Raw genomic sequence first — 72,089 nt, forward strand, 5'->3', positions numbered from 1 at the left:
GTACTGATAAATATATTAAAATGTATTAAATGTGCATAAATTCCTAGATTTTCTTTCAGTGTTCTGTAAAATAGAAGTAAACAACTGTCTCGAAGAAAAAAATGCAAAAAAGCCTGCAGTATTGCCCACAAACATAATTCAGTATTATTTGTAATTAAAAATTTTATGACAACATTCAACAAAAAAAACAGTCTCCAGTCTAAACTAAATCCTTTTGGTAGTTACTGTTTGACACAACAGATGTGTTGAAGTACAGAAACTGACACTTTGTCAACTCCGACTTATCTTCCACGACTTAAAAACCTAAAAACTTTGTCTTTTTTAATGTATCATTTGTAAACTTAAAAACACACCGAGTCAAGTCTTTGTTAACATCTTGTCATTTTATTCTAAAATGGGAAACTCTCAAATGATGAGTCTTTTTATAAAGTCATTCATAATATGTTATTGACCGTTTTCTGTAATATTTCTTTTTGGCCTTTTTCAACTTTTTATTCAATAGGCACAGTGTAAAGAGGACAGGAAAGCAGGGGCAGAGAGAGGGGAAGACATGCGGCAAAGGGCTGCGAGGGGACTCGAACCTGGCTGGCCACTGGCATGTGATTACCCGCTTAAAGCTAACCGGTGCCCTATTGAGTCGTTTTAACAAAAACAAAACAAAAACAAGCAAACAAACAAAACAAAAAAGACACAAAAAAGAGATCTTGCTCGCCCCTCCGTGGAATTCATCCAATCAGATAGGAAAATGGGTTTGCTTTCTTCTTCTGCTGCTTTTTTTTTTTTTTTTTTTTTGCTTCTGCAGCCTCTGCTCCGACACTGCCGCTGCTGATCAGGTTTTTTTAGGTAAGAGTGAGAGTTTTGAGACAGATCATGCTGTAAATAAGTCAGCCAGAAACTTGGCTTGAATGTTTCCAATTGTTAAACTATAACTTTTCGTCCGACCGCTGCATGTGGAAAATTGATTCAGGTCTGCTTTTCACCTGAAAGTGACAAACTAAGACATTTTCGTTATTATCGTCACTGCTTAATCAACACACATCTCTCTCTCTCTGTGTTTTTGTAAACAATCCTTTCTTAAACGCATAAAATGACATTGTAGTTGTTTTTCGGCTGATCAACACGAAACCTTTTTCCTATGATTATTTTTCGTCTACAATGTAAATTTGTCTCTTTACAATAGCTGGTGATCTGCAGAATCACCGCTCACACACATCAAACACATTCACACTCACTTTTTCATCTACGTAGAGTTTACACACTTGAAGGATGGCACATCTGAGGTTCATTTAATTATTTGCTAGCTCTCTGAGTGAGCAACTTCTCACTTTTTTAACGTACGTTTCAAGACAACAGGCAACTTCCTGTGTCTGTTTTGGTGAGCAACTTCTCACTTAACGAGCAACTTCTCGCTTTTTTAGCATGCGTTTTCAAAACAACAGGCAACTTCCTGTGTCTTTTTTGGTGAGCAACTTCTCACTTAACGAGCAACTTCTCGCTTTCTTAGCATGCGTTTTCAGAACAGCAGGCAACTTCCTGTGTCTTTCTATTTTAATTTACTTAGTAACAGGCTTTATACGGGGACTAAGGAAGATTCGTCAGTGTATCCCATTTATAATTTGGGCTACTAAGGAAAGCTCGTCAGCATATCCCATTTCTTAATATATCGGTCACTGAGAAAGGTATAATACAGTCTTATAAAATAAAAAAGACACGTATTTACTAGGGGTGCAACGATATTCGTATCGATATTGAACCGTTCGATACAGTGCTTTCAGTTCGGTACGCATATGTATCGAACAATACAAAATTTGTAATTTATTTGATCAACTTTCCTTCTGACGATGCTGTCTGTGTTGAGCGCTCAGTGAATCTGCGTTCGACTACTCCGCCTAGGCTCGAGAGTGCAGCCTAGGCGGAGTAGTCAAACGCAGATTCACTGAGCGCTCAACACAGACAGCATCGTCAGAAGGAAGAGCGCAGGGCAAGCTAGCGAGACAGAAGTGGACCTCCCCCACCCTCATTCAGATCTGGCGTTTGGAATTATTTTAGTTTTCATGTGACGTATGACCCTGAAGGTAAGCGAGTCATGGACTAAAGTAAAACAGTATGTTGGATGTGCCATGCAATGCTCAATTACGTGGGTGGGAACTAGTGTGTTAGCGCAGTTAGCTCGTTAACGTGTTGGCCGTCTAGCCCCATGCACGGGGCGATCGGCGGTAGCTCGTTAACGGAGATTTGCCGTGTTGTGGCGTTAAGGTCATTTCAACGAGATTAACCTGAAAGCACTAGTGGGAACACAACGAATATGACTGCACATTTATGCCGACATCATCCTAGTGCAAAGACAAGTGGAAGCAGACAAAAACAACAAGCACGCATGCTACAAACTTTAGCCGAGTCATTTAGACAGCTGTTAGCACAGGATTCTCCTTATGGAGACCTGATATGTTTAATATGCTGCTGAGAATATAGCCCAGAAGAAGCGGATAGTATAGCTTTTATTTTGGAAAGAGACATTTATCTGTAATAAACTCTCTTTTCCAAGATGAGTGATTCCTCAATCAGATACAGGGCTCGCAATATCGGGCTAGCGATTTTTTTCAGTCGGGCTACCAAAATCTATCTCTGCCCTGCCTGTCGGGCTATTGTAGGAAGGAAAAATATATGTCAATGCTTTTGCATTCTTTCATAAATGTAGCTGGGTAATTATGTCATTGGCATCGGTGAGCCACTGTCAATATGTGACATATTGAAATCGCGTTTGAATTTGCGCTTGTTTTTTTGCTTTCACTTTGCAATCGCGCGAACTGTGTATAGAGAGCGACAGAACTGATCTGTGAGTGATGATAATTTGTGCACCAATTCCTCTGACATCGTCTTATTAATTGTTAGCTTACTATGCAAACATGACAAGTGAAATCTCCCGCAGCAAGCTTAAACATGTGAGAGGTTGATCGCGCAGAGAATCGCTGAGCTTATGTGAGTGCGTGTGTAAAAGCAGCAGGATATATATTTGACTACGATGACCTGGATGACTGAGAACCTTCACAGACAGATATATATTTTAGTTCTGCTGAGCCAAATAAGACAGGTCAGGGTGAAGAAGTGACAGCCAAAGAAAAGCTTACCACAAAACGGAGAAGTTATGACAAATCAGACTATAAGGCAAAAAGAAAGTGCAGCTTTATGGTTTCATGGACAAAAGAATTTCTGTGGCTGCAATATGACGAGCTAAATAACCAGGGCTGCACATAAGTGGTCCGCAGGTGCGTATTCGCTGTCAAAATAAAAAACACGCACAAGGGTTAGGGTTAAATTTAAAAACTGTACTTTTGAGTTAAAATATATATTTATAATTTTAATAAATGACAAATTAAAAAGGCATGAACATTTCTTTTGTATCGAAAAAATATCGAACCGTGACACCAAAGTATCGAACCGTGAATTTTGTGTATCGTTGCACCCCTAGTATTTACCTTTGTCAGCGGATCCCACTTCTGACACCAAATTGTAAGAAACTCCATTCCGGGTTTCTCTGAGGCGTGGGCTTTCATCATCAGAGTTCATCCTTTAACCTATAACAATTAAAATATTCTCAAGTATGATCAACGGTTAATTACGGCACCGGCCGGGGTACCGGGAGCAGTTTGGATGAACAAAAAGACGCGGAGACTGTTCTAAATTGTCATCCCAAACTAACTCAAAGTTTATTCTTTGTGCAGCAGTTTTTATAGGCAGACAACAAGTTTCAGTTCAGACCCTGCCCACTGGGTGGGGTGGTGTCCTTCGACAGTTGGAATCCTTTGTTCAGCAAGGGCAATAAAGATGCACTCACAAGGCCTATAAATCTTACACAGAAGTCTTCTACATCCGTGAGTTCTGACACAACCCAGAAACATCTGCAAGGGAGTGATAAGTAAGAGTGATTTGTTGGTGTTTTCCCTCCAACCTTAGTATCTAGTTTCACACCATAAAATCTTCAGTTGACACAGCAAGAGGAGATGAGGTTCAAACAAAGGGCATTGCAGAAACAGGGTCCTTTGTATAATATCATCAAAAACAATACTCAGCAAATGCTACCATGGTATCAAAATATCACAACAACTACAACAGTTCAAAATCAGGACTACTTGGGATTTAACCAAGACAGAACCAGAATCAATGTCATCCTGAATATGTTCATCTTCCTCAACACCTGACGAATGGACTTCTCCACCTTGTTCACTGGTCTGTCCATGTCCTCTAAAGGAGTGGAAGCCCTGCCTGTCCTCCTTATTATAACTCTGGTCTATTTATATTTCTGGTCTTAAGTTAATAATGCCACAGTGATAAATTGTAAAAATACAATATACAATTACAATAAAATAATATATTTAAAACATTCATAAGTTGGGTGTCAGCCGGTGATCAGCTGATGATGGGGCCGGGTTTAAAAGAGAGACGTCACCCACCTGTTCGCCGCTCAGACATCGTTCTCTTCATGTCAGGAGCTCCGAAACCTTGCCGACGTCAGTTGCCGCCTGATTCACCAACTGTGAGTGTTTTTCCTCTCGACTCTTTTTCTCATCCCGGCTCCGCTCGCTCTCCGTCTGTAATGCCAGTTCCGAAGCTCCACTTCGTGCACTGATCGTTACTAGAATAACTGCTTGTCTGTTCCAACCCACCGCTAGCCAGCACGCCACACGGGCACGCCGGATTACTGTGTGTAATCCGCCCGACCGTGACATTGGGTTAGGTTGTGTCACTGGCACTTGTTACTTGGAACTCTCAAAGTTACATACACCAGTAGCTTGGTGCCATCTACTGGTTGTGAGATGTATAACACACATTTAGGTACCTAACACCAATAGGATACACATAATTAGTGTTAGCTTTACTTTGGTACATTTTAAATATGTATTTTTTACACCACTGCAATGCAGTACATTTGGTGGCCTGCAATTTTAAAGAAAAAATACTTCAAAAACAGAGATGACTGAGGATTGCAGGAAACAGAAGTTTCCCATCTGTGTTGAAAACTAAAAAAAAAGAGAAACAGAAAAAAAAATTGTCTTAATTATTTGTTCTGAAAATAGCATTTTGTACAGAATTACACTGCCTTAGTGGCAGCAGTGGGGTCAGATGCTAAACCTGTGTCAGCACAAAATGTGGCAAACACACACTTTCTTAATTGCATTAATGTATTTCATGTACTACAAATGTTTTTGGACAATAAATATAAGAATAAAAGTTCATCCACCCTGGGTCTAAAACATACATAAGAAATACACTATACATATAGTTATATTTTATTGTTATTATTTAATCAAACAATCAACATAGTTTTTCACCCAACAAAATACATGTTAAAGCACCACAGCAGTAGCTCGATATCAGACAGAACTGCCGCATGATATTAAACATCTTGTGTTTTTATCATGAGTTATAATGAGGTAGTTGAAGTTTCAAGCTGTTCTTAATATTTTTCACCGCCAGATGTCACTAAAGAGAACTGTATTGAAAAGCTTTGAGTAATTCGGTTTTCAGTACAAGAGTCAATTCTTCAGAGAACTTCATTAGCCCATCACTACTTAACTTTCTCTGACATCATCACCAAAAACAGTCATAATGCTCGGGTCTTATTTTCTACAGTTCACAGGCTAACAAACCCTCCTGTGTCAGTGGCAGCTGAACTTCAATCGACCATGGCCTGCAATGACTTTGCCAAATTCTTCACAGAAAAAATCCAAAAGATTAGACAAGCAATTGGTACATCAACAGCAGATTCACACCATAAACACCATCAAACAGTTTCACTATTAACAGCAAAGACCTGGAGGACATCTTAGATCAACTGAACTCCTCCTCTTGCTGTTTAGATGTCCTGCAAACAAGTTTTTCAAAAAGGCCTCAAAGACTTTGGAGTCAGACCTGTTACAGATCGTCAACTTTTCTTTAATGTCAGGTGTGTTTCCAGAACCACTAAAAACTGCTGTAATTAAACCTATACTGAAAAACGACAATCTTGACAAGACACAAATGAACAACTACAGGCCGATCTCAAATCTCCCAGTTTTAAGTAAGATCATTGAAAAAGCAGTTTCTCAACAGCTCAATTACTTCTTAAAACAGAATAACTGGCATGATGCCTTCCAGTCAGGTTTTAGACAGAACCACAGCACTGAAACCGCTCTGAACAAAGTGTTTAATGACATATGTCTGAATACAGACAGTGGAAAAATGTCAGTTTTAGTTTTACTGGATCTCAGTTCAGCATTTGATACAGTTGACCACAACATATTACTCAAACTGGGCAGGTCTTGTACTAAACTGGTTCAAAACATACTTAGAAAACAGGAAATATTTTGTATCAATACGTAACTTCACATCTGAGCAGACAAGTATCACATGTGGAGTTCCCCGAGGTTCCATCTTGGGACCCCTTCTGTTTAACATTTACATGCTCCCACTGGCACAGATTATAAAGAACAACAAAATAAACTATCATAGCTATGCAGATGACACACAAATATATATCACAATGTCACCAGGAGACCGAGGTCCTGTACAGGCTCTTGGTAAATGCATTGAGGAAATTAATGACTGGTTGTGCCACAATTTTCTCCAGCTAAACAAAAAAATAAACTGAAGTAATAGTCTTTGGTGCCAAAAAAAAGATTACAGGTCACCAGAGAACTTCAATCTATACTATATTCTAAACTAGTCCATGCATTCATCTTTAGTAGGCTTGATTACTGTAACAGCATCTTTACAGGTCTACCTAAAAAAATCAGTCCGACAACTACAGCTCATTCAGAACTCTGCTGCTCGAGTCCTCACTAAGACCAAAAAAGTGGACCACATCAGTCCAGCTCTGAGGTCTTTACACTGGCTGCCTGTCCGTCAGAGGTTAGACTTTAAAGTTCTGATGCTGGTCTATAAAGCTCTGAATGGTTTAGGACCAAAATACATCAGTGACCTCCAGACCCAGTATGAACCTTCCAGATCCCTCAGGTCATCTGGATCTGTTTTTTTTATCAGTTCCCAGAGTCAGAACCAGACACGGAGAAGCTGCATTCAGCTTTTATGCTCCATATATCTGGAACAAACTCCCAGAAAGTTGAAAAAAAAAGTGAAATAAGACAAAACACTGCAAACCACAACACAATAAAATATCAATTAAAATATGAAAACAAAAAGAACATGCACATTCTCTGTCATATAGGCCTGCATGAATAAACTTACTGAATCCTTTATCATCCGCACCTGAATATAGTTGTGGATTATTACTATACCTTTCTAATGTGACTTTGTTGTCCCTGACTCTCTTTCTCTCCCTTTCCCTCCTCCTCTGTTCCTGTGCTACTGTGAGTGTAACTACGGCCCCTCCCTCCTCTTCCCAGCGCAAGCACAAGGCTCACGTGCGGAGTGAAGCGGAAAAAAGTGCGAGAGAGAGCGAGAGAGAGGGTGAGAGAAAGAAAGTGACTCTTTGAAGTGACTCTTTGTTCACTTCAGAGAGTCAGCTCGAAGAGCCGCTTCGTTCATGACCGACACATCACTACAGCCTAATGGGTACCTTAATCAAGCCATGTAATAACAACATGTGCTGGAACATATTAATGCAAAAGTAACATGACAACACTTATATAGTTCTTTTCTACTCTTCCAGATTACTCAAAGTGTTCTATATAACATGCCACATTCACCCAATCTCTCTACATCCAACTACATTCACACTCTTGAACGGAAGAGTCAGGGATTGAACCACTAACCTTCCGATCAGTAGGTGACCTGCTTTACCTCCTGAGCTACAGCCACTCAGTGAACCCTCACTAGGTTGTGGGTTCAATCTGCAATATACTATACTATATTGCAGTATAGTATTGCAACGTGGCATTTGGATCTTCTAACTAAAATTGGAAAATAGGAACATGAATAGCGCCATAATTTCCAGACCTGGCCCACATCTGGTTGACATAGAAAACAAACCTGCAACAAGTGTGTGAATTTATTGTTATTATTAATTTATTATTTTATTTTTTAGGAAGGGGTGGTAATTCATCAAAAAAACAAAAACGGACATTGATCTAAATTTTCCATAAAGTTAATTACATTCATTACACGATAGACAAGTATTGCCCACAAACATTATTTAGTATTATTTGTAATTAAAAATTTAATGACAAAAGTATTCTACAAAACACCTTTTGAAATTTCTCCAGTCTAAACTAAATCCTTTTGGTAGTTACTGTTTGACAAAACAGACGTGTTGAAGTAAAACTGACACTTTGTCAATTCTGACTTGTCATCTATGATTAGATGTAACACATATGAAACTTTAAAAAACTCAAACACTTAATTCTCTTTTTTAATGTATCATTTTTAAACTTTTTAAACTTTGGCAGTGTGGTCTTTGTTAACAGTTTTTTAATCATCTTGTCGTTTTATTTTTCAATGCAAAACTCGACAATGTTCAGTCTTTTGCAAACTCATTCTTACTATGTTTATTAAACTGCTTTAATGTTAAAAAAGGCACCAAAATACATATTATTTTGCATGCTCTGAAATATTAATTTTCTTTTGATATAAATTTCACTTGTACACAATCACACAAAAAGATATTTTTATTCAAAAAGCATATGTAAAAACAATTTCATGATCATCAATATTGAATCAATTTAATAAAGAGATGATAGTCAAAGATAAAACATAGACTTACAATGCATAGATTTCATAGCGGTTTTAAATGGACATGGTTATGACTTTACACAGATCCCTGAAAAAGTCAAATCTGTCTCCAAACTTATGAGCAACAAAAACTGCGAGGGGACTCGAACCTGGCTGGCCACTGGCATGTGATTGCCCGCTTAAAGCTAACCGGTGCCCTATTGAGCCATTTTAACAAAAACAAAACAAAAACAAGCAAACAAAAAAAAAAAAAAGACAAAAAAGAGATGCAAAAGATTATTTTACATGCTCAGAAATATTATTTTCATTTGAGATCAATTTTACTTGTAAACAATCAATCAAATATATTTATATTAAGAACGAAAAAATAATTCCATGATCATCAATTTTGAGTCAATTTAATAAAGAGATGGTAATGAAATATATAACATAGACTTAAACCAGTGGATACATAGTCAGAAATCATAGCAGTTTACCAAAAAAAGTAAAGTCTGTCTCCACGCAACAGAGTAAATAACAAAAAGAATAAATGAAAAAAAAAAATAGGAAAGGTGATTATAATGGTGTAGGATACCTCAAAATACATTCAGAAGCAAGTTACACAATCAAATTGTAAAGATTTCTATCCATTTTAATCTGATTTTATACTTTGTTAATCTACTCATTCCACTGACAAACTTAAGGTGAAAACTTTCATAAAACCTTTTTCTTATTTCCAAAAAACTGCTCGATGTATGAAAATAGGCCTTATTTTAAAAGCGATAAGTAAGGCCTTGCTTACTCAGAGTTGGAGTAATGTTTTACTCAGTTCCATTTCTGCAGAAAAAGGAGCTGCAGACGAGGCCTCCTCCCAGGAACAGAAGGACGGTGGTGAACCAGCCAATGTAGAGCGCGGCTCCCAACTCCATCTTTTTAAGTACCCCATGATCAGGACCATAAGTAGACTGGGTAGGATGAAAATGATCATTGATGGTGTTGGTTGTCCAGCTGACTGGGATGAGAACAAAGAATCCTGCAATGAGGAAGGCAATTCCAGAAGTCAGAGCCATTTTGCTCCTTTGCCATTCGTCTGGTACAAAGTTCATAAAATTTCTCCCAGCCACACCAAGCAGGATCCCAAGGACCTCAATGATAATGGCAATGATGACAAGTGCTCTGGCAGCCTTCATGTCTGCAGGTAACGGTATATACTCGTACCCCATGCAATGCATTTCACCTGTTGGTAAGATCGCACATCTCTTCCATAAACCCTCCGCAATGCACATGAGCATTTTGACATCTTTGAAGGCTGTCATGATTCTCCATGTAGGGAGAGCACAGCTTATGATGCTTCCCATGAAGGCGATGCAGGCCAAAGCCAGGCCTAGAAGCTGTCTTTCGCAAGCCACCATAATGAAGCTCTGTGACTCTCTCCAAGCACCAAAGATGATGTGTTCAAAGGAGGTTCGGTAATTTATCTGAAGAGCTGAGAAGGATGTGGTTATCATTTGGTTATAGTACTCAGAATTAGACTGTGGCTTCCTCTGTACCTGTTCACACTTTTAAAAGAGATGACAGATTTTATTGTTGCCTCTGAGTTGAAACTGATTTCAAAAGAAGGTGACACATAATGACAAAAAACAGAACACATAAAAACTTAACCCAAAATAAATAATTTGAAAAATGCAGGTAATATTTGGTTGGATCGTACTAAATATGGATCATCAAAACTGAAAAATGCCACATCTCAGTGACAATTATAGTTTTAATGTTAACTTTTTTCAAGTTTGTCATAAATTTCTAAATGATTAAAAAGTAACTAACTAAGCTATTTCAGTGCAAATAAAAAAAAAATCCTAGATTTGTTCATTATCACTGAAATTTGTGAGATTTATTCACAGTAAATGGTAATATAGTTTCCAGGAAGAATGTATGGCTGTGGTCCATTGGAGTGTCTGGGGTTTTTCCACCCATGGCTGCTGGTCTCCTGTCCATCCGTCATCCCCCTACTTAAACCTGTGCAACCTGCTTTTTCTCACCAGTTTGTTATGCGCTCCATAGTGGTAACTAGGCAGTTCCTCAGTAAAAACATTTTCTGTTCATTCCCTGGTGGCTTCCTCACCCGCTTGCCTGCCCTCCGGCGTACCACTACACCTCAAACACAAACTCTCCATCTGTTACAGGATCCCTTTCTGTCTCTCTGTCTCTCCCTGTGATCCAGTTCCCTAGGGCTGCCCTTCTCAGCTCCAGTCACCACTTCCCCGTAGCCATTTCTAATCTGTCTCACAATCTCTGGTACATGTATTCCATTACTCCCCAACACTGCATGTGACTGATGCAAGCCAGATCCTTTTAATTAGCAAAATTGTGATTGATAGTTAAAAATTATTGTTGAGGGGCACAGGCATCACTCCACACACATATACATTCAAAAGGGTGCAGGTGCTCAAGCCCCTTCTGCACACCATGCCATGCCACCCCTGCCCCCCTCCACATGCGGTTGCACCTGGGCCTTGTTTTTTTATGGGCGGAAACATGTATACTTTGCAGAAACAACCCTACAAACCAGTGACCACAAGTACAACATGGAATCAAACCTTTTACCACATGCTCAGAACATGTGTTAATCTTTTTAATTTCTTTTGGTTTTTTCCTCCTTGTTTGTGTTGTTAAATATTAATTCTTGTAATTTTATTGTAATCGTTATGTTTATGTTTGACTAAGAGTTTCTTCTTTTGTTTGCCCCCTGAATTCTCCTCTGTGCCCCTCTGTGTCTCTCTACGTCAGAGTGGTTTTGGTCCCTCTGTCTGTTTGCTTCATTTATTTTAAATGTCAGACCCATATGTGGGTTTCATATTTAGTGTTTTAGTGTCTAGTAGGTTTCTATGGTGGGATTCTTTGTCAGGTTGGCAATATTTTCTCATGCTGGTGTAAAACATTGTGGAAAAAAAGTTAAGGAAGAAATTAGTATTTTTGAAAAGTCATCTTTTTTTGATGGAAGTATTTTAATGTTACTGCCAGACATCACTGAGGTGATAATTCAGTCACGTATTGGCTAAATAGCTTGTTTATTCCCTTCATTCATCACTGATTTTTATCTAAAAGTTTTTATTAATGCAGAGTGTTACAGCCCTGAGCCTCAGAGGGAGTGAGACTGCCTTTTTCTTCAAGCAAATCCAAGCGTGCCAGGACTTGCTGACGACTGGTATCTGGAAACCCGTGCCAGCCCCCTGTATGCAGATTGCAGTGTGGCAACCCACATAGACAATTGGCTGTCTGGGATCCTGTGACGCTCCAAGAAGCAATTAGTGGCTGATTGTGCTGAAGATTCTTCACATTGTGGGCTGCTGCCGAGGACTGAACATCCAGTTTGTCCCCCTTGCAGTAACACCACCCCTTTTTGTGGTGTTACTGCTTGTCACGTTAGCCTTAGTTTGCTTTAGTTTTTTTCACTCCCATGTGCGTGTTAGTTGTGTGCTGATTATATGCCCAGTTGTAACCCAGTTCCTAAAATCATCTCAAACAGAAAGAGAAGAAAAATTAAAACATTTAATGTTCATTGTTCTGTTCTTACTGTCCCGGTTAATGAAAGTGAAATGAGATCAAAATAATTATTTAAACATAGAAGGGATGCAGATTATATATGATATGCTCTGGTCAAACAAGGGTTAAGTTTTCTCAGAGGGTTGATGAGCTCTGATGAGAGCCTATTGTTTTACTCCACTCCTCACATGTCAGCCAATCGGTGAAGCTCTAGGCAGCTCTTGTCCCTCCTTAGTACCAGCTCCCAAGTTTTCAGTCTCTTGCTTCTACAGCCGAACAGAGCAGACGGACTAAAACTTTTGTTATCGGTAAGCTGGAGAAATTAACCTCTAACGAGTTAAAAGAAATACCATCTAAACTGATTTTTTTCACAAATTATGTATTTGCACTTGTTGTTGTCAAGGGCAGAGCGAAACCGGAGGGTTTACTGAGCTGTGGCTCCACGTAAATGCTGAGCATCCACTCGACGGCGGTAAGCTAAATGTGGCTAATCAGACACGTGATGTGCGGAGTGTGGGTACAGTTGTTCGTTGTCTCTGAAACGCACTGTTGTTATGCTAGTTAGATCATTAACTAAGTCATTAACATGTGAAAAGCTGTAAATGGTTAAAGCAGCTAAAAATAACCTTATGAGAGATAATTGTAATCAGACTTTATCCTGCTTCCTGTTTAAATTTTGATGTCAATCAGTTGTTTTACAATACTCAGTATTAAACACTTGGAGGTAATTTTTAGTGTATTTCCACTTGTACTAGTAGGCCTATGGTACAAGCGGGATTAAGCACGTCTATTTTAATACTCCTATTTGTGGACTGAGTCCTTGTGTTTACGTGTTATTGAAATTGATTATTTGCACTTTGTTCAATTTCTGATAAGCATTTGCATATTATTCCATTTCTTAAAAGGGGTAATATACGTATTTATTTGTGATTAGATATATATGTACAGTGAGTTTATTTTGATGGATGTAATTAATGTTTACAATGAAAGTGAATTATATGGTGACTATAATTCCTGAATGTTTAAAACCTTGTAGATAATCTTTAGTGCTACTGCAGGTTACAAATACTTGAACCTTGATACTGTGAAATTTTGGATATTGATACTTTGACCTTTGAAACTTGATATTTTAATGTTGTACAACATGACTGAACTGATGATGATTGAATTGACGATAGCTGATCTGAATAGTGGTTACTGCACTGTGACACTACTTTAGTTTAATTTGTGAGAGTTATCCTTAAAGGGCACGTGACATATATTTGGCCATTGTTTATAGGTCAGGTTTTTATGTGGGACAAATCCAAAGACCAGGTCAGCGATTCCAGAACCCAGAGTGTTCCAGTGTTCACTGGATGGCGAGCCAACCCAAGATCCTAGGAGGCGATATACATATACACGCACACTCATTTGCACATTGATGGACTACAATCCTCTACTGTACAAGTAGTACGGTAGGACAGACAATCACACACACACTCCTTGTCAGACGAATTCTATGGGCCCCACCGGTACCATTTGGACTTAAAAAAGACTAATTATTTTACTTGTGCACAATTTTATTTAATTCTATTTTTTTGCTACTTTGGGGGAAATTTTTTATACTTGACATTCTGTTAAAACCTGTTGTGATACTGTGTTGTTTACAAATTTCTTTTACAAGGCTTAACATCACTAAAGTACTTTTAAAGCCACAAAACTGTGTTTGTCTGGTTTCTCTGTCATTCGTGTACCAGAGCTCTAAGAGTCGTTCTCAGTCTTCTGATACTAGCCCAAATTACTTATTACCTTGGTAATTATCCATTGGTACTTTATGTAACTCCACGTAAGTGCTACAAAAGTGGCGAGCCAGCCAGGAGCTCTTTGGTGCATGAATATCAGCAGTGAAACCTCCTTAAAGTGTGTATTGTCATTGAAACATCTTTTGTTATTACCACAAGATGGATTTTGTATTGAGCTCAGGTATCAAAGTCCCCAATGCAGTAATTGTTAGTGGTACACTCAATTCATTGGATGATGAAGGGGTTCTTGACTTTTTGAAGCAGTATGGTACCTTTAGAGCCGTCCCAGTTGTAGATCCAAACTCAGAATTTTTTAAAAACCTGATCGTTGAGTACCGAAGTGGTAACTCCATTGATGCCTTAACTGATCTTTTGCCGTACACATATGAAGTTGAAGGGAAGCCCGGTGTGAAATACCATGTAAGAGCTCTCTCCAGCGTTTACACTGCCAAGGTGGGTGGCAGTGCTACTAAGTCCTACTTAGATGAAATAAAGCAGGTGGCAAAACTGAGTGGCAAAAGTTTTGAAGAGGTACTGAAGTCGATGATGACAGAGATCAGTGAAGTCATTGGGAGTTCAGAGACCGATGATGAATGCATGCTCTCCTCCATGCAAGTTGATGATCCAAACAGGGGGAACCAGCTTCACCCCTCTCTTGAAACTTCTGAGATTGCACGCCAGCAGTTGTCTGAAGATCCACCACAGGTAGGATTGATTCAAGGTGGTGCGGAGCCACACCTACCTGTTGATTTCAAAACGAGCCCATTTAGTACGGCAAACCATTTCAAATGGTAAATGGCCTTCATTTGTATAGCGCTTTTCTAGTCCATAGGACCCCAAAGCGCTTCACACTACATTCAGTCATTCACCCATTCACACACACATTCACACACTGGCGATAGCAAGCTACATTGTAGCCACAGCTGCCCTGGGGCGCACTGACAGAGGCGAGGCTGCCGGACACAGGCGCCACCGGGCCCTCTGACCACCACCAGTAGGCAAACATGGGGTTAGTATCTTGCCCAAGGATATTTGGCATGCAGCCAGGATGCAGCCTGGGATCGAACCACCGACCTTCTGATTAGTGGCTGACCTGCTCTGCCACCTGAGCTACAGCCACCCCACCTGAAATTCAGAAAGTCATTGTGGAACACATCGTGAAGAAAGATGACTTGATTGCACATTCATATTCTCCAATGAGACTCCGGTCATTCTCTGGCAGGATCCCCAGACCCAGCGGTGAGACAGATTATGACACATGGCGTTCACATGTCGAACTTCTCAGGAAAGACCCTGCCATGTCTGAACTTCAAAAATCTAGGAAGATCTTTGAGAGCTTGTTGTCCCCTGCAGCTGACATTGTCAACAGACTGAGCCCAGAAGCTGCACCTGAAACTTACCTTCAGTTGTTGGATGCAGCTTTTGGAACAGTGGAAGATGGAGAGGAGCTTTTCGCCCAATTCATGAACACCCTTCAGGATCCTGGTGAAAAGGCTTCTGCGTACCTCTGCCGTCTTCAGGGCGCATTGAACCTTACTCTGAAGAGGGGAGGAGTTTCTGCTGGGGATGCCGATAAACACATTCTCAAGCAGTTTTGTCGTGGATGTTGGGACCACACCTTGCTCTCGGATCTTAATCTTGAAAACAAGAAAAGCCAACCTCCAACATTCTCAGAACTTCTATTAATGCTCCGAACAGAAGAAGATAGACTGGCAGCTAAAGCTACACGGATGAAGAAACACCTTGGCTCAATCCGGCAGCGGGTTGTGGCACACTGTCAAAAGACTTGCACCTGTAGTGAGCTACAGGCAGTGACTCAATCTGATTCTGACCCGTTGACAGATCTGAGGAAGCAAGTTGCATCCCTACAGAGTCAGCTTACTAATTTGATGGCAAAGAAACAGAAGAAAAGCTCGAAGCCTAAGGACAAGGCTGAGTGTGATTTACGTGAGATGGCTATGGCAACACCTAGCGTCAAGGTCACAAGTGCGAAGCCTTCCAACTTGCGGCGGAGTACCCAGCCAAAACCATGGTACTGCTTCAAGTGTGGTCAGGATGGCCACATCTCAGCAAGTTGCAGTAATGACCCAGACCCCACTCTTGTCGCTGATAAGAGGAAGCAATTGAGAGAGAAGCGTCGCATTTGGGAGATGCAAAACACTTCGTCTGCTGACCAGGATTTTTAGACGCAGTCTCAGTTGTGGGGCAAACTGGGACTGAAGCAGGTCAACATCGTCCCGCTAAATCTGGAAGTCAAGCTAAACCAAGAGCACAGGCCACTTTGAGGCAATCCCATGTTGGAGAACAACCTTTCAGACTACCTAAGAGGCTCATAGGCACAAAGAGTACAGGTCAAGTCACGATCAAAGGTAAGGTGTGCAGTTGTCTCCTTGACACAGGTTCTCAAGTGACCACTGTCACTAAGTCTTACTATGACCAGTATTTGTCTGAGCAACAGATAGAGCCACTACATGACCTTCTGGAGGTTGAAGGGGCCAATGGGCAGCTTGTACCTTACCTGGGTTATGTTGAGATTGGAATCACCTTTCCTAAAGACTTTCTTGGTGCTGAACTAGAAGTCAAAACGCTAGCTCTAGTAGTCCCAGACACCGGGACATTAACGAAGTCTTGTGTATTGATAGGAACAAACACTCTTGATGTAGTGTATGAAATGTACAGAGAGGCAAACCCAGAGGGCTATCATCCCATTCCTCATGGGTACAGAACCGTACTCAAAGTACTGGAGTTGCGGCAAAAGCAAGGTTCAGATGAAGACGTTGGATTAGTGAGGATGCGTGGCAACGATGAAGTGAACGTCCCAGCTGGGAAAACAGTCGTTCTTGAGGGGACAGTATCAATCAAGGGATTTTACACTGAGAGATCTGCCCTGTTGGAATATCCTTCAGTATCTTCCCTGCCTGGGGGGCTTTTGGTGCAAACCTGTCTCCTTGACTTGCCAAGTAACCAGTTGTGCAAGCTACCTGTAGTAGTTTCCAATGAGTCAGAGCATGACATTACCATCCCAGCAAAGAGTGTGATTGCAGAACTCAGTGCAATACAGACTGTCCTATCTCACAAACAAATTGTGAGTGAGCCATCAGAGTGTGAACCATCCAGGACCTCTAGTGTGACATTTGACTTTGCCGACTCTCCCATCCCTTCTGACTGGAAAGACCGCATTACTCAAAAGCTGAGCAGTATGCCAGAGGTCTTCGCCCAGACTGATCTGGATTTTGGAAGGACGGACAAGGTCAAACACCACATTAAGCTATCAGATGAGACACCATTCAAACACAGAGCCCGACCGATTCACCCGCACGACATAGAGGCTGTTTGAAAGCATCTGCAAGAGCTTCTCGCAACTGGAGTAATCCGCGAGAGCGAGTCCCCATTCTCCTCGCCAATTGTTGTGGTCAGGAAGAAGAACGGTCAGGTACGTCTGTGTGTTGACTACCGTAAGTTAAACTTACAAACAGTGAAAGATGCATACGCCCTCCCAAGACTGGATGACACCTTCACCGCACTCTCAGGTTCCAAGTGGTTCAGTACACTCGATCTTAAGTCCGGCTATTATCAGATCGAAGTTACAGAGAGTGATAAGCCCAAGACTGCCTTTGTCTGTCCCCTAGGTTTCTGGGAGTTCAACCGTATGCCACAGGGAGTGACAAATGCGCCAAGTACTTTTCAGAGGCTTATGGAGAGATGCATGGGGGACATAAATCTGAAGGAAGTTGTTGTTTTCCTGGATGATCTCATAGTTTTCTCGAAAACCCTTGAGGAGCATGAAGCCAGACTCATGAAAGTCCTGGAACGCTTAAAGGAGTATGGGTTAAAGCTGTCTCCCGAGAAGTGCAAATTCTTCCAGTCCTCAGTTCGGTACTTGGGGCATGTTGTTTCTCAACACGGAGTAGAAACCGACCCAGAAAAGACAGCCACACTTAAAACTTGGCCAGTCCCTCAGAACCTTAAGGAGCTGAGATCCTTCCTTGGGTTCTGTGGATATTACAGACGGTTTGTTAAAGGCTACTCAAGTATTGTGAAACCACTGAACGATCTAACGTCCGGTTATCCACCACTGAGGAAGCATTGCAAATCAAAAGGGAGGAGTAATCAGTATCACGATCCAAAGGAGCCGTTTTATGGACGGTGGACCCCTGCATGCCAGAAAGCATTTGAGGCTATCATTGACAAGCTAACGTCGCCTCCAGTCCTGGCCTTTGCTGACCCAAACCTGCCTTACATCCTTCATACGGATGCGAGCACTACGGGCCTTGGAGCAGCTTTATACCAGGAGCAGGAGGGACAGCTCCGGGTTATCGCCTACGCGAGTAGAGGTTTGTCAAGTAGTGAGTCCCACTATCCAGCACATAAGCTCGAGTTTTTGGCTTTAAAGTGGGCTGTAACAGAGAAGCTGAGTGACTACCTCTATGGCAATCAGTTCACCGTTGTCACAGACTCAAACCTTCTGACCTACATCCTCACCTCAGCAAAACTCGATGCAACCAGTTACAGGTGGTTGGCGGCCCTCTCTACCTTCAATTTCAGACTCCAGTATCGTTCTGGAAAACAAAATGGAGATGCCGATGGACTCTCGCGTCGTCCTCATGGCAGGCTACCTGATGACCTTACATCTCAAAAAGAGAGAGACCGGATATGCCAGTTCGCAAAACAACATCTGTCAGATCCAGACAATATTGACTCAGTCGATCAGGACATTGTTCATGCTATCTGTGAGAGACAGTTTGTTTATCATTCAACCACCTCTGAAGCTTTGGGTGATGATGCAGGTATAACCCTTGTCGAAAGTCTTGCCATTTCTGGAGATGCTGTACCTGACAGCTTTGAGCAGGAAGAAACATTGGGAGGCTTACACATCATTCCCCACCTCTCACCGGCAGATCTCAGAGACAGCCAGAGATCTGATCGGTGCATCAGACATGTTATTACCCAGATGGAGAGTGGGGAGAAACCCCCTCCCACATTGAGGAAAGAAATTCCAGACGTAGTCCTGTTGCTGAGAGAGTTGAACAGGTTCGAGCTGTGCAATGACATTCTCTACAGAACACGAAGAGAAGGCGGTAATAAACATTACCAGTTGGTCTTACCTGAAGACCTGCGAGAGTCTGTGTTGACAAGCCTACATGACAATATGGGTCATATGGGAATAGAGCGCACACTCGATCTGGTCAGAGCCAGGTTCTACTGGCTAAGAATGTCCTCAGATGTGGAGAAAAAGATAAAGACCTGCCACAGGTGCGTACGCAGGAAAACGTTACCTGAGAAGGCTGCACCTTTGGTGAATATCATGACGACAAGACCCCTCGAGTTAGTCTGCATGGATTTCCTATCCATTGAACCAGACAGCAGTAACGTGAAAGATGTTCTTGTCATCACAGATCATTTTACTAAATATGCAGTCGCTATCCCAACATCGAACCAAAAAGCTCGGACTGTCGCAAAGTGTCTGTGGGACCATTTCATAGTACACTATGGCATTCATGAAAAATTACACAGCGATCAAGGGCCTGATTTTGAGTCTCAGTTGATCAAGGGGCTGTGTGAAGTAGCAGGCATACAGAAGATTCGGACTACGCCGTACCACCCCAGAGGCAACCCAGTGGAGCGTTTTAACCGAACACTCTTAAGTATGCTTGGAACTCTGGAGAACAAAGACAAGTTACATTGGAAGGATTTTGTAAAGCCTTTAGTTCATGCGTACAACTGTACCAAGAACGAGGTAACTGGATTCACACCATATGAGCTGATGTTTGGGCGTCAGCCACGGTTGCCTGTCGATTTGGCTTTCGGTTTACCTGTGAGAGAACAACAAAACAAGTCACACTCCCAATATGTTAAGGACCTCAAATCTCATCTTGAGGAGAGCTATAGAATAGCTACACGGAGTGCTGCAAAGGTAGCCGAAAGGAACAAAACTAGATTTGACAAACATGTGACCACATCTACCTTGGAAATCGGGGACCGAGTGCTGGTCAGAAACATACGCATTCGAGGAAAACACAAACTCGCCGATAAATGGGAGCAGACCGTCTATGTGGTGGTGAAACGAGCTGGAGACCTCCCCGTTTACACTGTTAAACCAGAGGGCGGGGATGGCCCCATACGCACCCTACACAGAGACCTCTTACTCCCTTGTGGGTTCCTCTCTGCAGCCAAGGAAGTGAAACCTGAACAACCAGAACCAAAGAAAAGGCCCAGAACGCGACAGACCACTCACAAAGACAATGAAAGAGCAGATCACCCCTCGGACGAGGATGATATTGTTTCAGTCCACTGGTTTGCAGATAGATCAGTGCCAAATGACTCGGCGTACATTGTCAAGCGAGATCTTCTGCTGACCCATAAATCAAGTCTTAGTCAAGATGATGTGACTGCAGATCAAGACAAGTTGGCTGGTAATACTCCAGCTTGTGCAGACACCATCTCCGATGTTGTTCCAGCCAGTCATGCTGACCATAACCAACCTTATGACAATCAGAACCCGAGTTATGGAGAAGCCTCGTATGAAAGAGACTTACCTGGAAATGACGACTCTGAACCGGAAAGAGACTTACCTGGACGTGACGAACCTGAAAAGGAAAGAGACTTACCTTCTATGGATCGCCCTGACATGAGGGATGAACAAATCCTACTTCTCCCAGACATGTTAGGGAGCGATGAGGAAGGAGAGGACTTGATATTTGACAGGGAAACAGTAAACAAAGAGAGAGATGAACAAACAAGCAAAGGAATTCCTGTCCGAAGATCAGAAAGAAGTCGCCAGCCACCAAAAAGGCTAGACTATGCTGAATTGGGAAATCCCCTTGTCACTGTGGTCAAATCATTATTTCAGGGTTTAACCACAGGTTTAACCACAGCTTTCATTTCACTCTTTAAATGCTAAAGCTGAATTACTGTTCTTAGATGATGCAGTTCACAGTAGACATGCAAAGGGACTTGCATGAATTCAAGAGGGGAGGGTGTAACCCAGTTCCTAAAATCATCTCAAACAGAAAGAGAAGAAAAATTAAAACATTTAATGTTCATTGTTCTGTTCTTACTGTCCCGGTTAATGAAAGTGAAATGAGATCAAAATAATTATTTAAACATAGAAGGGATGCAGATTATATATGATATGCTCTGGTCAAACAAGGGTTAAGTTTTCTCAGAGGGTTGATGAGCTCTGATGAGAGCCTATTGTTTTACTCCACTCCTCACATGTCAGCCAATCGGTGAAGCTCTAGGCAGCTCTTGTCCCTCCTTAGTACCAGCTCCCAAGTTTTCAGTCTCTTGCTTCTACAGCCGAACAGAGCAGACGGACTAAAACTTTTGTTATCGGTAAGCTGGAGAAATTAACCTCTAACGAGTTAAAAGAAATACCATCTAAACTGATTTTTTTCACAAATTATGTATTTGCACTTGTTGTTGTCAAGGGCAGAGCGAAACCGGAGGGTTTACTGAGCTGTGGCTCCACGTAAATGCTGAGCATCCACTCGACGGCGGTAAGCTAAATGTGGCTAATCAGACACGTGATGTGCGGAGTGTGGGTACAGTTGTTCGTTGTCTCTGAAACGCACTGTTGTTATGCTAGTTAGATCATTAACTAAGTCATTAACATGTGAAAAGCTGTAAATGGTTAAAGCAGCTAAAAATAACCTTATGAGAGATAATTGTAATCAGACTTTATCCTGCTTCCTGTTTAAATTTTGATGTCAATCAGTTGTTTTACAATACTCAGTATTAAACACTTGGAGGTAATTTTTAGTGTATTTCCACTTGTACTAGTAGGCCTATGGTACAAGCGGGATTAAGCACGTCTATTTTAATACTCCTATTTGTGGACTGAGTCCTTGTGTTTACGTGTTATTGAAATTGATTATTTGCACTTTGTTCAATTTCTGATAAGCATTTGCATATTATTCCATTTCTTAAAAGGGGTAATATACGTATTTATTTGTGATTAGATATATATGTACAGTGAGTTTATTTTGATGGATGTAATTAATGTTTACAATGAAAGTGAATTATATGGTGACTATAATTCCTGAATGTTTAAAACCTTGTAGATAATCTTTAGTGCTACTGCAGGTTACAAATACTTGAACCTTGATACTGTGAAATTTTGGATATTGATACTTTGACCTTTGAAACTTGATATTTTAATGTTGTACAACATGACTGAACTGATGATGATTGAATTGACGATAGCTGATCTGAATAGTGGTTACTGCACTGTGACACTACTTTAGTTTAATTTGTGAGAGTTATCCTTAAAGGGCACGTGACATATATTTGGCCATTGTTTATAGGTCAGGTTTTTATGTGGGACAAATCCAAAGACCAGGTCAGCGATTCCAGAACCCAGAGTGTTCCAGTGTTCACTGGATGGCGAGCCAACCCAAGATCCTAGGAGGCGATATACATATACACGCACACTCATTTGCACATTGATGGACTACAATCCTCTACTGTACAAGTAGTACGGTAGGACAGACAATCACACACACACTCCTTGTCAGACGAATTCTATGGGCCCCACTGGTACCATTTGGACTTAAAAAAGACTAATTACTTTACTTGTGCACAATTTTATTTAATTCTATTTTTTTGCTACTTTGGGGGAAATTTTTTATACTTGACATTCTGTTAAAACCTGTTGTGATACTGTGTTGTTTACAAATTTCTTTTACAAGGCTTAACATCACTAAAGTACTTTTAAAGCCACACAACTGTGTTTGTCTGGTTTCTCTGTCATTCGTGTACCAGAGCTCTAAGAGTCGTTCTCAGTCTTCTGATACTAGCCCAAATTACTTATTACCTTGGTAATTATCCATTGGTACTTTATGTAACTCCACGTAAGTGCTGCACAGTGGTCTGCTGAATGCAGCCCTGTCAGTTTTCTGTTTGAATTTTGCAATAAAACCTTTATTTCACTTAGTTTCCCGTGTGAGGGCTTATGTATGTTACTCCTCCATGTCCGCTAGCAGAGGGGGTCGTAACACAGAGCACTGTTATGAGTGGAGGACTGTAGCAGCGCACACAAAAGGAATTCATGAGTCAACACACTGAAATTAGCTACCCCATAAAAGTGAAGAAATAAGTCAAAACCTTACTACCACAGGTGTACAGGACTTAAAGTACAGAAAAGTGCATTAGCCACTGTAAATATCAACACTTCATCGAGTTCTTTTGATTTCTCAGAGGCATACTGTCAGGCGCAGTGGCCCGTGGACATGGGATGGACTCAAGCGCAGATTCAAAACCGGAGGCCAGGGGTGAGGTGTAACGAAAAGAGACTTTATTTTTACAATGCTCAGAGGCTAACAGAAAGTGCAGACTAGAATCAATGAACATAAACTAGATGTCTGAGGCGAGAGAAAAATACTGTGGTGAAAACTAGATGGCAGGGATAACTGGGTGCAGGTACTGGGCAGGGAAAACTGTGGCGGGCCCGGGCACTGAAACAGAGGACAGAGCAGTCAGGGGAATCCCACAGAGGGTTGCGAGTGAATCTAAAAAATAGTACACTGAGCTGTCTTACAAGCTTGCAGGTGGGGGTTGCGTGGAGGGGGGAGGCAGGAGAGGTCCAGGTGGGTGCTGCATGCAAGGCAGGGAGGCAGGCAGGAGAAAATGGCAGCTCCAAAACGGAGAGGGATTACCGGTGGCAGCAAACTGGTATCCAGGAGAGCTTGGTAGGTGGTTTTCAGAGGCTGACGAAAAAAACAGAGATACGGTTAATACACACGATTAGTCACCAAGGAACGGACGTGAGGCCGAGAACTGACTAAAGTTGGCAGATAATCTGGCGAAGACCAGTTGAGTGCGCCGGTCATAAATACTGCTGGTCCGATTGCCATCAGGTGAGGAACAACAAAGACTCCACCCAGTGGGGAGGAGCTGATGCTGTGGAAAACCACCCAGACCACGACACATCCGATAGAAGACAAAACAACAAAACACTGTTCAGCAGACCATTTATTACTTCTAGAAGGGAGATGCGTCCTGCAAGACACGCTGCTGCGGATCTCAAAATGGTGGTGTGCCCCTAACAGTTTTATTACAGAAGCTCTCTCATTCTAGACTAAACAATTCCAGTAACTTTCCACAGAAAATGGTTTCCTCTTATCTTTAATTTCCCAGGCAAGTATGAGCGAGAGTCTGCAGCTTTCTACTCCCCTTTATTTTCAGGGCTGTGTCCACTTAATACTACACTATATAACTTTATAACACTTAATAAAAAAGAATAGCATAATTGAGGCACTGAAAATTATTTATTCCCAACAGTCCCTCCTTTGATCTGATCAGAGTAGATCGGCATTACTAAAAGTCATTAAGCATCATCATGTTGTCTTCAGATCCCCAACCTTACGGTGTGTTCACACCGAACGCGATAGAGGCAGGCAGAGCGTCAGGCTTACATGTAAAGTCAATGGAAAGGCGTGCTGACCCGCGATTGCGGCTCCCGCGAAAATTCGGAAACAGATTTGCGTCGCGAAAACGCCTGAAACGCGCGTGAGTGTAGCGCGTTTCAGGCGTTTGACTCGCGAAAAAAACCACGCGCGTGAGTTTATGTGTTGCATTTTGTGTATACACGCCTTTCGCGTCCCCGCTTGAGTTGGAAAAATCTGAACTCCAGCATCAAATCGCGCCGCGACAACCAATCAGGTCCCAGAATCGCCCGCCTAGACACCAATTACAGGCGCTCAATCCCACCTGCAGAGCGCCTGTCCATCTGCCTGAGGTTAGTAAAAGTATTTAATACGGTAGTCCTTTATTGATACCTGTGCTAACATATGCTAAACCATCCATTTATACACTGCTAACATGGATGTGCTATGCTAACAGTGAATGCTGTCGGTGTTTACTGAAAGCAAACTGTGGTACAGAGAGGACTGTTTATAATATTTCTAGTGATACTCAGAAGGTCTCATCAAGCCCCGATTTAATTCGATTTATGCTGTTATCAGTGTTTGCGATGATAGCATGGCTGTGGTGTCACATCAATGTATGCGCTTGGTGTTTGCTGATATCAAACTGTAGCATTAGGACCACTGAGTTAACCTTTGTAGTGATACTCACTCCTTTTTATTTAGACCTGGTTTGATTCTGGGATAGTTGAATATTTGTATATAATCCCTGCAGCTGTCAGACTCTATAACAGGGGTCACCAGCCTTTATTAAAACAGAGTTAGATAAAACTGAACAGTTTGGTTCATCTCTAGTTACATGGTTCTATCTTGATAAGCTGTCTTATCACAGATTAAGTTTTCAAAAATATTAATGATTTAAGCAAGGAAAGGGCTACATGTCAACATACAACTCTTTATTTCTATTAATATCTCACTTCATTCCTACCTGATTGACATGTTTAGGAATTATGAGTGATTGGCACACTGTAGTTGTGAAAGTTGCTACCAATCAAATTATGATATGTTAACGTTAAAACAAAACACAACTGTTTTAGATATTATCTAATATACATTTTGTAATTATCCTTATAATTACAAAATGTTTTATGTAAGATTTAAGTTTTTTTGATTTAAATCTGACATCACAAAAGTATTTTGGAATTTGAATAATGTATTTTGTAACTGCAGTACACATAATACTGATTTTGAACAATTTTGTCCAGGTTCCTTGTCACCGCGGACTCCTTCAGGACCAAGCGTTCAGTTACAGAGTCGGTGTGTCAGATCACCCCCCAGGCAGCGACGGCCATCTGGGACTGTCTAGTGGACGACTTCATGGCTGTCCCTTCACCTGGAGACTGGCGGTCCATCACAGAGGGATTCCAGGAGCGCTGGAACTTTCCTCTGTGCTGTGGAGCTCTGGATGGGAAGCACATCCAGACAAAGGCACCCCATATATCATATAGGAGACACACACATTGATATACACTAAATATTTATTTCATTTCTTTTGTGTGGTGCCCAAATTTATGCACCTGCTTGATTTTGTTTAAACAATTATTGCACACTTTCTGTAAATCCAGTAAACTTCTTTTCACTTCTCAAATATCACTATGTGTGTCTCCTGTATGATGTATTTAACTGACATTTTTTATTGTAACAACCAACGATTTATACAAGAAAATGTCTATTAACAAGGTTGCCCAAACTTTTGCATCCCACTGTATTAGTATATTTTGTCTTTAGTATAATATGAAATAAATTCTACATGTGTCAAGTCGTGTGCCAACATTTGCTGTGTAGTAGAACTGAGACATTAGTCATTATAAAAATTTATTTGAAATAATATTAGAATTCTCAAACAGAAAAACATTAAACATAAATATATAAAATATAAGTATTTACAGAGAGACAGGAATAAAAAGGACCAGCTGCTCTCCAGAGCAGGAACAAGGCTGAGGAGGAAATGTGTTGCCCCCCTGGTGTGACAGGTGCCTGGGAGGGGTGCGATCCTAGATCCTGCAGCTGTGTATTGAAATAAAGAGGCACAGATCATGAACTTGTTTACGTTTCAACTGCAGGATTTATTCAGCTCATCAACAGGGGAACAAATCATTAATCGCCTCTCATAAGACCCAGCAATTCTTTGTAACGTGTGGCATAACAGCTGTCAGCGCATTGTCAAAAGTACAGGAATAACCTTGCCGAGTATACATTAACCATCATAAATATAGATAACATTGGCTCGCAGTGACCAGGTTGCCTCAGCCTTTGTTCCGGTTACACATACATATCACTGCATCAAGAAATACAATGTACTGTAACTCACAGTATAACCATTCGTATACAGCACATGAGCAGCTATGCAAGCATTAATTACAGCCTTTGCATCCTGTCTTACTTCAACAAGACATATAGAGAACACACAACTGAGAACGTGCCTTAGCATCGCTACGGTACTTGAGGCTCACTTCCCCCGCTAGCCAGTCCATTAGCCTAGCACGATCACGTTCACATCACGATCTCATTCAAAACACAATACTTAAACAGTACTTAACTTATAACGGTATACTTTCATTCACGAGTTCACAACAGTCTTATTGCTTCTACTGTGTTACCTATTAGTCATTTTGAGGACTAGTAACCCACCTGTGTATTGAAATAAAGAGGCACAGATCATGAACTTGTTTACGTTTCAACTGCAGGATTTATTCTGCAGATTTGCCTCCCAGGGGGGTTTACGCTCCTCCTGGCCGCTATGCGCCACCTAGTGGTATTTTTTAAGTAATGCCATGGAAGATGTAAAGTGTAATTAGAAAATACTGATTTAACACTGAACGACATAACAAAGACCAAAATACAACTGGGGTGTTCCCTCCACTTCCCTGTATGAAGACACAAACTGAACCAACATCCCCACAAGTCTTTTTATCTCTTAATTTTTTAACTATTAGTGTAATCCAGATTTACCAGCCACACATTTCAACTTAACACATATGTTAACCTTTTACACTCTCCCCTTTTTTTTTTATATAGGTCTCCTGACTTTTGTCATGTTAAGGGATGTATGTTTCTAGTTACTGTGGTTGAAGGTAACAGGTGTCCAGGTATGGATGTGGGTATGTGAAGTATGGGAGTGGAAGAGTACTGGGAATACCCTGCAGAGGGTATGTGGGCAGGAGAGAGTTCACCCCTGCATTCCATTGCTGGTATGATGGTTGTCCCAGGGTGTTATAGGTGAACATCTCTCTCGGCCTGGCAGTCCGCTGCGTTCTCCTCGAAATCTCTATTTCTTCCGGTGGTTTATTCCCATCAACTGTTGGGTTAACTGGTGGCTTGGTACACAGGTCTGGCTCAGTGTGATGTTCGTCTTCCAGGGCGGCGTCCTCCAAAGCTCTGTAGTGTCTCTGTGGTACATTATCGCCCAGTTCTGGGATGTTAGTTTCCTCCACGACGGAAGGGTGGAATTCATGAGCTGTGGCTCTTAGTCTTTGCTCAACCTGAGGATGGTGTACTGTCGGTGGTTGTTCTTTCTCTCTAAATCGCAGCCTGTAACATGGAATCTTTTGGTAAGAGTATTCTTCATCAGAACTGTCTGTGTTTTGGTCATGTGTGTCAACAACTGCCGTTTTCTGTTTTGTTACCTTGTACGGTCTCTCTTCAGGTTGTGAAAGAGGAGTTTCCTCCAGGGGCAGTTCATTTACTGGAAGCAGTAGGTTCCTGTGGAGTACTCGCACTGTTTTGGGACCCTTTTCAGGCTGTACTCGGTAAACCGGTCCATTGTCGACTCTTTCCACCACACGGTGCACTACCTGCTCCCAGTAAGCCCGCAGCTTGCCGGGTCCACCACGTTCTGACAGGTTTCTCACGAGCACTCGGTCGCCTGGACAGAGAACAACACCTCTCACTGCACGGTCCTATTGTCTCTTGCCCTTAGCAGAGGATTTCTCACTGTTTTTTGCTGCCATTTCATATGCAAAACGCATCTTCTTTTCCCATTTCTGTGCATATGACTGTCGATCCGATGTTTCAGGATTTCTTTTGGGCGGAAACAACAAGTCCACAGGCAAACGTGGAGATCGGCCATATAGAAGAAAAAATGGGGAGAACCCAGTGGCCTCATGCCTTGTACAATTATAGGCATGTATAACATGAGCCAGATGGTCTTTCCACTGAATCTTTTTCTCCTCCTCCAGAGTACGCAACATTTGAAGGAGGGTCCGGTTAAGTCTCTCTACTGGATTGCTTTGCGGGTGATATGGCGTTGTTCGTGAATGACCAATACCAGCCAGCCGTTCTAACCTGCTGAACAAGGTATTCTCAAACTCCCTCCCCTGATCGTGGTGGAGTTTCTCTGGGTATCCAAAGCGAGGGATAAAGTCATGGAATATTTTGTCAGCTGCGGTTTTCCCAGATTTATTCCTTGTTGGATACGCCTGGGCAAAGCGTGTAAAGTGGTCGACAAGAACAAGAATGTACTCATAGCCCTGACTTTGCTCTAGGTGTAGGTAGTCAATACAAAGCAACTCGAGAGGACTGCTGGTGGTTATATGTTCCATCGGAGCTCTTTGGGGAAGATTAGGACGTTTCTGTTTAATACAGACACACCTTTTGTTTACATAGTCCTCTATGTCATCCTGCATGTTGGGCCAGTAAAACCGTTCCCGGGCAAGGTGTGTTACTTTATCGGCGCCAACATGACCCATGTCATTGTGAAGTGCTTTCAGCACCAGGGGCTTTAGCTTTTCAGGAAGCACAAGTTGTTGATGCTGACGATTCAGTCGATACAGTATTGCTTCCTCCACCACTAGCTTCTTCCATTCGTAAAGCAGTCTTTTCGTTTGTTTGCTCATTTTTCTCTTATCCCTTTCATTAGGAGTCCAGTTTCTGAGCTTTAGCGAAAGCACCTCCTTTATGGCTGTATCATCCTGCTGTGCTGCCTGAATATCTGCAGATGTAATATTGGAAATACTCTCAGGTGGCACAGTGTCTGCATTTCCCCTATTCACCTGTAAGGCTGCTGCCCCGGGCACCTCATCTCCCTGCCTTGCTTTGCTTCTTTGCCATGCTGTGGACACAACCTCTGATGACATAGTCTCTGTGTGATCTGCCATTCTGTCTTGGAGTTTTACTGGGTACCTTGACAGGGTGTCTGCATCTATATTCAGCTTCCCTGGTCTGTATTTGATGTCAAAGTGGAAGTCAGCTAGCTCACCAACCCACCTATGTCCAACGGCGTTTAGTCTGGCAGTGCTCAGAATGTATGTTAAGGGGTTGTTATCAGTGTAGACTGTGAATGTCGGGGCATAATACAAGTAGTCTCGAAACTTATCACAGATGGCCCACTTGAGTGCTAAGAACTCGAGCTTACCAGAGTGAAGGTGATAGTTTCTCTCAGCCGATGTCAGTGTTCTTGAGCCATATCCGATGACACGTAACTTGTTTTCCTGACTCTGGTACAGCACTGCACCTAATCCGTCACCTGATGCGTCTGTGTGTAGAATGAATGGAAGGTTGAAGTTTGGGTATGCTAGGGTGGGTGGAGTCGTCAGCACATCCACAAGTTTAGCCAAAACAGCCTGGTGCTCTGCTGCCCATCTGATGGGTGTTTTTGATGGCAGCTGTCCTTTTTCTTCCTTCTTAGCTCTGCTTTTGTTTCCATTTGTCTCATGTTGATTGTTGTTTTTACCTTTGTCAGGATTGCTAGGTTTCTGGAGAAGTTCAAACAGCGGCTTGGCCAACCGGGAAAAGTCTTGAATGAAGGAGCGATAGTACCCCAGGAATCCCAGCAAGGACTTAACATCTCCAACAGTGTGAGGCACTTTATCTTTCAGAGCCATGACGGCCTCCAAGTCCTTTGGATCAATCTTAACTCCATCTGCTGATACTAAACGTCCAAGATAACGAACCTCTCTTTTGAACAACTCACACTTCGCAGGTCTCAGTTTGATTCCGTGTTCTCTCATGCGGCCCAGAACTTGTCTGAGGTGGTTGACATGTGCCTCAAAGGATGTAGAATAACACAACACATCATCAAGATATGGAGCACAGCACTCATCTCTAATTCCGTCCAGCACTCCCTCCATACACCTTTGGAATGCTGCAGGTGCATTTGTCAAACCAAATGGGATTCGAATCCATTCATAAAGCCCCCACGGTGTGCTGAAAGCTGTAAGGTGTCTGGATTCCTCGCTTACAAACCCTTGGTGATATGCGCTTCCTTGATCTAATATCGAGAACCATGTGTTACCACCCAGGTTGTCAAGTAAGTCCTGTATGCGCGGCAAGGGATGACGATCTGCGACTGTTTTTTTGTTCAGTCCCCTAAAGTCCACACATAGCCGCAAACTCTGGTCCTTCTTACGGGCACAGACAACTGGAGAGGAGTAAGAGGACACAGATTTGCGGATCCAACCTCTGTCTAGGAGATTCTTTACATAGTCTTTAACCTCCTGGTACAAAGGCTTAGGGATAGAGTTATAGCACTTTTGGACTGGATTGTTGTCGGTTACATTAATCTTCAGCTGCAAGTTGGGTATGCAACCTATGTCTCCCTCCCCTTTAGCAAACACATCAGATTCCTCAAAGAGCATCTGACGCACAACTTCCTGCTGCTGCTGATCAAGATGCTCCAAGTTAACAGGAGGATGCCATTTTTTTGATGTATAAGTCTCTGGGATACTGTTGTGACTGGCTTGGCTACCCTGCGTGGTACGTATATGTGTATCAGTACTTGACTGCCCTGACTGCTGATAAGGGGGACCAAAATCAATCGGCCTGCTGTCTATGATTCCTTCTATGCAGCCCAAGGCCATCCTTGGTGGCAAGAAGATATCATGTTTGGTTGAATTGCAGACTGGGATTTTTACAGTCTTAGATGCACCAGGAGACACATTAACTAAAGCAGGAAATAAATCCAGTCCATCTGGGACATCTCTTTTTAATGCTGGTTCAAATAACATTGTCCCCTCCTCAGGCCAACCCCTGATATGGCATTTCACTTGACATATTTGGCCACTAGGAACTGTGAGACCTCTCTTTCCTAATCTGATCATCTCATTCCTAGTTTGTTGGCCCGTTGGGGTTTCGCTGACAACAGAAACAATTGTTTCAGCAGTATCTCGATGGAGTTTTAATGCCTCTGCTAGCAAATCACTTAACATGACACTCCCTGATCTTTCCAGACTTTCAAGGATGAGCTCCTCTATCACATTGAAACCTAGTAACAAACCGTTCACACAGCTCTGACTCACTAGCATGGGTACGTGTATGGCTATCTGGCCATGTTTTTCACTTCTGATTTCCACAAGTACCTCAGCCCAACCCTCAAAGGGGACATCCGTCCCATTAGCTGCTGTTATTCTGAGTGGATCATTTGGCAAAAACTCTTCAAGCGACCTGACTTTTGTGTCTGGTAGGTGCTTCTCTAGCCACGACTTTGCCATTATCGTGACCTGAGCACCACTGTCCAGTAGCACCTCAGTTGGTACCCCATTAAGGTGACAGGTAAGCATACACCTTTTGCCTATCAGTCGAGCTACACGGTTTCCTTTCCCCGCTCTCTTCCTTAGGAGTGGCTGATTATCAGTTGGAGTCCTGCTCTCATGGTTTGTTACAATGGTTTGGGACCCTGGCTCTTGTCTGATCACTGGTGGTCCCTCCCCAGTGACCCTCTGATGTTTCCCGATTTGTTCTTGGACAGACAGCCCACCGCCCGGTGTCCCTCCTGGCCACACCGGAAACAGTGGTTACAACTGGCAATCCCTTGGGTTATACAGGGCCTGCATTTTCCTTTCACAGAGGACTTGGATGGTTGGGCAGTATTAAGTGAGCTGACCTGTGTGGACCCAGAGGGACTTCCCTCTGAAGTGAGAGCCTTCTCAATAGCCTTGGCCAAAACAGACACCTGTGCTGTTAGTTCATGCAGGGCTGCTCGTTGTGCCTGAACTTCAGCTTGGGTTTGCAGGACGGTGGCTTGGACCTCGGCTGGAGGCTGAGCTGCGGGTTGTCTTTCACCCTGCTGCATGGCACTAACTGTGACTGCTTTTGCTTTCTGTGTCTGACCTAGGCGAGTCTGTCTCTCAACTTCTTCACTAACTGACTTGGTCATTATCTCTAGAATAAAGTCATCAGCACAACTCATGTTAGAAATGAGAGGCCTTAGGTCTCTTCGGACATGAGCGTATTTCTCACTCATTCCCTGATACAATGAGTGAAGAAATACTCCTTGAATCAGTTGACTGGTATATTGGAACTCTGAGCTACTCTGCTGAGAAGCAAACATCACACGCTGTTTTAGCCCCATTAGCCGGTACATGTACTGATGTGGACTTTCTCTGTCCTGTTGTTTAGCATTGCTAAGCTCCTGAAATAGCTCTGCACTGCTCTTGTCTCTCAGGTGTGCTCTGAGGAACCGTTTGAGCTCAGCCACCGTTAATCCAGGTTTGGTCATTAGCATATCCTTAAATGTACCTGGTTTAATAATCTTTAGGACAGTTCGGATTATCTCTGCTTCTGTAAAATTCTCAGCTAGCCCTTCATCAATCTGTCTACACAGAGAGCTATAACTAACATCTGAATCTGAGTCAGAAATCTGTCCACTGTGGAGCTTGAATTCTCTACGAGGCAGGAGCGCTGCAACATCTGCCAGTTTTATAACATCAGTTACTTGACTGGTTACCATGCAGGTTCTATCTGCGTTCACACTAACTACTGAAGGTGTTACCACAGAGTCTGTTTCTGCACCCAGCTCACAGTCCTCATCTGCAGCCACCGGAGGTCGTTGCAGGTCAGTGATGAAGTCGTTGAATACTAGCAGGCGAGACATGCCTTGGTCCTCCTGACTTGCCAGCCGGTCACTTTTCAAAAAGTCGACAATGAAGTCATAGAGTTCCACCTCTGTTGCATCATCTCCTGGTAGGTCATCTTTCACCTCATCCTTGATGGTGTCTACAAGCTTGTACAACACCTCTGTCTTAGCAGTGTTAATAAGCTCATGAAGCTTTCTCTGTATTCCTCGTCGCAGCTCCTGCACAGCCGCCATTCTGGTACCACAGATGGAGCAGACGTAGCACGTTGGTCTTAGTTTATTACTTTATGATTAGCTGCCGTCAAGAGGAGGCACTAATCCTGGACGAGCCCCCACGATTGTTGCCCCCCTGGTGTGACAGGTGCCTGGGAGGGGTGCGATCCTAGATCCTGCAGCTGTGTATTGAAATAAAGAGGCACAGATCATGAACTTGTTTACGTTTCAACTGCAGGATTTATTCAGCTCATCAACAGGGGAACAAATCATTAATCGCCTCTCATAAGACCCAGCAATTCTTTGTAACGTGTGGCATAACAGCTGTCAGCGCATTGTCAAAAGTACAGGAATAACCTTGCCGAGTATACATTAACCATCATAAATATAGATAACATTGGCTCGCAGTGACCAGGTTGCCTCAGCCTTTGTTCCGGTTACACATACATATCACTGCATCAAGAAATACAATGTACTGTAACTCACAGTATAACCATTCGTATACAGCACATGAGCAGCTATGCAAGCATTAATTACAGCCTTTGCATCCTGTCTTACTTCAACAAGACATATAGAGAACACACAACTGAGAACGTGCCTTAGCATCGCTACGGTACTTGAGGCTCACTTCCCCCGCTAGCCAGTCCATTAGCCTAGCACGATCACGTTCACATCACGATCTCATTCAAAACACAATACTTAAACAGTACTTAACTTATAACGGTATACTTTCATTCACGAGTTCACAACAGTCTTATTGCTTCTACTGTGTTACCTATTAGTCATTTTGAGGACTAGTAACCCACCTGTGTATTGAAATAAAGAGGCACAGATCATGAACTTGTTTACGTTTCAACTGCAGGATTTATTCTGCAGATTTGCCTCCCAGGGGGGTTTACGCTCCTCCTGGCCGCTATGCGCCACCTAGTGGTATTTTTTAAGTAATGCCATGGAAGATGTAAAGTGTAATTAGAAAATACTGATTTAACACTGAACGACATAACAAAGACCAAAATACAACTGGGGTGTTCCCTCCACTTCCCTGTATGAAGACACAAACTGAACCAACATCCCCACAAGTCTTTTTATCTCTTAATTTTTTAACTATTAGTGTAATCCAGATTTACCAGCCACACATTTCAACTTAACACATATGTTAACCTTTTACAAATGCTCCATTGGAGACTGGTGTGGACTCTTCAGGGACACCAGGGTGGCCAGCTCCACCACCGATGGACCGTCCTGGGACCCGTCCCTCATCTGCCTCGGAGCCGTCCTCCCCTGTGGGCCTGTAAAACAGCACAAAACACAAAGAAATGAGAAGGCTGCTACTGGATTTTAATTTCAACATTGAAAAAAACAAACAAACCAAAAACAGGATATGATCAGATTGGTTGTAGATATTTAGTAAAGGTGATCACAGGCAATCCCACCGACTAAAAAGGTATCAGTGTTTGCTGTACATACCTGTGGGTGCAGCAGCAGGAGCTCAGGGACTGGGCAGCCAGGAGAAGCAACTGTGGATGCTCTGCTTCATCAGTTGGTTCTATCAATACAGTATTAAATGTTAACAGGTTGAATATAATAATCATAGAGTAGACAGTGGTCCCTCATTTATTGCAGCAGGGGTTCTCCGAATAACTAGCCCCTGGCCACGCACTTTATACACTTTTTTCCACACACACACATGAACATTGGTCACAGTTCCCACAATTGATTCTCAAAGTGCAAACCTTTGTAGATTGCAAAACGTAAAAGTATTATTATGCCGCCGTTTGTCTTCATCTGCCCACCACTTTCGTGCGCCTTTTTCCCTCGCGGTGCAGGTGTCTATTTCCGAATGAGGCTCATAGTTATGGGTGTTTTTGTGCTGTTTTTTCTATTGGACGTGATGGTTATCAAAACCAAACATGATAAATTTGGCAAGCGCAGGAGACACGACACGGAGCAGATTTGTCAATCAGGCTGCAGAATGCAATGCTGTACGGTGCAAAAAAAAGAAAAAGAAAATAAAAAAAAAGAGGCAGTGACGGATGAACAGCGGGACCACTGTGTGCTGTTTATTAATAAACAATAAAATATATTCTTAAATGACAACATGCCTAAAAGCAGAACGGTATTTGTACATCAGTGGGAAAATAGCGGTGGCTTGCTAGCTTTTGTGCGGCTTCCCCGGGTCAGTGAAAACTTTAGAGAAAACTTAAGAGAAATGAATGAACTTACCAGGTTGCCCGATCTCTTTACATATCTTCCTCCAAGCTCGGTCCTTTATATTCCTGTCTCGGTCCAGAAAGCAGCTGGTGTCATACGGCTCCGGGTTGTTTGCTACGGCATTGATTAGCCTTCCTTCTATTGAAGAATAACCTTAATCAACCTTAACAAGCATCCTCAGATAGAAGGCACAGCACCACAAATTACCCAACTAAGCTGTAAAAACAGATAAGGAAACCCTAATGGACATAATACACCCCTTCCATTGCCCAAGGACAGATGCCATCCACTCCTCCAATGAATCATCAATTCCAAATATTCATGCATTTATTCTATTCTATTTATTAATTTTCTTAAATGATGTCCTGAATCTTCCCAGGGCTCTAGTTACAGAACCATCTGGGATCATGTTATTGGGAATGAAAGTGCAGCACATATCTCCAGATATTACACATACCCTTTTTACCCACTAGGTGTCAATTCTTTATGCTTCTTTTCCCTCTTTGGCCCTCTGTCCCCCTTTAACGGGTGGACCATGTATGGGATGACTGTCTAAAAGCACTTGGAAAAGGCAGAATCCCATGTAAAATTAGCGCAACAAACTCTATTTTCATTACTGAAAATAACTGTATTTTTATGAGAAAGTTATTTCCTGTTATTTTACGGTAGTATTTTGGCGCCCCAGCTGCCGGAATATTACAGTTTTTTTAAGATGTTTTTTTAACAGTGTGTTTAACTGTAATGAAGGTCAAAAGCCCCTCAGACAGAGGTTCTAGTCTGAGCACAAAGGTGATTTTAATGTGATCAAACAATGAAATTACCTATAAACAAGTTCAATGAATGTGGCAATATGAATCATAATACGCAAATGTACAGAAATATACAGTTAACAGTTGGTTTAAATAATAATGGATTGCATGCCCTGGGACAGACTGACAAAGGCGAGGCTGCCATATCACACCATCGGCCCCTCTGGCCATCACCAGTAGGCGGTAGGTGAAGAGTCTTGACCACGGACACAACGACCGAGAGTGTCCGAGCCGGGGCTTCAACCGGCAACCTTCTGATCACAAGGCGAACTGACAACTCTTGAGCCACGATCGCCCTAAATAGCAATGATAATAATAATACTTATGTGATGTAACACAAGCTTATAGGAATCATGTTATATACTTTCCCATAGCATTACATTTGAATTCAACAGTTCAGTCTTTCAAATAACAGACAGATATTTGTGAAATCATGGTACATTTGTGAATGTATTTTAACAATCTGAATATACTAAATTCTAAAGAATTCTTTATTTTGATGCACGGGGCTCTTGTGGTCCTCCATAGGAGTGAGCTTTAGAGTACGTGACCTCACATTTAGTTTCACCCTTTGAAACTAGCTGCACAGGAGGCCTCCTCCCAGGCGCAGGAGTCCTGCAGATGTCCAGCCAATGTAGAGCAAGGTTCCAAGCTCCATCTTCATGAAAGGTTTGTAAAAATTATTCATGATGGTGTTAGCACTCCAGCAAACTGCTATAAGCACGAAGATGCCTGCAATGATGAAGACAACTCCAGAAGCTATAGCTATATACTTTCCTCTCTTGCTTTTTGTCCCACAGTTACTTGACGGACTTATTTCCAATCACACCAAGCAAGACTGCAAAGAACCCGATGATGATGGCGACAAGTACATCCACAAGCCCTCAAAGATGAACTCAGCAGTGATGTTGTTGGAACCAATGAAGGCTGTGACTTTCCATGAGGGGAGAGCACAGGTGGTGATGGTCCCCAGAAAGCCGAAGATAGCCAAGGTCAAACCCAGACGCTGCCTACAGTCTGCTCTCATGGTGAAGTTCTGTAAATCTCTTCAAGGAGGAAAGTGTCTTCTTGAGAGCTGCCGTAATTTATATTTGACAAAACTGCTGCTCAGTAACTTAGAGGGGAAGTGGAAAGTGCATCCCTCACATACTAGTCATATTTTCTGAAACTCTGTTGCAGAAGTTCCCATGAATGTGTGTGAATTGCTTTCACTCTTCTGTCCACTTCATCCCAAACCAGCTTAATGTTGTTTGAGTCTGAAGACTGTGTAGTACAAAGCAATGAACAATGATAAAACAAACAAATACAACCTTTTTTAGATAAATACAATTGAACAAGTTAAAAACCACTAGATACACACAGATATATATAATCCAGGACATTAAAAGGCATTAGTGGTTATGAAAAGCCAAATGGGAAGTTTTAGAAAGATATTTTACAGAGGTTACAGAGTTTGCCCATTTGAGATGCTCAGGCAGGGAATTCCATAGTGGCCGGATTTAGAAAAGAACATCCATGCTGTCATCTCTTCCTTGAAAACTGTAACTGTAACATTTTATTCATTCACTTTGCACCAATCCTGGTCTCTCTGTAAATGCCCACGGGATCTGTGAATTTTCCAAGTAGGATAGCAGAGTCACCAAATGGAGTACTCTCAAGCACTGCACCTAGTGACCCAAGAAGGATGTGTACATAACCGCATATGACAGTCAGGGCCCACTGATCAGCCTGAAGGCGCAGAAAAGAATCCCCCTTGTCTGCCAATTAAAAACTCAAACGAAAAGACAGCAAGATGAGGTGATTTAAGAATACCTTTCTATGACAGCCACCTCTTACCAAGGGCAATTCAAGACTGGAATAGAGTCCAATCCCTCTCCAGGATACTGGTACCAGAGCTTGAGCTATGCTTTCAGGTGTCACCAGTGCGTCTCAACCCCATGCACATGCACACGCGAGCCTTGTGCTTTGCGATGGGAAGAGGGGGAAGGGGCGGTAGTTACACTCGCAGTAGCACAGGAACAGAGCAAGAGGGAGAGACAGAGAAAGAGAGCCAGGGACAACAACAACACATTAGAAAGGTATTGTAATCATCCACAACTATTCTCAGTTGCGGATGATAAAGGATTCAGAAAGTTTATTCATGCAGACCCATATGACAGAGAATGTGCATCTTCTTTTTGTTTTCACGTTTTCATATTTGAATTTAATTGTGTTGTGGTTTGCAGCGTTTTGTGTTGTTTCACTTTAAATTTGTTTAAAAGGAAAAAGCTGAAAATTTAAATAGTTAAAAGTTGAAATGTACATATTTGGTTTTTGTATTATATGTAGGGCTGGGCAAAACGATTATTTTCCTAATCGATGAATCTAGCGATTAATTTTTCGATGCATCGATTAATCTAACGATTCGTTTTTCAATCCGATTCGATTTCGATTCGATTCGATTAACGATTTTTTTCCCCCATTATTTGACTTGTATAGCAATTTCACATTTACTAATTTATGTATATAAATGAAAAACACAAATTTATTCATTTGAAGACCTTTTAATAAAAAAAAAATTGCAAAATAAAGTTATAGAGGTCGTACAATCAATACAATAGAGATAGCATTTAACAAGAAATGAAATGTGCAAACATATATAAAATTAAGGAAAAGTTAACAAAACATTTCAAATAAATAGCAACAATGGTGTCTTTAAACAAACAAAATGTAACATTCACTTTGCTTTCTGCCAAAAAGTGCTCTTCATTCACAAAACAAAATACAATAACATTGTACTACAATCTTCTGTTTTTAACAAAAAATTTAATGTTTTGCAAAACAAATATAACAAAGGAAATCATAGCAAAAAATTAATAATATACAAACAGCAGCAATGGCGTCTTTGAACAAATAATGAAATGACAAGTTACCCCTAAGTAGGACTCTGTGACCAGACTTGTCCAAGCATCAGTGGTAAGGGAGATTTTGGATGTGGCCTTTTTTAGTTCTTTCCTTAGTTTCTCCACTGAAGTTTCATACTTTCTCTCCATCATGCTTGTAAAATGACGCTTAGACGGCAGAGTGTAACCTGGTTGGAAAGTGGTCAGCATTTCTTTGAATCCCTCACCCACAGCAAGTGGTCTCTTGTCTTTTAAAATCATAGATAAGACGCTCTCAGTAAGTACAGCCACCTCCTGGGGGATGCATGGTGTACTTCTTCTCTGACAGTAGTCCTCCAGACTTTTCTGTTTATTCCTGAAATCATAAATCACACACAGCACACAGATGAATTCGAATAATTACAAAATAATTATATGGAAAGCATAATATCAAAATAATTTGATAAGGATCTGGTTGAGATAGATAGATATACACACACACACACACATACTGTTATGCCATGTGGTTTCATAGCATAACAGTAAGAGGTTAATAATAATCCCCAATGTTGAACATATGATATGCAGTAATCATGATGGCTGGAAAAGATAACGTTTAAATAGCCATAGCTGATGGCACCTTTACTGGTGCACTGCTTTCTAGTCATTAGATGGCATAACTTTGACCTCTAAGATCAAGCTGGAGAAGCATTATGTATTAAAACAGCGTTCAAATAGGATTAAACACATTAAATTTGACAAATCAAGAGTTCATTGTCATTTTGCTTTTGCAAGCACTTTAACAATGTTGTAATAGTGTCCACGACGGCTACGTTTAGCAGGTGGTGCATTATCCTTGTTAACATTTCTCCTGCGGCCAATTCGCTGTCTCACATTTTTGTCTTTCGCCGATTCTGATAATCAGCCTGCGTGCATTCCGACTCATTTTGCCAGCATGGGCCACAAACAAAAAAACAATAACAACTAAACAGCAGCTGCTATATGTTACTGCTAAGCAGCTTAAATGAGTTTTGCATTTACGGAGGTTGGGTGTTTATCTCTGTGTCTATGAGTGAGTGTACGTCTACGTGGGGGGGTCTGGATGAATTAACAGGTAAAAACTAGCGTTAGAAAAAAAGTTGAAAACTTACGGTGGTTTGTCCTTTGCAGAAGCTGCTCCTGGATGCAGTCGTTTGAGGTGCTGGTGCATAGCCGTCGTGCTTTTATGATAGGCCATTTCCACCTCACAAAGCCGGCAAACGACTGAATCACTTCCTTTTCTGTTAAAATATCCCATACTGTAGAACTGCGTGTTCGGGTGGAGTGATTTAAGTTGACTGCAACTGCCTCATTCATGATTCCGCTAGACCGAAGGCCGAGCAAGATGGCGGCGTGATGAGGAGTGTCTTTTCGAGCTCTCAGCACTAGAAAGATATAAAGCATTTTTACAACGCTTATTTGACGTCTTTGTAACTTTCAAGACTTTTTTGAAGATCAACGCACTAAACCTGCTAAACCTGAAACCAAATTCTGCAACAACAACATGTCGAAATCTGCTCAGAAAAGGCTGAGTAACTCGGGCAAACCACATGCAACTAGCATGCTAGCTAGCGACCATAGCTACATAAGAGAAATGGAGTGTCAGCAGATGGTTGAAGAAGAATTTCCACCCCTACCAGTTACGCCTTCCAAGCCTCCAGTGGCTAAAAAACCAACACTGTCTACCAGTCACTCTGATGACGATTCCCTGAAAGCTGATGCGGTCAACACTTTGATTAATCTGATCAACACCAGAAGTGACGCAATTGAAGAAATGGTAGGAACAGTTCGTACGGATTTAAAGGACATAAGTGATAAGATTATGGTCATTGAGAAAAGGGTTGAGAAAAACGAAACGCTTACACAGAAATGTGACGAACGCATATCTGAAGTTGAACGCTACAACCGCCGTTGGAATCTGAGACTGTATGGGGTACCGGAGTTGGAGAAGGAAGATGTGCGCGCAAAGGCGATTGGGATATGCCAAACGGTTCTACCTGCGGAGAAGGAAAAGTTTTCAGAGGTCTTAGACATCGCTCATCGAGTGGGGAAACCAAAACAAAATGACCCGAGACCCAGAGGGATCATCATCCGGTTCATCTCAAGAAGAATTCGTGATGCGGTGTGGAAAGCTGCCAAGAACAATACTTTCCTTCAAAATAATCATCTGAGGTTTACTGAAGACCTGACGAGAGAGGACAAAGAAAACAGACTGAAGCTGTGGCCCATTATACAGAAAGCACGTGAAGAAGGGAAGTCTGCTTACTTTATTGGAGGTCGAGGCTTTGTAAATGGTGCTGAAGTTCACACATAAACTCTTCAATATTCCCTGACCCTTAGTTCTTCTCAGGTTTGTTTACAAGGTGTTCTTTATATTGATGTGCCTGATATTTGTAGATATTAATAGTTGGCTGTCTAAATTGCTCTTTGGTGTTAGCAAAAAGCCAAATTACTGTTAAATAGGTAAAACTTTTTTTGTTATGCTTTTATTAGGCGTCTAAAGTTTTTTTTTATATATATATATTTACTCTATACTGTGAACATTCTCATATTCTAGTGCTGATCTCAGTGTTAGGTTAAAAAGTTTATCTTCGATTTACTTTTTAATACATATCTTTTCTTTGTCAACTTGTGTTCTTTGTTTTTTGTTTCTATTAATGCTAGGGGTCTTCGTAACAACTTAAAACGTAAAGCCACTTTTCTTTATGCAAAGCAACTTAAATCTGACTTTGTGTTTTTGCAAGAATCTCACTCTACTATCGACGATGTTAGTTTTTGGCGATCTCAATGGGGAAATTCTATATGGTTATCTCATGGAACTGAACGATCAGCTGGGGTATCAATCCTAAAAAACAGATATAATGGGGATGTTTTACATACAGAATGTGATTCTGCAGGTCATTACATATGTCAAGGCATAAGATATAATGACTTAGTCTTAATTGTTACTAACATATATGGGTTTAACACGAAGCTAGAAAATGATCATTTATTTTTGACGATTGAAAAAAAAATATCTAGCTGGTTAAATAAATTTCCAAATGCAAAATTATTACTAGGTGGAGACTTTAACTGTATTATGGATGCTGAATTAGATAAATTTCCTCCAGGACATTCGAAAAGAATTAATACCACGTTGAAGGCTGTTATGGTACGCCTGAAACTTACAGACATTTGGAGATTCAAATTTCCTCAGTCCAAAATGTTTACTTGGTGCAACAATTCTAACTCGAGACATTCAAGGATAGACTTTTGGTTAGTCTCAGAGAGCTTTGACAGCAATAGCATAGATGTAGGTGCTTGGCCTTCTCCAGCAACAGATCATAAAGCCATATATATTAAAATAAATCTAACTTCTTTACCTAATTCTTCTGTTGTTAAATTTACATACTGGAAACTCAACAGCTCATTATTACAAAAAGACGATGTGAAAAAGGATCTTAAAGAACTGATCTCAAACTTTTGGTCTATAGCTCAAGAAGATTTAAAATATGGTAATAACTGGGAATTATTAAAATTTGAAATTGGCAAATATTTAAGAAAGACTGGCAGCCTTAATGCAAAATCCAAAAGATTGGAGGAAGAAAATATAATCTCTCAAATCACACAGTTATCTAATAAACGAATTGACACTTTAACTGAAGAGGATAAAATGAACCTTGCTAAATTACAAGATAAATTAGATCGTTTATACACAGACAAAGCAAAAGGCGCTTTTATCAGATCAAGATCTAAATGGCTTGAAGAAGGTGAGCGTAACTCCCATTACTTCTTCAGTTTAGAAAAGAAACACTCAAGTATAAATAATATTAGCAAATTAATGATAAATGGAGTTATAACAGAGGATTACAGATTAATCTCTAAATATTGTAGTCATTTCTATAAGGAACTTTATAGTTCTACATTTTCTCAGGAAGCTGCAAATCATCTCTTAGAATCGCTGAATGTCAAATCTATCAGCCAAGAAGAATCTATATTATGTGATCAACCCATCTCATTAGAAGAAGTCAAAGTTGCAATTGGGCTATTGAAAAATAATAAATCTCCAGGTACGGATGGTCTTACTGCTGAATTATATAAAACTTTTTCTGAAGAGTTGTCTCCCTTTCTTCTTGAGGTATTTGCAGAAAGCATAGGAAACCAACAGCTTCCCACTACGATGAATCAAGGTCTGACTACATTGATCCCGAAGCCTAATAAGGACCTATTAATGATTGATAATTGGAGACCGATTAGGTTGCTAAATAATGATTATAAAGTATTTGCTCTAATTATAGCTAACAGACTTAAGATGGTTCTTGACTCTGTTATTGATGAAACACAATCTGGCTTTATGCCCAAAAGACACATAACTAACAATATCAGATTGGTTTTAGATGTTCTGGATTATTCTGACCTCATAGATTGCAATGGTTTCATATTATTTTTAGACTTCTACAAGGCCTTCGATACGGTGGAGCATGAATTTATATTTCAAGCTCTGGATAAGTATGGTTTTGGCTCTTACTTCTCTACAGCGATTAAAACATTATACCATAACAGTAACAGCAGTATTAAATTAACAAACGGTACTTCACCCAGATTTAACATACAAAGAGGGATAAGACAAGGCTGTCCCATTTCTCCATACCTGTTTTTGTTAATTGCCCAACTATTGTCTAACCATATGAAATCAAGCAATGTAAAAGGTATATCGCTAATTGGCAAAGATTTACTCATAACACAGTTAGCGGATGACACTACATTATTCCTAAAAGATGAACATCAAATCTCTATTGCTATTGACTCAATCTCCATATTTTCCAAAGCTTCTGGATTATACTTGAATATTCCTAAATGTGAACTTATGGCGATAAAAGACTGCTCGAAAACAGCTTTGTGTAACATTCCACTTAAACAAGAAGTTCGTTATTTAGGTATCATAATAACCAAGAACCAGGAAAGTAGAATAACTCAAAATTTCTATCCTATTCTAGAGAAACTCAAACACAGATTTAATCAGTGGCTCTTAAGAGATTTGTCGTTAAAAGGCAGAGTATTAATAACTAAAGCAGAAGGCATCTCTCGTCTTACATACGCTGCATTGGCATTGCACCTTGATAAAAAGCTTATAAAAGAGGTTGATAAGTTAATTTTCAACTTTATCTGGAAAAATAGGACACACTACATTAAAAAAACAGTTCTTATGAACTCCTATGTCAATGGAGGAGTTAATGTGTTAGATTTTGACACTTTAAATAACACATTCAAAATAAATTGGTTGAAAAATCTAATTACTAATCCTACTTCCATTTGGAATGCTATACCTGTGTTCATGTTTTCTAAGTTAGGTGGCACTGAATTTTTCCTTACTTGTAATTTTGATATTGATAAAATCCCTTTAAAAATCTCTGCTTTTCATCGTCAAGCTTTTTTAGCTTGGACCCTTATTTACAAGCATAACTTTAGTCCACACAGTTATTATATCTGGAATAATAAGGATGTTTTATTTAAAAGAAAATCTCTCTTCTTAGATAGTTGGTTTAGGAATGACATTGTTTTAGTCAACCAATTATTTGACTCAAATGGTACGCTTTTCTCCTATGAAGAATTTTGTTTACACTTCAATTTAGCTATAAATCGTCATGATTATACCAAAGTATTTGGCTCAATACCATCAGGGGTTTGTATGCTGTTTAAGAATCAACCTAATATCACTTCATTCCACAGGCCGTTGACATCTCCCATACAAACTTTTGTTGGCAAGATTTGCTTTTCTAAGCAATCTAAAAACAACAATAAATCGATTAGAGCTTTATTTCAGAGTACCATAACCACGCTACCATATGTTATTTTTTGCTGGAACCGGCTGTCAGATGGTATTATGTGGAACGAAGTTTGGAAACTCCCTAATCAGTTTTTAATTACCAACAAAATTAAAGATATTTCTTATAAATTAATACACAGAATTTATCCTTCTAAAGATTATCTTCGAAGCAAATTCAAATTAGACATTGATACAAGCTGTAGCTTTTGTAAAACTTCCAAGGAATCTACTATACTATACTATACATCTTTTTTGGTTTTGTAACCTTGTACAAGAGTTTATGTGTTTTTATTTCAGAAAATATATTTAAAGGATTTGTACTGTTTTGGAAATATGTTTTGTTTGGTCTGCACAAACATCAAAAACAATTCAATTTTGATAACAGATATATGATTAACTTGTTACTTTTAATGGCTAAATTTCATATTCACAAGTCCAAATATTTAGGAAGACATCCCTCTTTTTATGTATTCTCCTTTGAACTTGTACAGTATCTTAACTCTATTAAGAACTCCACTAACCCAAAAGCTATAAAAACTATTGGTGTTTGTGAAAAATTTAAGATCTTTCAATCACTTTATTCTTTGGCTTGATTAGTTACTTTCCCCCTAGCATGTTTATATTGTTGTTTTTGAATACTGTTCTTGTATTTGTTTATCTATGCATACAATTCTTCTGTAAGTACAACACCATTATTGTAATACTGCTTAATTCCATTTTGTATTGTACTGATGTTTAAATAAAGATTTGAGAAAAAAATAAATAAATTCATGATTCCGCTACTCGCTGCCGCCATGTCTTTTTTTGAAAGTGACGACGCATCGACGCAGATTTTTTTGCGTCTACGTAATCGATTACGTCGACGCGTTGTCCCAGCCCTAAGGCAGGTCTCCCCATCATGATGGTTCTAATGCTCATAAGTATTGAATTGTATGGAAATAAATGATTGTTGATTGAGCATTTATACACCGAGTACTGTCCTTCCTTCAGCCCAAAGATTCAAAGAATTGGGAGATTTCAACAGCTCCCAATATACATTGCGGCGTGACGTCAACTCCAAAGACCTATTAGCGTGAGCTTTACTTTTGTCTATTTTAAATTATGTAAATTTTGTAAATTATGCAGTAAATTTGGTGACTAATGATTGCAGGAAACATTTTTAGAGTTCTATCACAGCAAAATCTCCAGTGTTAAATTGAGTGTTAAATTAACACTTTTGACAGTGCTATATGTGTAAAAGTAACCTAGTCAGTTTTGAAGATTAACAATGACTAACACTGAGCAGTGCTGATAAAATCAGCACTGCCATTGTTGCACACACTGTGCATATAGTTATATTTTATCGTTATTAATTAATCAAACATAGTTTTTTCACCCAACAAAATACATTGTAACAGCAGTAGCCCGATATTAGACAGAACTGTCAGACGATATTAAACAGAAGATTCAGCTCTGTAGAGTTACAATGAGGTAGTTCATTTCAATTTGTAGATTCAAGGTGCTCTTAATATTTTTGGCCGCCAGATGTCAGTAAAGTAAAGAGAACCGTGTTGAAAAGCTTTGAGTAATTCGTTTTTTAGTACAAGAGTCAGTAGCTTCAGAAATCTTCATTTGCCGATCACAAATAAACTTTATACTAGATCTAATCACTCCATTCAGAAATGGAGCATTAAGTTCTTCTAGGGAAGAGCCCTCCTGTAGGCAGACCATCAGGCATTTATATTCCCTTTAGGTCTGAAGTGCATCGTTTTAGCTTCTGAATCTTTAAGACAAGCGTGGTTTGCGCAGGTGAAAGTCAGGAGTATTCCTTCAACAAGCTGTTGTTAGCATAAAAGTGTAGTGTTGCAGTGCTTGTGTCAGTTACTAGTGTAGTGTTTTTATCTTACAATATAAAGACTAATGCAAATATATTTGATCTGAATTAGAGAAATGTGAATATATCTTCACACCATTACAAGTACACGTGATTGTTTTTCCTTACATTTTCACACATATATTTACATTTATTCTCAAATGTACTGATAAATATATTAAAATGTATTAAATGTGCATAAATTCCTAGATTTTCTTTCAGTGTTCTGTAAAATAGAAGTAAACAACTGTCTCGAAGAAAAAAATGCAAAAAAGCCTGCAGTATTGCCCACAAACATAATTCAGTATTATTTGTAATTAAAAATTTTATGACAACATTCAACAAAAAAAACAGTCTCCAGTCTAAACTAAATCCTTTTGGTAGTTACTGTTTGACACAACAGATGTGTTGAAGTACAGAAACTGACACTTTGTCAACTCCGACTTATCTTCCACGACTTAAAAACCTAAAAACTTTGTCTTTTTTAATGTATCATTTGTAAACTTAAAAACACACCGAGTCAAGTCTTTGTTAACATCTTGTCATTTTATTCTAAAATGGGAAACTCTCAAATGATGAGTCTTTTTATAAAGTCATTCATAATATGTTATTGACCGTTTTCTGTAATATTTCTTTTTGGCCTTTTTCAACTTTTTATTCAATAGGCACAGTGTAAAGAGGACAGGAAAGCAGGGGCAGAGAGAGGGGAAGACATGCGGCAAAGGGCTGCGAGGGGACTCGAACCTGGCTGGCCACTGGCATGTGATTACCCGCTTAAAGCTAACCGGTGCCCTATTGAGTCGTTTTAACAAAAACAAAACAAAAACAAGCAAACAAACAAAACAAAAAAGACACAAAAAAGAGATGCAAAAGATTATTTTACATGCTCAAAAATATTATTTTCATTTGAGATCAATTTTACTTGTAAACAATCAATCAAATATATTTATATTAAGAACGAAAAAACAATTCCATGATCATCAATTTTGAGTCAATTTAATAAAGAGATGGTAATGAAATATATACCATAGACTTAAACCAGTGGATACATAGTCAGAAATCATAGCAGTTTACCAAAAAAAGTAAACGTCTGTCTCCAAGCAACAGAGTAAATAACAAAAAGAATAAATGAAAAAAAAAATAGGAAAGGTGGTTATAATGGTGTAGGATACCTCAAAATACATTCAGAAGCAAGTTACACAATCAAATTGTAAAGATTTCTATCCATTTTAATCAGATTTTATACTTTGTTAATCTACTCATTCCACTGACAAACTTAAGGTGAAAACTATCATAAAACCTTTTTCTTATTTCCAAATAACTGCTCGATGTATGAAAATAGGCCTTATTTTAAAAGCGATAAGTAAGGCCTTGCTTACACAGAGTTGGAGTAATGTTTTACTCAGTTCCATTTCTGCAGAAAAAGGAGCTGCAGACGAGGCCTCCTCCCAGGAACAGAAGGACGGTGGTGAACCAGCCAATGTAGAGCGCGGCTCCCAACTCCATCTTTCTACGTACCCCAAGATCAGGACCATAAGTAGACTGGGTATGATGAAAATAATCATTGATGGTGCTGGTGGTCCAGCTGACTGGTGTGAGAAAAAAGAAGCCTGCAATGAGGAAGGCAATTCCAGAAGTCAGAGCCATATTGCTCCTATGCCTTTCGTCTGGCACAAAGTTCATAAAATTTCTCCCAGCCGCACCAAGCAGGATCCCAAGGACCTCAATGATAATGGCAATGATGATAAGTGCTCTGGCAGCGTTCATGTCTGCAGGTAACCGTATATACTCGTTCCCCATGCAATGCATTTGACCTATTGGTAAGATCACACATGTCTTCCATAAACCCTCCACAATGCACACGAGCATGTTGTAATCTTTGAAGGCTGTCATGATTCTCCATGTGGGGAGAGCACAGCTTATAATGCTTCCCACGAAGGCGATACAGGCCAAAGCCAGGCCTAGAAGCTGTCTTTCGCAAGCCACCATAATGAAGCTCTGTGACTCTCTCCAAGGACCAAAGATGATGTGTTCAAAGGAGGTTCACAAATTTATCTGAAGAGCTCAGAAGGAAGTGGTTATCATTTCATCTTTTTACTCGGAATTTGACTGTGGCTTCCTCTTTAACTGTGAAAATGCAAGTAGTATTTGATTGCATCATACTAAATATGAATTATGAAAAATGCTACATCTTCATTACAATTATAGTTGTATTGTTAACTTTTTAATATTTAGAACTTCATGACAAACTAGTCACTAAGTAAGTTAATTCAGTGCAAATAAAGAAAATGTGTTCATTATCACTGAAATGTGTGAGATTTATTCAAAGAAGATAGTAACATAGAGTTTCCAGGAAGAATTTATATCTTTCAGAGTGACTTTATTGATGGTTGAGGGTCAACTTGTTGAAAAAAAGTTTGAACAATAAAGTGTGTTACATGGAGAGTGGCCAAAAGTTCCCTGGCTAGATGCTGATTTTGATTCCTAAGCAAAAAGTGCAGCCTAGCCTTGCTCAAAGCCCATAGAAAATGTAAACCAAGTACACCAATGTAACTTTCTGAGTGTATTGGCAAACCTGGGCTACATTTTTCATGGGATTTCGCTTTGCTGCATGATCATCAGACAAGCAATCATCTGTGGGCCAGGAGTGGTAATTTATGAAAAAAAAACCCCTCAAACAAACACTAATCTTCATTTTCAATAAGTTTAATAGCATTTATTACACCATAGACAAAGTATTGCCCACAAACATAATTCAGTATTATTTGTAATTAAAAATTTTATGACAACATTCAACAAAAAAACAGTCTCCAGTCTAAGCTAAATCCTTTTGGTAGTTACTGTTTGACACAACAGATGTGTTGAAGTACAGAAACTGACACTTTGTCAACTCCGACTTATCTTCCACGACTTAAAAACCTAAAAACTTTGTTGTCTTTTTTAATGTATCATTTGTAAACTTAAAAACACACCGAGTCAAGTCTTTGTTAACATCTTGTCATTTTATTCTAAAATGGGAAACTCTCAAATGATGAGTCTTTTTATAAAGTCATTCATAATATGTTATTGACCGTTTTCTGTAATATTTCTTTTTGGCCTTTTTCAACTTTTTATTCAATAGGCACAGTGTAAAGAGGACAGGAAAGCAGGGGCAGAGAGAGGGGAAGACATGCGGCAAAGGGCTGCGAGGGGACTCGAACCTGGCTGGCCACTGGCATGTGATTGCCCGCTTAAAGCTAACCGGTGCCCTATTGAGTCGTTTTAACAAAAACAAAACAAAAACAAGCAAACAAACAAAAAAAAAGGCACAAAAAAGAGATGCAAAAGATTATTTTACATGCTCAGAAATATTATTTTCATTTGAGATCAATTTTACTTGTAAACAATCAATCAAATATATTTATATTAAGAACGAAAAAACAATTCCATGATCATCAATTTTGAGTCAATTTAATAAAGAGATGGTAATGAAATATATAACATAGACTTAAACCAGTGGATACATAGTCAGAAATCATAGCAGTTTACCAAAAAAAGTAAAGTCTGTCTCCACGCAACAGAGTAAATAACAAAAAGAATAAATGAAAAAAAAAATAGGAAAGGTGATTATAATGGTGTAGGATACCTCAAAATACATTCAGAAGCAAGTTACACAATCAAATTGTAAAGATTTCTATCCATTTTAATCTGATTTTATACTTTGTTAATCTACTCATTCCACTGACAAACTTAAGGTGAAAACTATCATAAAACCTTTTTCTTATTTCCAAATAACTGCTCGATGTATGAAAATAGGCCTTATTTTAAAAGCGATAAGTAAGGCCTTGCTTACACAGAGTTGGAGTAATGTTTTACTCAGTTCCATTTCTGCAGAAAAAGGAGCTGCAGACGAGGCCTCCTCCCAGGAACAGAAGGACGGTGGTGAACCAGCCAATGTAGAGCGCGGCTCCCAACTCCATCTTTCTACGTACCCCAAGATCAGGACCATAAGTAGACTGGGTATGATGAAAATAATCATTGATGGTGCTGGTGGTCCAGCTGACTGGTGTGAGAAAAAAGAAGCCTGCAATGAGGAAGGCAATTCCAGAAGTCAGAGCCATATTGCTCCTATGCCTTTCGTCTGGCACAAAGTTCATAAAATTTCTCCCAGCCGCACCAAGCAGGATCCCAAGGACCTCAATGATAATGGCAATGATGATAAGTGCTCTGGCAGCGTTCATGTCTGCAGGTAACCGTATATACTCGTTCCCCATGCAATGCATTTGACCTATTGGTAAGATCACACATGTCTTCCATAAACCCTCCACAATGCACACGAGCATGTTGTAATCTTTGAAGGCTGTCATGATTCTCCATGTGGGGAGAGCACAGCTTATAATGCTTCCCACGAAGGCGATACAGGCCAAAGCCAGGCCTAGAAGCTGTCTTTCGCAAGCCACCATAATGAAGCTCTGTGACTCTCTCCAAGGACCAAAGATGATGTGTTCAAAGGAGGTTCACAAATTTATCTGAAGAGCTCAGAAGGAAGTGGTTATCATTTCATCTTTTTACTCGGAATTTGACTGTGGCTTCCTCTTTAACTGTGAAAATGCAAGTAGTATTTGATTGCATCATACTAAATATGAATTATGAAAAATGCTACATCTTCATTACAATTATAGTTGTATTGTTAACTTTTTAATATTTAGAACTTCATGACAAACTAGTCACTAAGTAAGTTAATTCAGTGCAAATAAAGAAAATGTGTTCATTATCACTGAAATGTGTGAGATTTATTCAAAGAAGATAGTAACATAGAGTTTCCAGGAAGAATTTATATCTTTCAGAGTGACTTTATTGATGGTTGAGGGTCAACTTGTTGAAAAAAAGTTTGAACAATAAAGTGTGTTACATGGAGAGTGGCCAAAAGTTCCCTGGCTAGATGCTGATTTTGATTCCTAAGCAAAAAGTGCAGCCTAGCCTTGCTCAAAGCCCATAGAAAATGTAAACCAAGTACACCAATGTAACTTTCTGAGTGTATTGGCAAACCTGGGCTACATTTTTCATGGGATTTCGCTTTGCTGCATGATCATCAGACAAGCAATCATCTGTGGGCCAGGAGTGGTAATTTATGAAAAAAAAACCCCTCAAACAAACACTAATCTTCATTTTCAATAAGTTTAATAGCATTTATTACACCATAGACAAAGTATTGCCCACAAACATAATTCAGTATTATTTGTAATTAAAAATTTTATGACAACATTCAACAAAAAAACAGTCTCCAGTCTAAGCTAAATCCTTTTGGTAGTTACTGTTTGACACAACAGATGTGTTGAAGTACAGAAACTGACACTTTGTCAACTCCGACTTATCTTCCACGACTTAAAAACCTAAAAACTTTGTTGTCTTTTTTAATGTATCATTTGTAAACTTAAAAACACACCGAGTCAAGTCTTTGTTAACATCTTGTCATTTTATTCTAAAATGGGAAACTCTCAAATGATGAGTCTTTTTATAAAGTCATTCATAATATGTTATTGACCGTTTTCTGTAATATTTCTTTTTGGCCTTTTTCAACTTTTTATTCAATAGGCACAGTGTAAAGAGGACAGGAAAGCAGGGGCAGAGAGAGGGGAAGACATGCGGCAAAGGGCTGCGAGGGGACTCGAACCTGGCTGGCCACTGGCATGTGATTGCCCGCTTAAAGCTAACCGGTGCCCTATTGAGTCGTTTTAACAAAAACAAAACAAAAACAAGCAAACAAACAAAAAAAAAGGCACAAAAAAGAGATGCAAAAGATTATTTTACATGCTCAGAAATATTATTTTCATTTGAGATCAATTTTACTTGTAAACAATCAATCAAATATATTTATATTAAGAACGAAAAAACAATTCCATGATCATCAATTTTGAGTCAATTTAATAAAGAGATGGTAATGAAATATATAACATAGACTTAAACCAGTGGATACATAGTCAGAAATCATAGCAGTTTACCAAAAAAAGTAAAGTCTGTCTCCACGCAACAGAGTAAATAACAAAAAGAATAAATGAAAAAAAAAAATAGGAAAGGTGATTATAATGGTGTAGGATACCTCAAAATACATTCAGAAGCAAGTTACACAATCAAATTGTAAAGATTTCTATCCATTTTAATCTGATTTTATACTTTGTTAATCTACTCATTCCACTGACAAACTTAAGGTGAAAACTATCATAAAACCTTTTTCTTATTTCCAAATAACTGCTCGATGTATGAAAATAGGCCTTATTTTAAAAGCGATAAGTAAGGCCTTGCTTACACAGAGTTGGAGTAATGTTTTACTCAGTTCCATTTCTGCAGAAAAAGGAGCTGCAGACGAGGCCTCCTCCCAGGAACAGAAGGACGGTGGTGAACCAGCCAATGTAGAGCGCGGCTCCCAACTCCATCTTTCTACGTACCCCAAGATCAGGACCATAAGTAGACTGGGTATGATGAAAATAATCATTGATGGTGCTGGTGGTCCAGCTGACTGGTGTGAGAAAAAAGAAGCCTGCAATGAGGAAGGCAATTCCAGAAGTCAGAGCCATATTGCTCCTATGCCTTTCGTCTGGCACAAAGTTCATAAAATTTCTCCCAGCCGCACCAAGCAGGATCCCAAGGACCTCAATGATAATGGCCATGATGATAAGTGCTCTGGCAGCGTTCATGTCTGCAGGTAACCGTATATACTCGTTCCCCATGCAATGCATTTGACCTATTGGTAAGATCACACATGTCTTCCATAAACCCTCCACAATGCACACGAGCATGTTGTAATCTTTGAAGGCTGTCATGATTCTCCATGTGGGGAGAGCACAGCTTATAATGCTTCCCACGAAGGCGATACAGGCCAAAGCCAGGCCTAGAAGCTGTCTTTCGCAAGCCACCATAATGAAGCTCTGTGACTCTCTCCAAGGACCAAAGATGATGTGTTCAAAGGAGGTTCACAAATTTATCTGAAGAGCTCAGAAGGAAGTGGTTATCATTTCATCTTTTTACTCGGAATTTGACTGTGGCTTCCTCTTTAACTGTGAAAATGCAAGTAGTATTTGATTGCATCATACTAAATATGAATTATGAAAAATGCTACATCTTCATTACAATTATAGTTGTATTGTTAACTTTTTAATATTTAGAACTTCATGACAAACTAGTCACTAAGTAAGTTAATTCAGTGCAAATAAAGAAAATGTGTTCATTATCACTGAAATGTGTGAGATTTATTCAAAGAAGATAGTAACATAGAGTTTCCAGGAAGAATTTATATCTTTCAGAGTGACTTTATTGATGGTTGAGGGTCAACTTGTTGAAAAAAAGTTTGAACAATAAAGTGTGTTACATGGAGAGTGGCCAAAAGTTCCCTGGCTAGATGCTGATTTTGATTCCTAAGCAAAAAGTGCAGCCTAGCCTTGCTCAAAGCCCATAGAAAATGTAAACCAAGTACACCAATGTAACTTTCTGAGTGTATTGGCAAACCTGGGCTACATTTTTCATGGGATTTCGCTTTGCTGCATGATCATCAGACAAGCAATCATCTGTGGGCCAGTGGATTTTGTAACATAAGACTTTACTGTGACGGTGCTGACTAGTTATGATTTGGTGGTCTTTCTGAAAAAAGGTCTGAATAAAAAGGAATCTGATTTGTGAAATCAGGGGCTTTTGCATGCAATGTGTGCAAATGTGTGTGAATAAGAACCACATGTGGTCGTCTTTGCTCCAGTTTCACTGTGGCAACATGAAATGCTCTGAACAATCATTAATCTTTTTAATTTCTTTTTTTTTTCTCCTTGTTTGTACTGTTTATTGTTGTATGTTACTTTTAATCTTTATGTTTATGTTTTACTAAGAGTTTTCTTCTTTCATTTCCCTCCTGAATTCCCCTCTTTGCCCCTCTGTGTCTCTCTACGTGAGTGTGGTTTTGGTTCCTCTTTCTGTTTGTTTGATTCCTTCCTTCCTTTTGAACGTTAGACCCACATGTAACTTACAAAGACCTGAGTCTTTGTCAGGTTGTCAATGTTTTCTCATGCTGATGTTAAACGTGGGGGGAGAAGGGTTAAGAAAAAAATGAGTATTGTTGAAAAGCCATCTTTTTTGATGCAAGTTTTATATTAATGTTACTGTCAGACATTATTGAGATGATAATTCAGTCCAGTATTGGCTAAATTACTTGTTTATTCCCTTCATTCATCACTGGTTTTAACTAAAAGCTTTTATTAATGCAGAGCATCGTTATCAGTGAAGGACTGCAGCAGTGAAGACAATTCACGAATCAACATGCTGAGCTGAAGTTAGCTACCCCATAAAAGTGGTCAACTTTAAGAAGAAATAAGTCAAAATCTTATGAAATTAGAGAAACTTTGGGTTAGTATCTTTCCCAGGAAAAATGCAAAATTCATGCAGACTGAGAGCAGGCAGGGATCAAACCACCAACTTTCCAGCTCCAGTAGAATTTGGCATATCAACATTACAAATAAAAATAATAAAAATAATTATAAAAGTGCAACTTACATTACAAATAAGTAAAGTTTGTACAACAATACAACATGTTTGGTTTCCTGCATGTGTTTTCCAGAATCCATTTTGTTGTCAAATTTCATTACATTGTGCATTAGGTGCAAATTATAGATTTATGTATTGACTTCCTTGTACGGACGCTGGCAAAATCAGAGTCTACAGACAGACCAAAATGTTTCGGTCACAAGACTCTGAGGAATATTTTCAATTGGACCTTTAAATCCCCCACCACCACCAACCCCGCATGCAATTTTGTGCATCCCCAACCAATTGACATAGATTACCTGTCTAAGAATCTGATTTCACTGTTAGACTGTCAGACCTACCTACTTGTCTTGAAGAAGAACTCACTCATAAGCTAACTTTCAATGCTGCTGAAACAGTAAAATTAAATTCAGTTGTTCATTTATAGGAACATCAATTTTCAAGGCAGTCGGTCAAAAAACAAAGTTAAAGAGATCTAACCGTCTAGAATTAAATATTCAGCAGCAGTGCAAAGATGATTGAGAGCATATACACAGACCTTCTCCAACACGCTGTATGAAAAGTGGAGTTTGCTAATTACATGTGATGTGTGCAATTCCTTCTTTTGCTTTCTGAGTCTGCTGCTTCAAAGTCTTCTTACCCAAACACTTAGGACCACCACAGGTGGTCAGGACTTAAGACACAGAAAAGTGGAATTTGGACAATAGCATGAGGCTACACCTTTTTGGAAGGCTTAGCATAGCAGAAGAGTTGGATGAAGGCTATCAAATTATCAGAATAAAGCACAACAAAAAAATCACATCATGTCTAGACTCATAGTAGTAGAAGATACTTGCCCCAGTTTGACTTGTGTTGAAGTGTTTATGTTTATTTAAAATTTGTGTAAATATTTATGTTTTAAAGGGTTTTGTTTTTCCATAGCAAACATTTAAAAAATATTTGTGCTGATTTAAGATTTGTGCTTTTCTAAGATGCTTTACATTGTTTGACCTGTCGTTCACTCGCCAGCCAGCTAGCCCTGGTTTAGAAACACAATCAGGTACTAGGTCACCTGTCCACTCAACAGGATGTATTACTCCTGTCATGGGCCTGGGTCTGAGGACCCATGGTTCATGTGTGCGTTATGGACTTCTGTACTTTTGCAGGTCTGTTTTGGGACTGGCAGTCCCCGCTGGTTTACAGACCATGTTTATTTGTTGTGTCCTAAGATAAGATAAGATAAGATAAGCTTTATTAGTCCCACAAATGGGAAATTTGTTTTGTCACAGCAGGAAGTGGACAGTGCAAAAGTTATATAGCAAAAATTAGAATACAATAAGAATAAAATATTGTACACAACTGTACAGAATAGAATAAAATAAAATACTATATATGTCACAATACGGCTGTGTGCAGGCAAGAGTAGGACCCAAACGCAAACTCACAGAGTCAAAAGGTAAACTCAAAGAAAACACAGCTTTATTGCTGGCGTGAAGTGGGACACGAAAAACAATACAAAATAAACTAAACTGGGAAAACTAAAGCACAAGGAGCCACAGGGAAAAATCACACAGCTATGAGGGAGGACGCAACACTGACAAAGAGAAACACAGAGCTTAAATACACAGAGGGATAACGAGGGAATGAGACACAGAAGGGGAGCACAGCTGGGAGTAATCAGGCTGGACGAGACAAGGGAAGCAAAACTAGAAACACTCACATGAGACATGGACCTACAAAGTAAAACAGGAAACACACTGACTGGATTCTAAACATGCAACTTAACAGCAACAGGGGAGACAGAACATAGGAACCTGAAACATGGTACAAAACATCACAGTGGACATAACATGAAACACAGGGAATCCATATGACAAAGCCAAAGAACTAAACCTATGATAACCATAACTGACATCTAGGGAAACAGGAAACAGTACAACAAAGGACTGAAAACATAATCCATAATATAAAAACACAAGATCTCTTCAAAATAAAACGGGAAACATGAGAGGCACACATGACAATATAAGACAACAGACATGAAACACATGAAGGGCAAGGGAGACTTCACAGGGGTAGAAAACACAAGAGGGAACTAATAAGCAAATGAACATAGGAGACATAATGAGCTTAAACATACTATAAACATCAAAATGAACTAAAACTCAAAACACTGGGCCATAAGACCCAGGACCGTGACAGAGCCCCCCCTTCAAGGGCGGATTCCAGACACCCTAAAACCTCGAAAACCAAAAACAACCCACCAAGGGTGGGCGGCGGGGGTCCAGGACGGAGGGCCAGAAACAAGGCCAAAAAAACAAAATGTCCATCAAAATCACAGGAGCGCAGGGAACAGTTCATGACTCCTCAGGGGCCGACCCGGAGGGTGACGGTCCAGAAATTCATAGTTCATGTGATCAGGGGGCCGGCCCGGAGGCCGACGGCACAGGAGTTCATGGTCAAACAGTCCAGGTGGCCGACCTGGACGACAGCAGCACAAGAGTTCACATGGTTCAGGTGGCCGACCAGGAGGCCAACGGTCCAGTAGTCCATAGTTCACGAGCTCAGGGGGCCGACCCGGAGGTCGAGAGCACCACAGGTCACAGTGCAACAGTTCAGGCGGCCGACCCCGATGGCAAAAACGTCCAGCTGACGGCCCAGAAAGCGGCCGGCGATTCCGAGGGGCAAAACGTGGCTTGGGCGGCGGCAACACAGCCGCAGGACCAGGCGAGGCCGACACAGAAGCAGAGGCTGAAGCTGGACCAGGCGACGGCGAAGCAAGAGCTGAGGCCGAGGCTGGACCAGACGAGGTTGGACCAGGCGAAGCACAGGCTGAAACCGGACCAGGCGAAGCAGAAGCCGAAGCCGGACCAGGCGAAGCAGAAAACGAGGCAGAGGCTGGACCAGGCGTAGCAGAGGCTGGACCAGGCGTAGCAGAGGCAGAGGCTGGAACAGGCGTAGCAGAAGCAGTGGCTGGAACAGGCGTAGCAGAAGCAGAGGCTGGAACAGGCGTAGCAGAAGCAGAAGGTGGCTGGACGGGCTCCTCGGGCCCGCCAGCAGACATGGCATGAGGCCGGAAGGGCTCCTCGGGCCCTCCAGCTGACGTGGCGTGAGGCCGGAAGGGCTCCTCGGGCCCTCCAGCTGACGAGACGTGAGGCTGGTGCGGTTCTCCTGAACCCCCAGCTGACGAGGCGTGAGGCTGGATGGGCTCCTCAGGCCCTCCAGCTGACGAGACATGAGGCCGGATGGGCTCCTCGGGCCCTCCAGCTGACGAGGCGTGAGGCTGGTGCAGTTCACCTGAACCCCCAGCTGACGTGGCGTGAGGCTGGTGCGGTTCACCTGAACCCCCAGCTGACGTGGCGTGAGGCTGGATGGGCTCCTCGGGCCCTCCAGCTGACGAGACATGAGGCCGGAAGGGCTCCTCGGGCCCTCCAGCTGACGAGACGTGAGGCCGGAAGGGCTCCTCGGGCCCTCCAGCTGACGAGACATGAGGCCGGAAGGGCTCCTCGGGCCCTCCAGCTGACAAGGCGTGAGGCTGGTGCGGTTCACCTGAACCCCCAGCTGACGTGGCATGAGGCTGGATGGGCTCCTCGGGCCCTCCAGCTGACGAGGCATGATGCTGGACGGGCTCCTCGGGCCCTCCAGCTGACGAGGCATGAGGCTGGACGGGCTCCTCGGGCCCTCCAGCTGACGAGGCATGAGGCTGGACGGGCTCCTCGGGCCCTCCAGCTGACGAGGCATGACCAGTAGGTGCAGAGACCACCGGCTGAACAGAAGGCTGAGCAGGTGATGGAACTAATGACTGAGCTGAACAATGGGGAGCTGGCTGAGCTGCACAGTGGGCTAAGGGCTGAGCTAACGGAAACACAGGAAAGTGAACTATGGACTGGGCTGCTAACAGAGCTAATGACTGAGCTATAGACTGAAAAGCATGCAGTAGTGATGGTGGTGTCGGTTGCGGACTGAATTCTCCTGAGCCTTCAGTAGAAACAGGAACGGGTGCAGGCACCTGCTGGACACTAGCCACTCCCACCCGAGGAGTAGGTACGGGTGCGGAGACGGGCTGTATCCTGGCTGACCTCACCCTGAGGACTGGCATGGGTGCAGGGGTGGACTGGTTCACAGCCCCCCTCACCCTGGAAGCCGGGACAGGCACCGGCAACGGCTGGGCAACTGCCCTTCCCACCCGAGGAGCTGGTACGGGTGCAGAAACCGACAGAGCCTCAGCCGGCCTGGAAACCAGAGCAGGGACCAACTGGACCTCAGCCTCCCTCACCCGAGGAACTGGTACGGGTGCAGGGGTAAGCTGGGCCCGAGCCGCCCCGGGAGCAGGAACACGACCAGGCAAAGGAGCGGGCTCAGCAAAAACAGTCTTAGAAACGGCAGGCTTAGGGTTAATATGTATTGGGTCAACAAAAACAGACCTATCAAAAATGAACTTAGCATTCTCCCCACCATGTTTTTCAGTCTTTGTTTTAGCAGGTTTGGACGTCCTCGGGTTAACAGTCTTAGAGTGAGCTGACTTGGGGATGACTGAGCCGGACTTGACAAAACCTGAACTGACAGAACCTGAACTGAGTGTTTGAGACCTGGTGACATTGCTCACAGTGTTTCCTTTAAAAGCATTTACAGCCTTTGGCGAGTGCTTATTGTCTGTGATTTCTCCCTGTTCAGAGGGAGCAAAATGAAACAACCCTTCCCAGTCTACGTCATCATCCAAAAGGGAGATTCCAACAGTGTCTGGGGTGAGTTTATTGTTCTTTTCAGTTATGGCTTCGGGTGGGATATGTGAAAGGCAGTCATTATAACTCACCCCCGGGGGTTGCTCAGCAAGTGAAAAGTGACGGCGGCGTGAGCGTCGCTTCCTCTGAGGTGAGGAAGCTGACGGGGCATACAGCTGAGCCTCTGACGTGCGGGATGGCAATGCAGAGGCTGGAGCGTGAGCATCCGAAGAAAAACGGAACACTCCCATCTGAAGCGGCCGAGGCTTGGGTGCGAGCGGGGCAACAGGCGGAGGCTTTTGGCAACTTCGGGGACCTCCAAAAGCCAGCCGAGTTCCGCGGAATAAGTGCTCATAATCCGGAGCGCGCCACGGCTTCCAGCGGAGCTCCTCCTCCGGCTGGGCGAGGGCTGCCTCCTGGCGCTCATACAGCTGAGAGCGGTTTACTGGGTCCATTGTCTGGTTGCGTCCTTCTGTCACAATACGGCTGTGTGCAGGCAAGAGTAGGACCCAAACGCAAACTCACAGAGTCAAAAGGTAAACTCAAAGAAAACACAGCTTTATTGCTGGCGTGAAGTGGGACACGAAAAACAATACAAAATAAACTAAACTGGGAAAACTAAAGCACAAGGAGCCACAGGGAAAAATCACACAGCTATGAGGGAGGACGCAACACTGACAAAGAGAAACACAGAGCTTAAATACACAGAGGGATAACGAGGGAATGAGACACAGAAGGGGAGCACAGCTGGGAGTAATCAGGCTGGACGAGACAAGGGAAGCAAAACTAGAAACACTCACATGAGACATGGACCTACAAAGTAAAACAGGAAACACACTGACTGGATTCTAAACATGCAACTTAACAGCAACAGGGGAGACAGAACATAGGAACCTGAAACATGGTACAAAACATCACAGTGGACATAACATGAAACACAGGGAATCCATATGACAAAGCCAAAGAACTAAACCTATGATAACCATAACTGACATCTAGGGAAACAGGAAACAGTACAACAAAGGACTCAAAACATAATCCATAATATAAAAACACAAGATCTCTTCAAAATAAAACGGGAAACATGAGAGGCACACATGACAACATAAGACAACAGACATGAAACACACGAAGGGCAAGGGAGACTTCACAGGGGTAGAAAACACAAGAGGGAACTAATAAGCAAATAAACATAGGAGACATAATGAGCTTAAACATACTATAAACATCAAAATGAACTAAAACTCAAAACACTGGGCCATAAGACCCAGGACCGTGACAATATACAGTAGAATAAATATAATAAAATATACAATAGGATAAAAATAGAATACAAATGCTTTATACAACTGAGTAAAAATACAACTTTGTCAGAAAAAGAGTATTGCACTGGGGTACAAGCTGGCCCTGCGGATTCAGTCTCTTCCTGTCCCCGACAGAGATGTTGCCACCCCAGCAGACCACACCGTAAAAGATGGCTGAGGCCACCACAGAGTCATAGAAGGTCTTCAGGAGTGGGCCCTCTACTCCAAACGACCTGAGTCTCCGCAATAGGTACAGTCTGCTCTGCCCTTTCCTGTAGAGGGCGTCTGGATCATGAGTCCAGTCCAGTTTGTTGTTCAGATGAACACCAAGGTACCTGTAGCTGTCCACAGCCTCAATGTCCATACCTTGGATGATCAGTGGTTGCAGTGGAGGATGTTTGTGCCTCCGGAAGTCTACCACCAGCTCCTTGGTTTTACTGGTGTTGCTCTGGAGGTAGTTCAGCTGGCACCAGTCCACAAAGTCTTGGATCAGTCCTCTGTACTCCTTGTCGTCCCCATCAGTGATGAGGCCGACTATTGCAGAGTCATCAGAGAACTTCTGTAGGAAGCACTGGGTGGAGTTGTGGGAGAAGTCTGCAGTGTAGATGGTGAAGAGGAACGGAGCTAGAACCATTCCCTGTGGGGCCCCCGTACTGCAGACGACCCTGTCCGACACACAGCCCTGAGTTCTCACATACTGTGATCGGTTGGTGAGGTAGTCCAAAACCCAGGTAGTGAGGTGATGGTCCACTCCAGAGTTCTCCAGCTTGTCCTTCAGGACCGAGGGAAGAATAGTGTTGAAGGCACTGGAGAAATCAGAGAACATGATTCTCACAGTGCTTCCAGCGGTCTCCAGGTGTGCGAGGGAACGATGTAGGAGGTGAATGACGGCATCATCTGCTCCAATGCCAGGCTTATAGGCAAACTGATGCGAGTCCAGTGATGAGCTCACCAGGTGCCGAAGCTGAGCCAGGACCAGTCGCTCCAGGGTCTTCATCAGCTGGGATGTCAGAGCCACCGGCCTATAGCTGTTGAGGTCCTTGGGGCGAGAAGTCTTTGGCAGTGGTACAACACAGGAGGTTTTCCAGAGCTGTGGAACTCTCCCCAGCCTCAGGCTCAGGTTTAAGAGGTGCTCCATCACCCCACACAGTTGGTCCGTGCAGGACCTGACGACCCTTGAGCTGATGCCATCTGGGCCAGCTGCCTTCTTGGCTTTAATCCTCCTCAATTCCCTCCTAACCTGGGTGGTTGAGAGAGACAGGCTGGAGCCTTGTGTTGAATGTGTATTGGATGCTGTTATTGGGGGTGGGGAGGAGTGAGCAGGGTGAGTAGAGGAGGTATGAAGTGTCTGAGGTGTCAGAGGTGAACAGCAGTAGTGGGGGTGGGTGAGTCTGCAGCCGATGTTGGAGACTGCCTCATAGACGAATCAAATCTGTTGAAGAAATGATTCCGTTCATTTGCCCACCTCACATCCCTCCCAGGCAGAGAGTTCTGATGTTTGTGGCCCGAGATGGTTCTGAGGCCTCTCCAGACTTCGCCAATGTTGTTTGGCTGAAGCTGGTTCTCCATCTTCTGCCTGTAGCTGTCCTTCCCATTCCTTATCAGTCCCCTCAGCTCTCTGCACCCTTTTCAACTCCTCTTTGTCTTTGGATTTGAAGGCCCTCCTCTTCTGCTTGAGGACAGCTTTAATTTCTGGGGTAATCCAAGATTTGTTGTTGGAGAAACACTGCACAGTTCTAGTAGGTACGGTGTTATCCACACAGAAATTAATATAGTCAGTAATGCATGTAGTAAGGCTGTCGATGTCCTCTCCGTAGTCGTCACAGATCACCTCCCACACAGTCAACTCAAAACAATCCTTAAGAGCCTCCTCGCTCTCCTCCGACCATCTCTGTACTGTGCGGGTGGCTGATGGCTCCCTGCGCACTAAGGGCTCATACACAGGGACAAGGTGCACCAGGTTGTAGTCAGATCTGCCCAGGGGAGGGAGAGGTGATGCCTCTCTTCTGCATTGGCATACAGTAAGTCCAGTGTGCTATTGTCTCTGGTTGGGCATGTCACATACTAGGTGAAGGTGGGCAGTGTGGAGTCCAGTGAGACATGATTAAAGTTATGAGAAGGGTTGGAGAGAGTCACAGGCTGCATCCGCGTTGGCTGAGGGGGGGGGGGGGGGAGACATACGCTGTTATCACGATAACATGCAAGAATTCCCAGGGCAGGTAGTACGGACGCATGCTAACGGCTAACAGCTCAATGTCTCTGCTGCAGAGTTGTTCTTTCACTGTGGGTTAGGGTAGGGTCCCCCTCCTTTCCTCTTACCGCTGTCTCTTGTCTTGTCTGCTCGCGGCAGCTGGGATTCCATGATGCTACATTACCAGTACTCCCTCTGTGACCAGGTTAGGGACGTGAACTCATCCATCTTATTGGGCAAAGATCTTACGTTTCCAATAATACTCGTTTTGAGCGAGGGAACCCCACAACCACAACCAAAGCAGACATGACGCCAGACCACCAACCTCTGACTCTCTCCCCCACCGATGTAGGAGCGGTGCTGAGCAGGATCAATGTCCACAAGGCTGCACGTCCTGATGGCATCCCCGGGCGTGTTCTCAGAGCGTGTTCTGGGGAGCTTGCAGGAGTACTCACAGACATATTCAATCTGTCCTTCGCCCACGCTGTGGTACCGGCCTGCTTCAAATCCACCTCCATCGTCCCGATACCCAAAAACTCCAACCCATCTTGCCTCAATGACTACCGCCCAGTAGCACTCAACCCCATCATCACTAAGTGCTTAGAGCAGCTGGTCCTAGCACACTTCAAATCCTGTCTCCCCCCCACCCTGGACCCCCACCAATTCGCATACCGCCAGAACAGGAGCACAGAGGATGCAGTCTCCATCGCACTGCACTCTGTCCTCTCACACCTGGACAACAACAACACCTACGCCAGAATGCTATTTATAGACTTCAGTTCAGCATTCAATACAATCCACCCCTCACAACTCATCAGGAAACTGACAGACCTGGGCATCAGTTCCCTCATCTGCAAATGGTTACTGGACTTCCTAACCAACCGCCCCCAACATGTCCGGCTGGATAACCACTGCTCATCTACCATCACAATGAACACCGGTGTACCACAAGGCTGTGTGATAAGCCCTTTCCTCTACTCCCTCTTCACCCACGACTGCAGACCTGCTGATGGTTCCAACACCATCATTAAGTTTGCAGATGACACCACGGTGATTGGCCTCATCAGTGACAACGATGAGGCCGCCTACAGGGAGGAGGTGGATCGTCTGGCTGAGTGGTGCGACACAAACAACCTGCTGCTTAACACCGAGAAGACCAAGGAGCTCATCGTGGACTACAGGAGGAATGCTGACCCACATTCACCCATCCACATTAAGGGGACGGCTGTGGAGCGTGTGAGCAGCTTCAAGTTCCTGGGAGTCCACATCTCCGAGGATCTCACCTGGACGACCAACTGCTCCAAGCTGGTCAAGAAGGCTCACCAGCGCCTCTTCTTCTTGAGGACTCTGAGGAAGAACCACCTGTCCTCAGACATCCTGGTGAACTTCTATCGTTGCACCATCGAGAGCATCCTGACCAACTGTATAACAGTCTGGTACGGGAACTGCTCTGCCTCGGACCGGAAGGCGTTGCAGAGGGTCGTGAAAACTGCCCAGCGCATCGCCGGAGCACCACTTCCTGCCATAAAAGACATCTACAGGAAGCGGTGTCTGAAAAGGGCTGGGAAAATCATCAAAGACCCCAGTCACCCATCACATGGACTCTTCACCCTCCTGCCCTCTGGGAGGCGCCACAGGAGCCTCCAGACTAAGACCACCAGGTACCGGAACAGCTTCTTCCCCACAGCTGTCAGACTCCTGAACTCTGCCTCCTGACATCTGACCCACGTTAACACATGGACTGAACATACACACACTAAAGCACTTCTGGATGGATGCAAACTGCATTTCGTTGCCCTGTACCTGTGCATGTGCAATGACAATAAAGTTGAATTCTATTCTATTCTATTCTATTCTAATTACAGAAGGAAGAGATGGTCGATAACGTCTCCTTCTCCTCATGTTCTCTGTCTGTGTTCTGGTCTCTCTGCAAGTCTGGGCCCAGAGAGTGGTGTCCCTGTCATGGGGCTTGTCGCACCTGGAACGCTATCACACACCTGCAGCTGATCAGCCTAATCTCAGGAGCAGTCTTACCAGAGTGGCTGAGCACCTCTCAGTGCTGGATCATTGCAAGACTTCCTGTTAGTTTCTCAGCAAGTCAGCTGAAAGGGTGAGTCTGCCACTATTGTAGACTTTCAAACAGCTGCCTATGTGAACATATGGCTTCAAAATAATCACTTTTACTTTTTCTATGTTATGACAACTATCATAACTATCATTTTGGATAGGCCTTTTTTGGGAGGTCATTTTGGGACGGTCTAGCCGTCCCATTTCACAATGTCCGTCACCAGCTGGACACACCCCCACCCAGGGTTCGTACGGGTGCTTGAAATCCTTGAAAATGCTTGAATTTTAATGTTGTCTTTTCAAGGTTTGAAAAGTGCTTGAATTTCAGATGTGGTGCTTAAAAGTGCTTGAAAGTGTAACTGTATTTCATTCACCACAAATAACTATCTGACTGAATAGTTTTCTTATCAGATATAAAAATAAAATGAGTTGCAAAAAGCAAAATTTCCCCGCCTGGGCTGCCTTGTACCTCTGTTTCAACATGTGACCCCGTCCCTCCTTCGGACAGTCGTTGATGAGTGCGCTAACATACCTGTAGGTTGCTGTTTTAATGAGTGTTTGATGGAAAAAGACAGTCACATGATAGGTGAGTCCTAGTAAATAATTTTCCAGTACGTGTACGTTACACATGCTATTTTTTAAAATTATGATTATTTTGCTAGCTATCAAACTCGCTGGAGCAATGATTGAAATACACTGAGTGTGATGCAGTATGGCAGTGCTATTATGGAATATGTTGTGAACTTAGCTAACATTACTTAGCAGTAATATGAGTTACTTTGCTCAAGTGAAAGCTTTAAACATTAGCCCGATACATAACTAGCCTACTTAAGGCTTTCTGATTAACCCTCTGGGGTCGACGGGCCCAGAGTCTCCATTTCAACTTGGGTCGAACATGCGGACTTCACAAAAAAACAGCTAAACATGAGAGGTTTTTAGACAAAGTTTGTGTTCTCCATTCTTTAAGCACCAGTTCGAGTACCGTTTAAGCACCGGCACCGTTTCAAAAGTACCGTTTTGGCACTAGTATCGGGTAAAACCTAAACGATACTCATCCCTAGTGTTATCAAGACAATAATTCTTAAGAACACAAGTTAATAAATGTGCAATTACTAAGAGTTGTGTGGTTTTTATTTGTCTACTGTCACTTTTGATTTCCTTTGCCTTAAGGATTACAAGTATCCAGGCTCAGGAGAGGGAGTCAGTGGGAAGCCCACTGCTGCTACTTGGCCCATCGCAGCCACTTAAAAATGTTATTGTTTGGCTTTTTTCAGTATTTTATTTGTTCTGGCTGAGATTAAAGTTATAGTTTTTACACAGCTGAATAAACGTCAAGCAGACAACTGATTATCAGAAGTGTGAGACGCTCGAGAATATACTCCGGTGTCCTGTTATATTTTAGAGCACGGAGCAGACGGCTGAGTTTATTAAACTCCACCGAAACAATCTGCAAATTTCATTAAAATTTAATAAACTATCATCTTGTCTTTATTTTTAGTTAGCACATACCTTAAACACTTAAAGCTGTAAGCTAATGATAGTTACATAAGAGCAGATGCATGCTGGTGCTATAAGCTGTACGCTTTACGTCCAATGGATGCATGATATGATTAGTCGACTAATGGCAAAAATAATCGGTGACTAGTCGACTATCAAAATAATCGTTTGTGGCAGCCCTAAAAGTACTTCACAGAAACTTGGCTCCTCCAGAAATTCTCTGAATACACAGAAGGGCTACCACAAATGATTATTTTGACTAGTTACCAATTATTTTTGCAATTAGTTGACTAACCAGATTATGCATCCATTGGACATAAAATGTACAGCTTATTGCACCAGCATGCATCTGCTCTTGTATAACTATCATCCGCTTACAGCTTTAAGTGTTTAAGGCATGTGCATCATAGTTTATTACACTTTCAATGAAATTTATAGATGCCGAGGTGTGCATGTTATTGGCTTGGTGACATTTCATCCATTCGAGACGAACATGTTGTTTAGCAGTACTGTAACGTAACGTTTACAGCTATCAATACGAGTAAGTAGCTCGCTGTTTACGCTAATGTTGGCAGTTAACTACCCAGTTACGTTATCGAGACAACTGTACCACTTTGTCGTCAGAAGCCACGTAGGTCTCTTCAGTTTTATTGCTTTTTAAGCAATAGTCTTCATGGACGATGAAGTCAGAGGCCCGTTTCTTCACTTTGTCAATGAATCCTTTACTGTTTTACGTGTGTCATGAGATTTTCAGCCTTGGTACACGTCTCTCCTGACTTTATTTGCTTGACTGTTTTGTTCATTTTCAAGCACCATCAGTGTAACAGTGGTGGCTTGGTTACAAGTATGAAATAAAAGAAATGGTTACAGAGGTAACACTAGTTCTATGAATGAAGGTCAGTGAACCAGACTTAACTGAGAATGAGTTGGCACAGCTGTATATGTGCTATATTAACAGGAGAGTGGTTAATTTGGTATTTTATTTCTTATAAACAAGTCACCCACAGGCTGATGCACACAGTGGCATTTCGTGCTTCATTTGAAAAACCACAGTAACGTCATCTGTTATTTCCTGACAGAAAAAAAGTGCAGCAAATAGTTTTGAAATACGGTGGTGTGAAAAAGTGTTTGCTCTCTTCCTGATTTCCCTTTTTTGTCAATGTTTGGTAGACTTGTAGTCAAGACCGCCTAAACCGAGACCAAGACAAGACCAAGTCGAGGCGAGACCAAGACCGCAACAAAAAAAAGTCTTTAAACTGCAGCCAGATGCTGCTTCGTTTACGGCTGTGAGGCATATTGATGTGTTTTCGCTTTTCCACAGCTCTCCTCACGGCTGTCTACTGTCTCACTCACTTACTGAGAGGACAGACACATGCTCCACTTGACTGTCGTGTCCATCACCCTCTCTGTTTTTCATGTAATGATAATATCCTATATTCTCGCATATGATTGGCCACAATATGGAGGGACTGGAGCATAGCTGAGCCAATGTCCGAGAGCTGAGCAGCGAAAGGAAATTAAGTGAGGAGCCGGCTCTCACTCAATGGGAGTCGACTATTCTGATTCACTACAAAGCACTCTCTAAGCACGGCTCTTAGACCTGACGCTTTTGCGCATGACACATTATCGAACGTTACGTTGTGTGTCATGGATACTGTTGACTCCGGAAGCGGAGGCAGACATTTTATACACCCAGGGCTTAGTCCTAAAGGGTAGTATGCATGTGGGATTTAATATGCTCTTGTTGAGGAGTACTTGGTGAGGGCTAGTTCTTTTAGGTTCAGCAGCTAACAAGATGGTGTATTGGTCAGGATACAGGAAGGAGGACAACAGGCTTCCACTTTGCTGGATTGTCACCGCCAGCTGTTTTATTGTCACCTAGATGCTCAGTGTTGCCAGCAGTCTGTAGTAACAAACAAGTTGCCATGAGTATATAAATATATACAGCAATAGCTTCACTAAGATACATATAAAGGATTAAATGAAATAAACCAACATATGCATCTGAATATACACATAACAGGACATATATAATTTGAACTATGCCAATCTTACATCTCTTGCTCCAAACACAGAAAGGACACAATTAAACACAGTGAGAATGTCATACATAGCCGAAACATCCACTCTAACTGTAAACAAAGGTCTTTGGCGCCATCGTGTGGCCGAATAAAATTACTACATAATGGCGGCGGCCGGCGGCACATGCTTCGAGTCACGAGATGAACAAATGCGGTGCTACAATGCGGTAGAATGTAACTAAAGCCGCGGCCAACATCAGAATCGGAAAATAAACATATTTAAGGAAACTTACTTCCAGTCATGAACTCAACACTCGGAGCATCACCGTGAAGGATGGCAACCAGGAACACAGCTTACGAGGTAAACAGAACTAACACTGAAAGAAATCTCCCCTTCTCGAGTAGCATCGCGATACCCCCAACTTCTGCCTACGTCATTTCCTACGACTCCACCCCACACAATATTGCAGAACATAGACATAAAATCCCAGAGCCTTTTATACAGCCGCCCCCAAATGTGGTTACACATTTGCTCCCCGAAAAAGGCTCCCTAATCAGTTGTGGGAGGCGACTTGCTATTCTTCTCAGTATCGCTGTCTTCCGATGGCACGGCAGGTAAAACTACCAACCGAGCAACTGGTCTGGTGTAAACACGTCCATTAACGTTCACATCAGCAGATCGGACAAGTCCATCATCACTACGATGAACCTTAATCACATGGCCTATTGGCCACAAGGCTCGAGGCAGCTGTAGATCTGCAACCATAATAACTGCCTTTTCCAGAAGGTCAGGAGGAGTTGACTGCCACTTCTGCCTTGCCTGTAAGCCAGGCAAGTATTCCCTGATGAATCTTGCCCAGAACTGATCAGCAAGAATCTGTGGGTGCCTCCAACGTCGCCGACTGAGGTTCTCTGTCTCCGAGTAGACCACCTGGGGCAGTGATCCATCAGGCCGCCCCATAAGGAGACTATTGGGTGTCACAGGGTCTACATCGGCTACGTCGGTGGAAACGTAGCCTAAGGGCTTTGCGTTAAGGATCAATTCAACCCCCAGCAGGACTGTACGGAGTACCTCCTCGTGAAGAGGTTGGGAACCCACACAGGTGCGCAGAGCTGTCTTCACTGAACGGATTTCCCTCTCCCATACACCTCCGAAATGTGGGGCTGCCGGGGGGTTGAACTGGAATCTGATCTTCTGACGGGCGAGCCTCCCTTGCAATGTCTCTGACATGTTGGCAAAGGCTTCTCTGAGTTCTCGTTCTCCCCCTTTGAAATTGGTCCCACAGTCAGACCATAACTCTGCCGGTGTCCCTCTTCTGGCTATGAATCGCCTCAGGGCCATGAGGAACGCATCCGCGTCTAAGCTACTTAGGAGATCAAGATGTACCGCCCTCGTCGTCATACACTTGAAAATGATTCCCCAGCGTTTCTCGTGACGTCTTCCTACCTTCACAAACATAGGCCCGAAACAGTCAACACCGGTTGAGTAAAAGGCTGGTTTGTACAGTCTAAGCCGAGCAGCTGGAAGGTCAGCCATGTTGGGAACAGAGGGTTGTGCCCTCCATCGCTGACACTCAGGACAGGTTCGCTGGTGCTTGCGAATTGCCTCTCTTCCACGCAGTATCCAGTAAGACCTCCGCAGCTCCGCGAAGACCCGTTCGGGGCCTGGATGATGCAGATCAACATCATATTTCTGGATAAGCAGGCGTGTGAAAGGGTGTGAAGGATCCAAGACAATCGGAAGCAATATAGGTCCGTCCAGACCTTCTAGGCGTCGCAACCGACCCCCTACTCTGATGAGGCCGGCTGAGGTATCCAGTTCAGGTGCCAGGGTAAGCAAGCGGCTTCTGGATGAGACAGGTTTCCTTTCTGAAAGCAATCTGATAGTCCTCGGCACTAGATCGCGCAGTCGAGAGTCCCTGACCACAAAGCTCTTTAACAGTAACATCCAAGAGCTCCTGCCAAGTCTTGCACGCCATTCCATCCTGACAGGTAGGTGTGGAGGTGATAGAGGTTCCACAGAAGACTGTTTTCCGGAGCTCAAGTTCGTCATTACTGGGCTCGGAACTCGGGTTCTCTGGCCATGTGTCAGGACTGTTGAGCAGAAAGGGTGGTCCATTTGACCACCGATTAGGCACTTTGAGCTCGGCCAGAGCCTTCCCTCTCGTCAGGTCATCTGCTGGATTACTCTCTGAGTCTATGTAGTGCCAAGTACAGTGTTCCGTCAACTCCTGTATTTCAGCTACCCTGGCTCCTACAAAAACCTTGTAGCGGCAGGACTGTGAGCTCAACCAGGTAAGAACAGTGGTCGAATCAGTCCACAGGACTGTTCTTTCAATCGCTGAGGTGAGTTCCTTATTCAGGGTACTGGCCAGCTGCGCTGCCAGCAAAGCTCCGCAGAGCTCGAGGCGGGGAATAGAGAGAGCTCGTTTGGGGGCTACCCGGGAGCGAGCTAGGATGAAGGTGAGGTGAACTTGCCCATCCTGTTCCACAGTCCTCATATAAGACACCGCTCCATAAGCTTTCTCAGAAGCATCCCCAAAAATGTGCACCTCACGGATGGCCCCTTTTAAGTTAGCACTGGCAGGAACATAGGCGCATGGGAAGGTAAGGTGAATGAACCCCCCAAAGTCTTCGAGTGTTGTGGAGGGGCATGAAACGTGTTTCCATCCTTGGCCACAGGGTCCTTTTTTTTTTTTTTTTTTTTTTTTTTTTGTGTGTCCCGTTTGGATCTATAGCCATCAGAATTGTTGTCTTGAGGCCAAGAAAGATGCCAAGCGGATTTATTTTACCAAGTGGATCATCATGGCCTTGCCATATTGGTCCAT

At 42.1% G+C, this 72,089-nt stretch overlaps 4 protein-coding genes and 2 long non-coding RNA genes across 6 annotated transcripts; all 6 read right to left on the bottom strand.

Annotated features, from left to right (window-relative positions):
* Nucleotides 1-8,585: 8,585 nt before the first annotated feature.
* Nucleotides 8,586-10,489, bottom strand: LOC145431420 (claudin-4-like). Its single transcript, XM_080307156.1, has one exon. The coding sequence runs from the start codon at nucleotides 10,152-10,154 to the stop codon at nucleotides 9,468-9,470; it is 687 nt and encodes a 228-aa protein (XP_080163282.1). The 5' UTR covers nucleotides 10,155-10,489; the 3' UTR covers nucleotides 8,586-9,467.
* A 12,754-nt stretch (nucleotides 10,490-23,243) lies between these two features.
* LOC145431418 (uncharacterized) lies at nucleotides 23,244-23,650 on the bottom strand. The gene is made up of 2 exons (XR_013911724.1): nucleotides 23,509-23,650; nucleotides 23,244-23,425 (listed from the first exon to the last, which is right to left on the bottom strand). It is a non-coding gene; the product is annotated as an uncharacterized LOC145431418 (long non-coding RNA).
* A 9,965-nt stretch (nucleotides 23,651-33,615) lies between these two features.
* Nucleotides 33,616-36,115, bottom strand: LOC145431419 (uncharacterized). The gene is made up of 2 exons (XR_013911725.1): nucleotides 34,866-36,115; nucleotides 33,616-34,687 (listed from the first exon to the last, which is right to left on the bottom strand). It is a non-coding gene; the product is annotated as an uncharacterized LOC145431419 (long non-coding RNA).
* An 11,388-nt stretch (nucleotides 36,116-47,503) lies between these two features.
* On the bottom strand, nucleotides 47,504-49,512 carry LOC113030870 (claudin-4-like). Its single transcript, XM_026182629.2, has one exon. It carries the CDS (start codon nucleotides 48,963-48,965, stop codon nucleotides 48,375-48,377), a length of 591 nt encoding a protein of 196 aa, XP_026038414.1. The 5' UTR covers nucleotides 48,966-49,512; the 3' UTR covers nucleotides 47,504-48,374.
* Nucleotides 49,513-49,959: 447 nt separating this feature from the next.
* On the bottom strand, nucleotides 49,960-51,965 carry LOC113031143 (claudin-4-like). Its single transcript, XM_026183073.2, has one exon. It carries the CDS (start codon nucleotides 51,416-51,418, stop codon nucleotides 50,828-50,830), a length of 591 nt encoding a protein of 196 aa, XP_026038858.1. The 5' UTR covers nucleotides 51,419-51,965; the 3' UTR covers nucleotides 49,960-50,827.
* A 154-nt stretch (nucleotides 51,966-52,119) lies between these two features.
* Nucleotides 52,120-54,516, bottom strand: LOC113031145 (claudin-4-like). The gene has a single exon (XM_026183075.2). It carries the CDS (start codon nucleotides 53,870-53,872, stop codon nucleotides 53,282-53,284), a length of 591 nt encoding a protein of 196 aa, XP_026038860.1. The 5' UTR covers nucleotides 53,873-54,516; the 3' UTR covers nucleotides 52,120-53,281.
* Nucleotides 54,517-72,089: the final 17,573 nt, after the last annotated feature.

This window comes from Astatotilapia calliptera, chromosome 10 (genome assembly GCF_964374335.1).
Source record: "Astatotilapia calliptera chromosome 10, fAstCal68.1, whole genome shotgun sequence".
Lineage (NCBI taxonomy): Eukaryota > Metazoa > Chordata > Actinopteri > Cichliformes > Cichlidae > Astatotilapia > Astatotilapia calliptera.

Excerpts from the sequence above, each read along its gene's own strand:
- LOC113031143 (XM_026183073.2), bottom strand. The coding sequence starts at position 51,418 with ATGGTGGCTTGCGAAAGACAGCTTCTAGGCCTGGCTTTGGCCTGTATC.
- LOC113030870 (XM_026182629.2), bottom strand. The coding sequence starts at position 48,965 with ATGGTGGCTTGCGAAAGACAGCTTCTAGGCCTGGCTTTGGCCTGTATC.
- LOC145431420 (XM_080307156.1), bottom strand. The coding sequence starts at position 10,154 with ATGATAACCACATCCTTCTCAGCTCTTCAGATAAATTACCGAACCTCC.
- LOC113031145 (XM_026183075.2), bottom strand. The coding sequence starts at position 53,872 with ATGGTGGCTTGCGAAAGACAGCTTCTAGGCCTGGCTTTGGCCTGTATC.